This window comes from Parus major, chromosome 1 (assembly GCF_001522545.3).
Source record: "Parus major isolate Abel chromosome 1, Parus_major1.1, whole genome shotgun sequence".
Lineage (NCBI taxonomy): Eukaryota > Metazoa > Chordata > Aves > Passeriformes > Paridae > Parus > Parus major.
In genome coordinates, this window is record NC_031768.1 from 86866983 (window position 1) to 86938680 (window position 71698).

At 42.6% G+C, this 71698-nt stretch overlaps 2 protein-coding genes across 3 annotated transcripts in view; one reads left to right on the forward strand and one right to left on the reverse strand.

Moving 5' to 3' along the window:
• Window positions 1–3046: 3046 nt before the first annotated feature.
• CLCN1 (chloride voltage-gated channel 1) lies at window positions 3047–39265 on the forward strand. Its single transcript, XM_015642932.2, has 23 exons — window positions 3047–3410; window positions 9677–9830; window positions 10338–10469; window positions 11915–12043; window positions 12147–12280; window positions 13059–13136; window positions 13861–13972; window positions 19378–19503; window positions 22923–23007; window positions 25454–25555; window positions 27321–27405; window positions 27809–27958; window positions 29391–29460; window positions 30787–30897; window positions 31023–31236; window positions 31939–32072; window positions 32549–32763; window positions 32884–32989; window positions 34427–34509; window positions 35269–35307; window positions 35946–36050; window positions 37915–38001; window positions 38497–39265. Exons 1-23 carry the CDS (start codon window positions 3204–3206, stop codon window positions 38890–38892), a joined length of 3054 nt encoding a protein of 1017 aa, XP_015498418.1. The 5' UTR covers window positions 3047–3203; the 3' UTR covers window positions 38893–39265.
• A 6185-nt stretch (window positions 39266–45450) lies between these two features.
• The window catches only part of FAM131B (family with sequence similarity 131 member B), a 32117-nt gene continuing 5869 nt past the window's right edge, over window positions 45451–71698 (reverse strand). Inside the window, exons 2-7 of one of the 2 annotated variants that reach the window (XM_015633061.3) lie at window positions 59798–59907; window positions 58325–58360; window positions 55735–55828; window positions 54924–55130; window positions 54464–54607; window positions 45451–54054 (exon numbers count right to left, since the gene is read on the reverse strand). In XM_015633061.3, coding sequence (XP_015488547.1) covers window positions 53510–54054; window positions 54464–54607; window positions 54924–55130; window positions 55735–55828; window positions 58325–58360; window positions 59798–59907 — 1136 coding nt within the window. In that variant the 3' untranslated portion in view covers window positions 45451–53509. The remainder of the gene's footprint in view (window positions 54055–54463; window positions 54608–54923; window positions 55131–55734; window positions 55829–58324; window positions 58361–59797; window positions 59908–71698) is intronic. The other variant, XM_015633071.3, reaches the window with a different exon arrangement.

Sequence of the window (71698 nt, forward strand, 5' to 3'; positions counted from 1 at the left end):
CCAGCTATGTGCTGATCTCCTGTGTCTGCTGGTAACCTCTGAAGAACAGCAAATGAGTTGGTGAGTCCTGGTGGAAATGCAGAGCAAGGCCTGGGAAATAGAAAGCAAGACAGAGAGGCAATAAAGAAAATAGAGAAAGAAGAGCCGTGGCAGGAGATTACAGGAAGAATAATGGGGAGATTTGACAGCAGTTGCTGGGCAGCAGCAGTTTGCAGAAAGGCAGATTCTTTCTTTTCTTCTCTGTATTCTGTGTTTATGTTTATATCTGTAGATCTGAAAACAGAAAAGATGATGAGTAAAGCCGGAAATTTACTTTTCATTAGGTCAGCTGTGCCAGCTGGAAAAAATGGACAAGCTGTTGGGTCTACAAGTTCTTCTGAGAGTGTGAAATAGAAGCAGCAGACCTCAGAGCAAATACAAGTTGAGAGTATCTGCTTTGAATTTAACTAGGGTAGTGTCGGTGAGGCTGGAGGCTGTGACAGAGATTGCTGGTACCTTGTGAAATAGCAAGGATGGTTAATAATTTCCAGAGAGCTGACAAAGCACTTTCACCTCCTAGGGGAAAGAGGGAGATGGTTGATTTATAAGCTCAGTAGCATGGTAAGATTAGTGTTCAGGACACAGGAAATAGTGTGACATAAATCCAGTATCTCTACAGATTGCATATATTTTGTGATGCACTGAAATGATGCATTTCAGTTCTCAGTTGTTTCCTTGTTAGAAAATATCTGGGTACAGAGATTAGAGGCAGAGATACTGTTTGATGAGAAGTGGGAATTAGTTGAATACAAGGTCCTTAGCTACAGATGAGCTTTCCTATTGCACAGGTGATTTCCATGCATACAGGGATTGTTCAGGATCAGCTGCATCGTTGCAGCACTGCCATGCGCCGGCTGAGGATTGTGCTGTGGGAAGAACAGGTGAGGGCTCAGGGGGTTTGCAGTATGTCTTCCTAATGAGGACAGTAAAGGTTTCCTGTTCAAGTAGCATCTGGAGTCACTTGGTTGGCTTTGGGGTCCTTCATGCTTTTATTGGTAAGGCGAGTGAGGCCGGGGCCAGTTTGGAAGCTGAGAGGAACAGTTTTTGGAAAACACCTTTCAGGGTACAATCGTCTTGTTTTAGGCTATTATTGTATCATTATTTCCTGTGGAAATTTTGTGGAACAGTATCATGCAAGACAGACAGCAGAGTTTGATAAGCTGGCAGTAGAGGGTTCATTTTTATACTGCAGCAATTTCTAATGTGCCATTCTTGTGCCTCTTGAAAAACAAGAGCTAGAAGAGTGCACTTTTCAGCTAAAGGTTCTCATTAGTTTTCTGCAGTGGCTCTGATGAGTGCTCTTCCCCAGTACATATAATAGTGACTGAAGATCCAGTGCTGTATTACAGCTTTGGTGTTTGCTGGGATGTTGTGTGTTCAGTTTTTAGGCTTCCTATACATGATGTACCTTATATTTTAGACAGTTTTTTTATATTTTATACATGATACAGTATACTCTATGCATCGTTTTTATATAAGCCATAATGACAATGGTCTTCCAAAAGCATCTCGACAGGTTGGGAGCAATTAATGCCTTTCTGATGGTAACCCGTGAGGATAACCAAATTATTTTCTCTGATTTCCCAGATACAGTCACTTAGAAACTCTTCTTTAAGGTGATTCATTTCAAGTTTTATCCTACCTATGGGGCTGAATCTTCCTCTAGAAAATAGTGCTTGTTTACAGTACAGTGAGTGCTGGTGAGAATGAAACAGGTGAGCCTGTAAATTTTGGGGCAGCACTGATACTGTTTTTGTAAATATTCAGCCTGATACCAGTTGTAGATTGTACACACTAACCTTATCCACACAGATATTAAGCTAATGGATATCCATTTCTTAGCAGGAACATGGCGAAGGTGATTTGTGCAAGAAATTAAGTGTCTTCCTCTTGGAGGCTTTCTTTCCACCTTACTCTCAAGGACAATTCAGACTAAAAAAAAAGCAAAATAAATGTTTTACAGGAGTCTTCAAAATTAAATAATGAGACCACTGTTCTGGACCCAAAAAGGGTGTTTTAGTCTTCCCTTCATCCCATCGTGCTTGCAAATCTCTTACTCGCTATTAGTAGCTTGGCATGTGAGGTCTTTTTTTCTTGTATACAGTTTCTGGGGTCTTGAACTCTCTGCTCTTCCTTAATTATTAGCCCTCAGAAGAAATATGGTTGCAGGCAGCACACTGACAGTACTGGGAGGTGTCTCTAGGCCAAGTTGCTGTAACATGCTTCTCATTCCTGTTGCTGGCTGGTAGCTGACTGGTGTTGGCTGAGCTCGTTGCTTCTCTCCCTGGCTGAGAAACAAGTGGCAGAGTGAAGAGGAGAAGCTGTTGAATGCTCTAGTCTGTGAAAAAGTGAGCATCAAGAAGAATTAAATTTCTGCATAAACCTATAATTGAGTACTCACAGAGCAGTTCGGTGACATGCTTTGAAGTGCAAAGTATTCCCCATATGAACACCTGGGAAGGCTGAGGTTAGGCTGTAATGTTCAGCAGTTTACAGGGATGCCTGACTTCTCCGTTAGTGCTTGCTGCTGTGAACTGCAGGCTTAGAAAAGTTGTCTTGGGACACCGAGTGAACACCCATCTCATTCCATTCCACCAGAGTTGCTGGCATCCTTATGATTGTTGCCCAGTCTTTAGGACACCTGGTATATGGGGAGAAAATGAGGAAACCCACTGACCTTTGTTCTCATTGCAAACAGGGAGTGCATGGGATGGGGAGCTGTGAAAGAAGAGATATCCTGGATAATAATTTCTGCTTCCTCCTGTCTGCTTTCAGGCTCTGTGCTTTGTAGGTCTGTCTGTCACACCACCTCCTGCCCCCTCCTTCTCCTTCAGGAGTTCCCCTCTTGCTCACACCTGATATTCAATCCCAGCAGAGTTATTGCCTTTTGCTGAGATCAGACACGGCACTGGGGAATCACATGGCAGAGGAAGGTTGCTATAAATATAGTTGAACCCTTTGGGCAGGAAGGGAAGAAAGTGAGAGAGGCGCAAGGAGGAGGAGGAGGAGGAGGGGCAGAGAGAAAGAGAGTGCAGGAGCAGGACATGTTGGAGTGGTCTGAGGAGAGAGAGAAAGGAAGGATCAGCAGAGAATGCGGAGGCCATGCTCTCTGCCAGAGCACCAGGTGGTTCTAGGTAAGGCCCAGAGCAGCAACTCAGTCAGGGATGAGCGTGAGGAGCAGTATGGAGAGCTCGGAGCGCAGGACGCAGGAGCCCAGCTCGAAGCCAGCTTTGTGGGGGGGCACACCTCAGTACGACTATGTCTGCTTTGAGAAATGCACCCCTTACGGGATACCTGTGGAGGCAGGACACGAGGCCGGGGCGACCGGGGACGACCTGCGCTCCCCGGAGAACTCCCGCAGCTACCCACAGGTAGGGCTGGACAACGGGACGTTTGTGGCAGCACAGGTCTCCCTGGGACCACGCAGGCCCTGGGGCTCTCAGAAGGGCGCTGGCAGAGCAAACATCCCTGTCCATCCCCACTCCCGCCAGCTCTCCCCTTCGCTTGCTGACTCCAGGTCAGGCTTTGACATTCATGGCTGTGCTCACACCAAGGATCCTACCAGTAATTCAAGTCAGAGCTTATTGTCACCTGCCATGGGTGCAACGAGATTTGGGATGGGCAAGTTGGGATGGGGAAATTAACCAGAGTATTAATGTGTTTGTAACTGCAAAGAGAAGCTGCAGCTGCCTTCAGCTGCATGGTGATATTAAGTAAAGCACAAGTGAGTAAAACCAAAGAGAACAGTGGTGTATATAGATGGGTATCTGTCTGCACAGCTGTGTAGATGAAGTAAAGCTCTCTTGTGACTTTTCTCATAAAGCCCTCCATGGTCATAGACCCATACATGTATATTGGTATTTTTGATAACTCTCAGTGGAGCTGTTGAGGGATTTTCTAACCCTTAATCTTGACCTGACTCTTGCTCTGGTTTGTACAAGCACTGGTTCAGAAGAATGCCTGGGATATAGGTGTACTCTGGTCGTGGCTTTTTGTTCCATTATGCTCTGTGTCTCCCTTACCTCTTCTTTTGGAACAGCCTCCTGCAAAGGGGAGGGTTTACAGCAGAGTCCTGGTGTCTTATTTCCTACCACTCTGTTCTGATTAAGCTGATCTAAGAGAGCTTCAGTGTAATGAAGGATCCAGTCAAATTATGAGGAAGAGAGCATGTGAATGTGACATTCGTAAAGTGGATGTTTCTCCTTAAACGAATACAAATCCTCTTACATGATGGTGAATGATTGGAGATTGCATTAATTGTCTTCTAAAGACTTACATGATTTAGTGATAGGAAAACAGGCATATTTGCAACCAAGAAAATCTCTTCCAGTAGATAAGCATCCCAATGAGCATAGTTATATGTCACATTGCCAAAGATCAGAGAGTCGGTTCCTTGGCCATATTCAGGGATTTCTCTTCTGAAACTGCCTGCAGCATCTGAGAGTTTGCATGTGTCCTGCACTAAAGTCTTCCAAAACCACCCCACTGGTTTATTTGAGAGCAGCATCCCAGATGGACTGTCAGGAGCAGTTTAGGCTTTATCTGCACTAAGGCAAGGCAGTGCTTTGGCTGCAGCAGCCACACTGAAAGGGTGAGCACAGGGGGTGGGATGGGGAGGAGAAGTGCATGTGCCCACCTGGGGCTGAGCTCCACTGGGGTCATGCCTGCCCCACAGGCTGCAAATAGGGCTGGGGAGCTGAGGTGGATGAAGGAAACACACATTTGTGAGTGTGCCATGGACCAATAGGGAGTCCATTATTGGGGTGTGGGGAGCTGTGAGGTGCAAACCCTTTCTCCAGTAAAGCACATCCATGCACAGAAACATCCCAGTTCACACATATCCAGCAGATATGCCAGTCCCACACACCTAAAACCACAGTTTTAGTTTTTGCCTGTCCAGTAGGCACAGATGAGGCAACACCACTATCTCTGTGCTCTTGCTCCCTGACACCAGCATGTCTCTGTGCTCAGTTCCAGAGGCGTGGTGGTCAGTGCATGTAGATAGATGATCTAACTTACAAACAACAAGGCCATCAAACCCATTTCCATGCATATCTTCAGGCAGAAACATCCCCCAGGAAGCATGCATTTGTGAAGGCAATTTGCAATCTGAAAACCAGACAGTTGTTTTTATAGCTTTCTGAAAAATGTGTCCTAGAAATATTTTATATAAGCAGTCGTGTACACGTGTGCATGTACATTCATCATGGGACTTTGCATGCAAACATATTCTGGCTAAGCCAGGCTTTCTGTGGATGTGTATATTTTCCTGGTGGTTCCTGCACAGGCAGATAAATTATAAATATGCATGTGTACTTTGTACAAACATGCACACTTATTATCATGCAATTAGAATGAAAAACAACCAGTTGCACATGTTTTCATCCATTTCCACACAGAGTAATCATTAAGATTTCTTTCCCCACTTTCACTGTCACGTGAAAAAATATTTGACAGAGATTTTGATTCTGTTGTGCTCTTTTTTTGCTAGCTGTTGCCTTCTGTGATTTGGTTTGGTTTACACAGGCCCCAGAAGAGTGAAATCTTGATGTTTTGCCTTGGAGCTTCAGATAATTGATAGTCAAAAAATATGTAGTGGTTAATAGATAATAACATAATAATAGTAAAATAATAATAATAATATACCTACTTTTTTTACAATTAATATAACAGATAGTAGATATATGACAGACGATGTAATATACCTTGATAAAAATATACATTATCCTACACTGTAGGGTTTTGTATTGTTTTATTTCTGCATGAGAAAGCAGTTAGAGCTGGTGAAGTATTTAAAAGCTGTGCTATTTGTGACTATAGAAAGGGTGCTCCTGGCAGGGAGCTCACTCAGCAATACACAGATGGCTGTAGTGGGAGGGATGTGCAATAAGAAATCAGGCAATGCAGTAATACAGAATAACAGGCTCACAGAGAGAGGTAGGTGGGAGGGCCTCTGGAGCTCTCCAGCCCAAGCCCCTACTCACAGCAGGGCTGACTCCAAAGGTAGGTCACACTGTCCAGAGCCTTTTCCAGGCAAGCTCTGAACATCTGCAAGACTGAAGATTCCCCAGCCCCACTGGGCACCTGCTCCTGTGCTGAACTACCCTCAAGAGGGAATGGATGGGGACACGTGTTCCTTTGCATGGTCTTTCCTTTCCTTCAAGCTGTGCTTTTTCCCCTTTGTCTATCACTGTGCCCCTCTGAGACATCTTGCTTTGATGTTTCCCTCCAACCCCTCTCTCCCTTTAGATAGTGGCATTGCTGTTAGATTTCCCCTTTGCCACCTTTTCTTCAGGTACAGCTATTATTTTGTTCCTGTCCCCTGTCCCTTACTTGTGCCTCATTGGCTCTATGTCTAAGCAGTTGACTGAGATGTTTTACTGACATTTAAATTAACGTATGTGGTGCATTTGGGGAGGTTTCACCTGTGAGGTCAGGTATGGCTTCTCTTTGGTGATGCATCAGGAAAAAAAATCACCTGAGGAAGATAATTTTAGGAATGGCAGGATGGCTACAAGGAGTGAGAGGGAAAGGAAGTACAGGCTAAGGCTGCCTCAGTGGCTGGGAGCAGCAGATCATAAACAGGATGCACTGGCAGAGTTGGGGAAAGGGATTTCAGGACTGGAGTATTCTGTGGGGAATGTATTGTTCAGTCTGAATGGCATGAGGAACAGCCAAAGGGGTTTGGACTGTGGGAGGAGGGCAGCTTCATACAGCTGCTGACGCCTCAGAGAACAGCTCCCAGAAAAGTCTTGAGACTGTGACGTATTTTTTCCCCTGAGATTCTGTGCAGCTTTTCCTCTGTTATTCAAACAATGAAATTTCCCCAGGTTTTGGAACGACAAAAGATCATTTGCATAGATAAATGCTTCATCTCTGAAAATAAACTTTACCTGGTTGTGCTTTCTCCCTGGATGGTTTGGTTGGGTTTTTTGGGGTTTCTTTTTTTTGGTTTGGGGTTTTTTGCGGGACTTTTTTTGGGGGGAGAAGGGTGGTTTACATTCCTCCCATCTATCCTGAGTGGTATTTTATACCTTCAGCTGTTTTTGCACCATTTTAGTGCTCTCTCTCAGCATTTAGCCAAGTAGGCATGATAATACCATTGCTGGTTCAACACTAAGGTGGTAACTGAGAACTTATAAAATTGTCTTCATTTTTTCTGTGCTCAGAAACCCTGTGTTCCTTGTGTTAGAGAGAGAGCAACAGAAGAAGGAACAGTCAGAGTCGTACTGTGTTATATTTTTAGTTTTACATCTTCTAGTGGAGTGGATATTTCTTGCCTAACCCAATTTTGCTGTAAGGTCATCTTCTTATTTCTGGATTCTTTCTCTGTCCTACAATCTCCTACCATTTTAGATACTTCCAGAATCCTGGAGAAGCAAAGCACATGTGTGAAGCATTCTTTAAATGTATTGGGACTACCTGGTTTGCCAGGACAGCAACTTCTTTTTTATGTCTGTGGACTAACTGCCTTTTTTTTCCCTACCCTGAGTGCACCATTTTACAGCCAGGCAGAAGCAGTGAACTAGGATACCATATGAGGACTTTCAACATTCATACTATTATACTGTCACGCTGTTCTATCTGGCAGATGGAAGATTCTAATTTGAATCTCATGCTTGACATGGGTTTAAGCTGCATTTGACATAAACCCATCTCTCATGACCATTTAACAGCAATAAAACACTGGCTGAGGTGATGTGAAGATGCATTTGTCTAAAATCTGCTAGTATGTGGCATTTCTGACTGAAAGACACAGTAAAAGAACAAAGGAGCAGTTTGCTAGGTAGGACTGCATTGTAGATCAAATACTTCAGCCTGATGTTTCACTGTCCTGTCTGTTTTAAGGGGGTCAGAGCATGGCCATTATTCCCTGCAAAGAGTCTGCTTAATCTGCTTAGAATGTGTTGGTAATCACATGGGTAATAATTACATTAAATTTGTGTAGCTTCCAATACGGTGATGAATGGAAGAGTACTTTCAGCTTTTCAGATGAAGGTGAGCCATCTTTAGAACAGGATGATCTAAAAAAGTATAGATCTGGGTTCTGTGAAGAAAAAAAAAACCACTAGGATTTCCAAAGGGAGCTATGGCGCATGGTTCAAGTGTCTCTTGAGGAATATGTGCAAACAAATAAAATACTCAGGACCTTTAGTCCTATTTGTTATGTTGAAATACTAATTGGTAGAGCACTGAAAGAGGTGCTCAGAGAAGCTGGGTAATTCTTGCTTCTGGAGATGTTTAGGAGTTGCCTGGATAAGGTCTTGAGCAGCCTAACCTGGCTTACCTGGCTTTGGAGTTTGCAGGCTGTGGGCAGAGGCTTGGACTAGAAATCTCCAGAGGTGCTTTCCAGTGTAAATCTTCCTGTGAGTCTCTGTATCTATTCTATCTCAAGGGAACAGGAACATCTCTTTTGTTACTTTGAAAGGGGGAGGCAGGAACTGTCAAATAGAAATGTCTCCTAAGTGTGTGGTAGTGCTTTATCTCTGCCATACGTCCTGTCATTCTCCCGCTTAAGTGTCTGATTTTGCTGATGAAAACATGGCTCATTCTCCTCCTGCCACTCAGAAAATCTCAGAGAAGCAGATGTTGTGCTGGGGAGGGAGTAAAGGGGTCACCTTGTCGCAGGTGGGAAGCTCATCAGGTGGTAACCTGGTCTGCAGTAAAGCCAAACCTGGTTCAGTGAAGGACATGAAAGGAGAAGAGGTTCATTCTCTGCTTCTCAAGAGCACACCTTCCCCACCTATACTCTGAAAGAGTGAGGTGGGATAGCTGCTCTTCAGGGAATCTGGTAAACAAACACAGGGCACAGTCAGGGTTCTTCCAACCCTCTTAAGATGTTGACATGACAGCACAACTTCCCAGTTTACTGTAGACCCCTGTAAGAAATGTCCTTGGTAAGCATGTGTAGCTGCTTGTGAACCGCATATAACCAACTGCACTTCAAGATTAGTATCTGAAGAAAAAGACTAGATTAAGCAATTAGGAATTTCTGAGGGATTGGAGATAAAGGAGGACTTAAAATGCTGGTTTGGGTAAATAATGATTGGAGCAGCCTGTGATATTTTTGTGATGATGCTGCTTCTTTTCCTCCATGAGCACTATCGGTGGCTGTGTGCCCTGTTAAGCATTCCTTGGCAGCAGGAGGAACAGATGCAGGACATTCCTGCAGCCTGTTTGAGAGTGTAATGCCTCTCAAAACCTTCAGAGATGTTTTACAGTGCTGCTGAAATCTATGAGACAGCCCTGAGGATGGCGGCCTCATGTGAACTACTTTGACCTTCTTTTGTACCTCCAGAAAGATGTTTCTTAATGCTCAAATGCTGTCTCTTAATGTTCAATCTCTCAGCCATTTTTTCCCCAGGACATTAGAAAATAATGAATATTCTGTGATCATGTCTTGTACTCCCAAAAAGGAGGTGAAAAGGTTTTGGAGAGATTGGAAAGAGGAAACTAGAAAGAAAAAAAAACCAAATAATAAATGAGCTGCATCTGTCTGAGCGTTTCTGTGTCTCCATCTCTCTGCTTGGTACATTTGGGTCTGTTGGTAGATCTGCCTTGTCATCCTTAATGCTGCTTGTGCAGGAGCATTTGCCTTACCTTTCCTTGTAATCCCTCTTGTTTTCTGCTCCTCCAGCTTTATGGCCGATACACAGACCAGATAACAGATAACATTTCAGACAAGGAAGCAGCAAAACTCCTGAAGAAACAGGCCCAAAGGAACCATGGAAGACCCCTGAAACGTGACAGTCAAGTACAGATCAAAGAAGAGCACTATTCCAAATGTCAAGGTAGGGGTAATTCATGTTACATTACCCTCCTAGCAGACACTAGGGTAGGCCAGCAAGAGAGATGGGATTTAAGCATTTGTGACTGGGGAGAAGCAGAGAGGGAAGGAAAAGGAGTCGAACTTCATTGGGCTGAAAAACCTTTTCTATATGAGCTTTCATCCTAGAAAGAGAAAAGCTATGTTTGGAATAAAAAAAACCAGTCCCAAGTAAATATTTTTTTTCCACAACAGAGTTCTGTAATGGGAGGAAAAGGACCTCCTTGTATCAGACTTTAGCTGCTAGTGTACAAAATTCCATCCTGAGTGTCCTGCACACCCCCACCCCCCTTTTTTAAATGTGTTTTAAACTACATAAAATGTGAGAGAGAGGGATGGGTATCAGTCTTTCAACACAAAGCCCATGATTCCTCCAAATAAATCCTTGTTTTAGTAAACTCTCAGCACAGGAGAGACAGACCAGCTTCATCAATGTTCACTCAGTTTTTCTGGTTCACTCTTCCCTCCACAGACTGTGCTAAACGCATCCAGAAATATGTTACCAAGAAGCTTGGAGAGGACTGGATTTTCTTGGTTCTCTTGGGTCTGGTCATGGCGTTGGTGAGCTGGGGAGTGGATTATGCCAGTGCAAAGACCGTACAGGGTGGGTCCCATTCAGGTGTTGCAAAAAGCAGACAGTAAATGATAGGAATGTTTTACAAAACCCAGTCACCAGTGTTGCTCCTCCTTTAACATCACAGTCCCATCCTCAACCCTCGCTGCTTGGGAAGTCTGAAGTTCTGGAAACTTAGTAAAGGGAGAGGTTCTTTAAATGGATGGCAGGGGAGAAATTTGGAAGTAAGTGGGCAGAAACAAGGAATATGTTTATGATGAGTCAAAGACAATTATTTTGAATCCCTTTTCTTTCTGCTGCCTTGAATATGCAGGAGCACAGGGAAGTGTTGCTGTGGCCTTTCCTGTTATACTGCTTCCCTTTCTTCCCAGGAATATTAAGAACATGGGCAATGGGAGGGAAGGGGTTTCTTAGATGCCCTCCTGACACTGTTTCTGTTTTTTGCCTCATTTCTGTTCTTTCCATTTTTTACTTACACAGTGCCCTGAATTTTTCTACCATCTGGGCCTATAGTGCCCTCTCTTTTTGCCATTTTCACAAAGATCTCCCCTTATATCCCTTCCCTGCATTTTTCCTGTGGTCTGCCTCCCTTTGCCAGCTACAAAGTCACAAGATCTTTCAGCCCCCATCTCAGTGTGGACACACACACACTGCCCACTGCCACATCCTGCTAGCTGCACTGTTCCTTGGCCCTTATCCTCTGTGTCCCAACCCTGACTGGCACACACAGACACCAGCCTTTTCCTCTGGGCTGCTGCAATTCCTCAAAGCTCTCAGCACTGCTTCCAGCACAGTGTTTCTCCCTCCAGAGCTTCCCCATTTACCAGGTGACTGGTATAATCTGCTCTCGGGGTTCCTGTCCTTTATACTCCCTGCAGCTTTGGGGTTCTTTTTCCTTTTCGCCTGCCAAGTCTCAGCCTCTGCTGAGGCTGTGTGGGGAGCCAGCCCAGACAGGGAAGATGGAGTTGCAGAGGAGCTGCAGTCCAGTTTGGATACTCAGCAGCTCATGTTGTTGTACCTGGCTGAGTACTACTGCTGTTTTACTAGCTGCTGGCACAGCTTCCATTCTGCTGCTCTCAAAGGGAAATCACAATCAGAGCTCTTAAACTAATCTTTTATGAAGGAATGATTGGTGGACCACTTTATTGTCCTTCAGAACCTACACAAGACCCTCACACTGCCAAATGAAGACACTGCACAGTGATTTGTCCTCACACCTGCATGTAATACACCTTTTTTATGACACACTTGTACACAGGTACTAATAGTGTCCTCTATCCATTCCTTCAGAATGCCTTCTTTATTGAGAAACTCACACTCATAATAAGGCTTGTCTTAGAAAAGGAGCATTAGGGTACCATTTCTGAAGGAGATTTAGCATGGGCACATGTAGCTAGTGTGTGATTCTCTGATGTCCTCCAGCCTGTTTGGAGCAGCTGTGGTTACTGACAAGTTCTCTGTTTGTGTGTCTACAGCCTACAAGTGGACATACAGAGCGCTGCACCCGAATGTCCCTCTGCAGTACGCGGTGTGGGTTGCCTTCCCACTCGGCCTTATTCTGTTTGCGGCCAGTTTCTGCCACTTCGTCTCTCCACAGGCTGTTGGTGAGGGCAGAAGGCATGGAAAGACCTGTTTCTGTCTGTCTCGTTTTTCTTGTTCCATTTGCCCGTGGGTTTTGTTCATCCCCGGCTCTGCTGCTGTTTTCAGGGTCTGGGATCCCAGAGCTCAAGACCATTATGAGGGGAGTGGTCCTCAAGGAGTATCTCACTCTCAAAGCTTTTGTGGCCAAAGTTGTGGCCCTCACAGCTGGGCTTGGAAGTGGCATGCCTGTGGGGAAAGAGGTAAATATTGCTGATTCTGTGTGCAGTAGTGACCAGGGTCTGGAAGGTGGGAGTTGTCTGTGAAAGAAGAATATAAATGTTTTCTTTCACCACCATTTCCTCTTCTCAAAGCTCTGCTCTTTCCAGCAACACCTATCTTTCACTGGCCATTTTCCTTCCACTTTCAGAGACATGATATAGGAAACATCAAAGAACTGGAGTCAGGCAGTCTTTGAGAGGGGAAAAAAATTAAATGGAGATGGGAGAACAGAGGAAGATTGGAGGGTCTAGAGCACAAATCTTTTGAGGAGTGGCTGAAGGGTTGCTTTGTCTGGAGGAAAAGAGGCTCAGGGGAGACCTTCTCACTCTCTACAACTCCCTTACAGGAGGTTGAAGCCAGGTGGGAATCAGTTCTCCCAGGTAAACAGTGACAAGACAAGAGGAAATGGTTTCAAGTTGCACCAGGCAAGGTTTAGATTGGATATTAGGAAAAATTTCTTCAATGAGATGGTGGTCAGGCATTGAAACAGGCAAGTGGTGGAATCAATATCCCTGGAAGGGTTCAAATGGTGTTAAGGGTTCAAAAGGTGGTTATGGCACCTGGGGACATGGTTTAGTGGTGAACAGAGTGATGCCACATAAAAGGTTTGATTCAATGAGCTCAGAGTCTTTTCCAACCTTAATGGCTCTATTACCGGCAGAGATGGCCAAAGAGAAGTTATGAGGCCTGCAGTAGCTAAATGGTTGTCAGTGAGCAGAGGGCAGCCCTCACTGATTTTCTCCCCCTCTTCTCTTGCAGGGTCCTTTTGTGCATATTGCCAGTATCTGTGCTGTGGTACTCAGCAAGTTCATGTCGATCTTCTGTGGGGTGTATGAGGTAAGGCACATATCTCTCCACACAGTTCTTCCACTGGCTGAGCTCCCAGGATAGTATGGGTAGGCCAGGGAACACGGAGGAAACACGTAGATTGATGTTTACTGTGTTGCTGTAGAGCAGTAAAACACAAGCTGAAGAAAAGTATTGCAAGGCCAGACATACAGTCCAAATAACTGTGCAGGACCACCAGTGTTACCCAGAAATTACACACAGACTGGTTAGGAGTATGTGTTTGACAAGTTTTCAATCTTGTGATTGATGCCTTTGCACTGTGATCATTGACTGTATAAAAAAGTAGCTGCAGACAAAGCTCAATTTGTCTTTAAGCCAAATTTATACAGCATTGCTAATTATAGACACTGACACCGTCTCTATGCTTTTGCTATTGCAGAACAGCCTCTGCGGGCTGATCACTGTATTGACTGGTTGTATAAAAAAATCTGTTAACTGCACAAGTAGATAAATGTAGGAGCTCCTTTATGTGCAGGCTCTTAGCAGAACACGAGTGTGCAATACAACTGGAGGTGCTGTTTGACTTGAGTAGATCCTGTCTGTGCACAAGGACCAGATGTCTCTGCTGGAGACCAGCTGCCAGTACTGAAGACTGCACTAAAGTGTGTAGAGCCTGCCATTTGTAATAGCAATGGCTGACTGTGCTGCTGGCTGTTGCTTATTTTCACTGTTCTGGGTCCTAACCCCGTGGCTTTGCTCCCTCTAACCCCAGCATGCCCGTCTCTGGCTGCACTCCCTGTTCCAGAATGCGCATCGGCAGCTCGACCTCCCGGTGCTGGCTTGCACAGTTGGAGTCGGATGTTGCTTCAAGGCTCCTCTTGGAGGCAAGTGTCTTCCTATACGTGACATTTAATGTACAGTTCCTCTTGCTGTCAGACTTCCTGCTCTCATGAAAGTTTCTCCACAGATCCCTCTCCACTTCAGCAACATGAGTTATTTCTTTTCACGTGTAGCTGGTGGCAGTGAAAGGAAGGGAAAAGTTTAAGTCCTAATTTCTAATGATGCAGCTTGTTCAGTCCCTGCCAGCCATGAACACAGTACCAAGGGCTGTCCAGAAACTCAATAAAGATCAAATAGACAACAGAAGCAAAAAAAATATCTTGCTAGAGGCAACGGGCACAACTTGCAACAAGGGAAATTTTGACTCTGTTAAAGGAAATTATGTTATTCTCTCCCAAGGGTAGTCCAGCACTGGCATAGGTGCTCAGAGTGTCCAGGGAATTTCCACCCTTGGAAATGTGCAAGACTCAGCTGGGCAAGAACCTGATCTAACATTGGAATTAACAGAACTAACAGCTCTCTGAGCAGGGAATCAACTCCAGTGGTCCCTTCACAACTTTCCATGATCCCACTTGGAGCAGAAATTTGGAAATTTGTGTCTCCCCCATGCATTTGTAGTAGTCTTCTGATTTATTGAATTTCTTTAAACAGAGGCACATGATAACTTCTTCCTAAAGCATCAGAAATATATTCATAAATATATTCATAGATATTGTCTTTCACTTCCCTCTCTCCCCATGTGCTTCTCTGAACCTCTTTGCAGGACCAGAAGTGCCCAGAAGTGTAAGGAGTTTTTAAATGCTTGGGATTTTTCTAAGTTGGCTTTAGTTCTTCCATGTACTACTTTAGTTTTAGTCTTCAAATGGATGAGTTCGCTGACAAATGCAACATGGTCTTGTATCAACAGTAATATTGATCTTTACTCTGGTTAGCTATTAAAAAAAAAATAAAAATCAAGGAAGGAACATAGTTTGTCAGCTACAGATTAGAGGTTGTTCAGTTGATAACTTGAGAAAAGATGCCAGAATGAAAATCAGGCTAAGCAAGAGAGAGGCTGAGAACTGTGCATATGTGGGCAGTCTAGCAAGATGCAGACAGCCTGAGCTGAAGCCTGAGGCTTCAAGGCAAAATTTGTCAGTCTGCCAAAAGCCTTGAGAGAAAGCAGTTTCAGAACCAAGGATCAGACCACAGGTGGAACCGTTGGAAGTATACAGAAGAATAATATCTGTGCTAATGGTAAAAAAATAAAGCAAAAACCCCAACCAAATAAAAAAATTCTCTGTAGAAGTCTACACTTCTTGTTTCTTTCTCTATACCTGGAATTAACATAGTCTTGGAGACTCCAGGATGAATCATACATAGATGACTGGGAGATGCTAGAGAAGAAACAAGGCTAAAGAGGGACTGATCTAACTGCTGCCTTTGGTAGCTAAAGGAGATGTCAGAAAAATATCCAAAATCTTCACAGAAGAGGACAGTGAAAGGACAAAGAGCCTACAGGCACAACTTGCAACAAGGGAAATTCCATCTATGCATGAAAACAATTTCTCCCTGGTCCCAAAGGTGGTTCAGGGTGGCACAGATGTCAAGAGGTGCTGGGGAATTGGTGCCCTTGAAGGTGTTCAGGGCTGCCCTAGCAGCCTGATCCTGTGCACCCTGATCCTATTACCTTTGATCTAACCTTGCAGTTAGCCCAGCTCTGAACAGAGACAGAGAGGCATTCAGAAACACAGGACTAAAACTTGCTGTGAGTCCCTGATAACAGTCTAGTGTGGGAACAAACAGAAAGTTGTCATAGTTTCTGTAGTCCTAGTTCCTCTTTTGGACTCATGCTAAATTGCCTAATGTGATTTCCATTACCTGGGAATCATGTAATCTTCAGCTGACCTTGGTCCAGGATATAACTTGCAGTTTCACTTCATATTGCCCTGGTGTGTAACTTCTTGGTGTTGTTGCAGGTAAATACCCCCCTGTGTATTAAGGAGGATGGATTTGAAAAGCCAGTTTAGCCCTTGACAAGCAAATGGTATCCAGTCTCTTAGAAAGACTCTCCCTTTTATACCTTCCAATTATGTTTTTTATTATTATGAGCATTTTCTCCAGGACAGCACCATGCTTTTCTAGGTGATCTGTCACACACTCACCCACCCAGCATGGAAAAACCTTCAGCATCAGTCCACACCCTGCTCTGGACATGCATGTGCCTTGTGCACACTGAGTCACAGGGTATGCTTTTTGAGGCATTCTGTGGGACATGTGCATCTTGAGATTCCCTGCCAAAGTTAAAGAGATGGAGCAAAACCTACTTATGCTCCTTCCACCCTCTGCAGGATTTTCCATGAGACATTTCTTCCACAGTGACAGAAATGTGTGTGCTTCAAAGGAAACAAGATGCTGCCTTCTTCATGTTTCTTGAATGTGTGATTCCAGGTACATGCCTGTCCTGTGCCAGGTGTTGCCCTTTCATTATTTTGAAGCCATCCAGAAGGGAGAATGAAGATAAACATAGCTATAACTCTGAGACTGGCAACAGAGCTGGGTGACACCATGCAGTCATACCTGCCAATTTTGTTACTCACTCTCTGTTTTCTTTCCTTCTTTCTTCTGTTTGTCTGTCTCTCTTTGTCTCTTTCACCAGTAGCAGCCCTATTATTACACAGATGTCCTGACTGTGGGGTGTGCTGTGGGTGTTGGCTGCTGCTTTGGGACACCACTTGGAGGCAAGTGGCTGTTCTGTTTCCTTTTTTTCAGGTACCTAAATCCTCTCCTGCCTAGTCCTCTTCTCATCTCCCCTCTCCTGCACCACATTTTTGATGTGACATTTTCTCTGGACAAAGACACTTACCTTTAGCGTTTTCAACCTCCCCAGCATCTCTGACAGTCTTTTTTCCACATGTTGTCCACTTCCTGGAGGCAGGAGGAGAAGGCTGTCTAGAGCAGTGGTCTCCAGATTGGGGTGTGTGTACCCCAAGGGGATGCACAAGGTGATCTGTTTGGTGTGGGAAGGAAATAGCAGAATTTCCTTTTTTTAATATAAAAAAGTAAATAGATTAAACTTCACTGATATTAGGTATTTGGTGCCCTAATATGTCAGATGGCCACTTGTCTGATACAGTGCATGAGGTGCAGAGTTGCTCCCAGCCTGGAGGGTTGGCCGTGGTGCCCTCAATCATTTACTCTCTTTCAGTTTATTGCAACGAATTCCAATCTATGTGTGCCCACACCAGATTAAGTGGATTTATGGATTATATTATCTTGTGTTCAACAAACTAATCCTCACAAATTGGAAAAGTGGCTTTAAAGGGTTCCTGCAAATGGATTGAAGATAATACTAATAATGTGAGCATAGAGAAATGACAGGAAAGTGGCAGAACTGACACTTCCAATACAGGCCCTTACTCAGTCCCATTATGAGGTACAAACAGTGGACAGCTAATCAGATCTGAGAGGAAGTCAGACAAAAAAAAGATTAAAATTATCAAAGGTTATTTTAAATATGAATTTACATCTGCTATTGTTAACAATGAAGCTTACCCTACATGTGTAGTGTGCTTTGAGAAGTTAACTAATGAGGGTATGAAGCCATCAGAATTAGCAAGACACTTAAAATCTAAGCATCCAGAACATGAAGACAAACCTCTACGGTTGTTTCAGTGATGTTTCAAGCCTGGTGACATTCAATCCAATACTTGACAAAATTTCAGTGAACCTAATGACAAATGTGTAGAGAAGCCTCCTTTGAGGTTTCTTGCTTCACAGCAGAAAGAGAAAACACCACATACCACAGGGGAAACACTTGTTCTTGCTGCCATAAAAGGTAGAAATGGCTGTGATAATACACAGAAAACAATAGAGCAGCAAAGTAGAATATGTGTCTTCATTGGTAAACACTGCTGGGAGATGCATAGCAGATATTGCTTAAGGTTTGAAGAAGCAAGAGTCTACAAATTACACAGTGGGAGAGGTTTCCTGTGCAGCTGGATTAGAGTGCAGATGTTTCTAAAATGCCTCAGATGATGGTATTTTCCAGATTCTGTTTCAATAGTGAAATGCAGGACTTCTTTCTGTGAGAAACTGAAAGGAGTATTTACCACAGAAGCTGTATTCTCAACAGTAAATTACTTCCTTAATAAAAAATGTTTTATGGAAGAGCTCTGCAAGCATGAACAACTGGTGGAGCAGAGTAAGAGAAGAACTGGGGGGTAAGGTTACCTAGACACCATTACACCTGGAATTCATGCACTGCAGTGTTCACAGATGAGCTACTGCAGCAAAGAAATGGGAGCCAGACATGCACAGAGTGCTACAGGATGTTGCTGATGTGGTTCATTTCATAAAAACAAGACCCTGAAAGAGTAGAATCTTTACAATACTTCATAACAAGATGGGACATGACCACAGAAATCCTACAGGCATTTGCTGGTTATCTGACAGCTACTTTAAAGAAGAATAGAATTTAAAGTCCAATTGCTCGTTTTCCTTTTACAAAAAGACAAGTGTTCTGAATTTGGTGATCTTTTCTGTGATGACAAGTATCTGTCAGTAGATTGCTACCTAGCAGTTATTTTTGTAAAAGTAAACATATTTGATGTACTTCAAGGTGAAAGTGATGTTCTAACAGTGGGTGAGAAACTGCTTTTCAAAAGAAACTGTGGAGGTTTTGTGAATCTGTTGCCAAATACAATGTAAGTGTCTTAGCTACAAAAACTCTCATTATGTACTCAAAAAACTTGAAAAAAGAAATAACTAGCTTTTAAAAAAATCTTCAAGATTATGATTTTCAGTGGGTTTTGAACACACTTGTTAAAAATATAAAAATTCAACTTCTTCTGATTATTTTGCAAGAACAACTGATTGACATCAGAGAGGATGAAAATTTACTATCCAAATTTTAACCAAAGTCTTTGCATAGGTGGTGTGTGGGATTGAAAAATTAGTATCATGATTTAGCCAGCACAGCCAATGATACACTTCTTGCATTTGGATTTATGTGTCTTTGTGAGATATTCTTCTCAGACCAAGTATCAAAATACTTGAACATAGAACCAGTCCTTTGAATCCCTGTGTCACGAAGCATAAAACTCAGATTTTAAAAAGTAAAGAGTATTACTATTTTTGTGAGAACAATTTTTTTTGTTCCATTAATAAATAAAACAGATTATCTTTAAAATTATGTTTATTTCATTTTTATCTCATCCTTGTTTACTATCCATTTTTCTTGCATGTTGGATAGTGTACACAATGTTTTAGTACAGAAGGTCATGCATATTATTTTTAAGTAAATACACATATGGGGGCAGGGTACATGCTCAGAAACCTTTCATTGGTTGGAGTGCATGATTGAAAAAGTGTGGAGACCACTGCTCTAGAAAGCTATTTAGAATCCTCTCTCATGTTTCCAACATGACACTTGTAACTTTAACTTTGCTCCCTTTCCAACTCTTTCTAGGGGTTCTTTTCAGCATTGAGGTCACCTCCACTTACTTTGCTGTGCGCAATTATTGGAGAGGCTTCTTTGCAGCTACCTTTAGCGCCTTCGTCTTCCGAGTCCTTGCTGTCTGGAACAAGGATGCAGGTAAGCTAAGAGCCACTCCTGCTCTCTTTGTACCAAAGTTGCTCTGTTAGTGCATTATTTTCCATCTTTCTCAAAACCGCGAGGTTTTTATGAGGTTTGGGAGTTCTGCCACACCATGCGACTTCCAGCAGCATGGAGGGAAGGAGAAAGGGAAGTATCTTGTCGTCCTGTCAGTTGTCTAGCCCAACCTATTCCTAGGAGAGCCAGGGTGTATCTATCTGATAAATGACAGAATATGAGTCCTCAGCAAGCAAAAGTCCCCCCTGAGGTGGGATTCTTTTGCCTCTACTCAGAACAGCATCCAGGCTGCAATCACAGAGATATCCCATCACAGAGGATGTATGTAATCCTTGCTGGAAAACGCATGGCCTGCTTTGGTCATCTCTTGACTAAAAACAGACAGGTGAGAAAATTGAGATGACTAAATGATTAGGAGTACAGGATTGGTAGGATCTGACTGAAGGACCTGAAAAAATAAAGTGTCTCAAGTAACTGAAAAGCATGAGAGTGACATTTGCTGCAGACAGAAATTGTACAAGTCAAGCTTGTTCAGGAGAACATCTCAGCCACTGGAGGAATAGAGTTTTGGAACAGAAGGCTGCCATTTCTATGTAAACTTTTTCCTTATAGTACCTTTGTCTTTTGTTCTTACAATTTCATCTATTTTACTGAGTTCCATGTGGGCAGTTTACTTACTTAAAACTGATACAACATGTCTCTCTTGACTTCAGAGGGCTGGATTTTTTGGGGGGGTTGAATATTCCCTGGAATATAGAAAATGACTACACTTTCTACTTGAATGTAGAAAGTGACTCAATCTTCCTTTGTGTAGCACTGCCTAAAAGTGAGGGGTATTTAATCATTGGGTCTGTCACAAAAAATCCCAAAGCCCAAATCTTTCTATTCTTTCCACAAAAGAAATATAAGAAACTCAAAGACAGATAACAGGAGATAATTTCCTGTCCTTCACTTTGTCTTTTCTGTCTCCTTTGTTGGTCTCTCAAATCACTAGAAATGACTAGAAATTAGTTTAATTTCAAATCACTAGAAATTAGCTTAATCCTGAAACATCTTGACTCCTATCCCTTCTTGAAACTCATCCAGACAGCTTTAATACCCATATTAATAGCTCCTTAAGTTCTTCTTCATTGGCTGTCTAGGTTAAAAAGTTCCATGATTCAACTGGCTAAGAAAAATCATTCATTTTCACAGTTCTGTATTTTCTTTGTGTTGTCAGCCTCCTTGTCCTTGTATTAAGGAACTAGGAACTTCTCTCTAGCTAAAGTCATTCATTATTTTATGATCTCTTATCATGTCTGCTCTAACTTGTCTTTCATGTCTTTTCTTGCTCATTTATTTCCCTTCAAAAGTTACATACCCAGTCTTTTCAGTCTCTGTTCATGCAAGGTTTTTCTATTATGCCTGCTACCAGGAAGAAGCAGGTAGGGAAGTGATCACATCAGAATGACAGATGCAAATAAGTTGTGTAGCATCTCACGAAAATTATTTTATTTCTTAGACCCACAGAATCTTTGCTGACCTCTTGATACTCTTGGCTGGCTTTACACTGTCACCTGTACTTTCCAAATAACATCTGGTTATTTGCCAACCACGCTGGTAGGCTGCTGCAGCTTGAGCCCCTCTTTGCCAGTCAAGGAAGGCGGAAATTCTGCAATTTGCAGGATTTCTGTTTTACCACGTCCCAGACTTTTCATCTTATTTGCCATAGGATTTTGTGCCTTGCTTTCCTCCTGCTCCTTCTGGTTCCTTCTACACATGGCTCAGTGTTCCCCTAAAGTTCAAATCTATTTTTAAGTAGACTTTCACATTAGCTACTTTCCCATTCCTTTTTACTTCTAACTTTGTAAGAATTGGGCAAATACTCAAAACTAGTACAGTTTGCAGCCAATGCAGAGAAAAGGGCTTAGACATTCAGTTTCAGGATGACTTAGTCGCTCAGGAGAGAGGATGTAGACAGGTGGGATGAGTCTCTTTGTGGAAATCTCTTTCTGTCCTGTGGGAGTAGAGGCAGAACCAAGAGAGACCCAGACTAAATGCTGTGACTGTTTCCCTTTCCTCTGGTCATTTTTGCCACCCTGTATCAAAACTCTTTGAAAATTAATTCAATGTACTTTTTAATGTTCTGCCATTTAGTGTCTTGGACTATCTGTTTCCTAAAACTGAATTGCAATGATCCCTTTTTTGGGCTGATCTAACAAAAACGAGGACACCCTGCTTTTCACCATCTTCCATCCCTGACTGCTCTTCTAATCCTCCCTGGTGCCACCTCTGTGTTTGCTGTTCCCCTCAATTCAACTCGCCTCCCCAGCAGAGGAGTGATCCAGGGAAAGAGCAGATAGGTTTTCTGGCAGGTTCTAATGAGGCAAAGGAACTCAGAGGAGGCTGTGATGTGTCAGAGTGGGCCCGACGGGAGAGGAGAACAATAGTGCAGCTGGGAGGGAGGGAGGGAACAGGGGGAAGAGACAGGGAGGAAGATCTTCTCAATTTGGATAGCAGAATGCAGTTTTAAGCTTAGCTATCTTAGGTAATGTAACCCACTGAGACCTCATTAAATTATTACCCTAAACCTAGTTCTGTCTGACCAAATAACAAGTATTTAATGCTTCCTGCTATTATCATATGCTAGATTTTCACTGCTTCTTTTATCTCCTCATTGAACAGATAATCCCTTCATCCAGGGCAAATTGGGATTTATATCCATCCTCATTCAGCTGCACTTCCACTCTGTATTAAATTCCTAATTTATCTTTCACCTTCTGTATGTTGGCATACAGATGTTTACTGTTTCCACACAATAACACACCTCCAGACAAAAGCAGCTCAAGTTTCAACATTTCATTGAGCAGCACTACCAGGAGAAGATGGGAATTAGCTGATCTTTTCCATCTCTGATTCCAAAGCCTGTTTTGGTACCTGTCGAACATTTTGAAGGTGTAACTTCAGTGAGGATCTGAGTTTTGTTTCTGGAAGGCAATCCAGAAACGACACAGCTACTTCAGATATGCAGGCACTGACCTCTTGGTCAGTAAGGATACCAGGAAGAGCTTTTTTTTATAGTTAATGAGTGGTAGAAGACAAGAAAGAAAATAAAAGAAAACCCTTTAAAAAATCAGGAATTGTAGCTAAAAATAATGCATACATTCTCTGAAAGCAAACCTAGACCATCTAGATTGCTAGGGTTGCAAGTGCTCAAAAATAGAACCTACTAAATCAGAGCTGTCTGCCAATCTGTAATAATGTATATAATAAATGTAAACATATAAATACAGAAATATATAAATGTCAAACTACACAGGAGCATGTATTAACCAGCTTCCTTGTCCCTACCCCTAGATTTTATTGCATCTAATTTCTCACCTCACTATTTTCTTTCCTCCTCTACCTTTTGTCTCTCACAGTTACCATCACAGCCCTGTTCAGAACAAACTTCCGTATGGATTTCCCCTTTGATCTGCAAGAGCTGCCGGCATTTGCTATAATAGGGTAAGTTCCCAGGAAACTGATACCTTACTCTACAAAGGTTATAACGTGATCTGTGCTAGGAATTCTTCTGCCAAAAAGTTACATACATCACTTTTAGTCACTTTGGTTGTTGCAAAAAAGGCTTCTATTTGCTGGAATTCTTCCTTCGGAAATGGTGCCCATGTATCACAATGTCTAAGGAAAGAAATATGGGTATTATTAAGGTGTTTGTTACCTCCTTTCCATACATCTTTTTCAGAAATTAAGCTTGGAGTTACTTGGTCAAAGCTCTGGGAAAAGATTTACTGAATGGCCCTTTAACTGTTTTGACATTGTCCCCAAATTAACTGATGTAGCAAGTATGGCCTTTTCACATGACAAAGATGGAACAAAAGGTTTAACCTGAACTTTCCTTTTCAAAAGCTCAGAATGATTATCCTTTTTTGAGAGAGGATTGTGTACTCAACATGGTGAGAAGGGCAACCAACCGTAATTGGATTCGGTGAGAATAATGGTTAACTTGGAGGAAATGAAAGAATGAACTTGAGAAAAATGAAAATTGGGAAATACTAGAGAAAAGATGAGTTTGGAATTACTGTGGGGAAACATCTCTGGTTAGAGCTTGAGGGAGGCTCCAGGGAAATCACTGCAGAGCAGTAACAAAAGGAATACACTGTAGGAACACCAGTGCTGGTGTTGTGAATATACTCTGTTGCAAGATCTCCATACAAGACCAGAAATATATTTGAGGGTTTCCAGCCTATTTCAGTTGTCTGCCTTCCTACTAATTTACTTGAATATGAAATCAAGTGGGGCTTTTTAAGACCTCAGATATATTGAAAAATCTGTGAATACTTTTTGCTAGTAACAAGTATTCACTTTGTTCTTCCCCTTAAACAAACCTGCCTAATGAACTTGGAGGAATCTATTGGTTTAGATTGGCAAGGAAAAATGTAATCCTTTTGATTTTACAGCTAGCTGTTAGAATGCAAAACTTCTTGTCACTATGTTTTGGACAGAGTTGACAGAGCTGGCTTTTTTCAGCATTGCACGTAGGCTAGGAAAGGAATATATGACAACTGCAAAGTGCTTTCAAATGCCTGGGTGTCCAACGTGGTCTTTAAAATAAAAAAAAACACAACAAACAACCCCAAAGGCTTGGATAGTCCTGGATAAAGTCCTGATGCTAGCTTGGAATGCTCCAAATTCTCTCAACATTAAGTCTCAAAGTTGAACTTTCTTTCTACCCGATATATTTCTTCACTTTCATGTAGAACAAGCAGTATCAATGGGTAGATCTTGCTTTTCTGAGTCAGCAAAGGTTAGTTTGCATAATCTATAGAAAAGGAGCACTTCCAGTTTATTGATAAATCGATAGACATGAATGGAGAGCTCTATATTCTAAAATAAAGTATTATAGAGTAATTCAGTTGACTGTGCAGTCTTTAGGTTTATATTGCCTAAGGGACTGGTCTATTTTAAACACTGTTCTAATCAGTGCTGGCCTAAAATATTTAAGAGTAATTCATTGAACATGTTTGTCTGTGAAAAACTTTATACTCAGTTTAAACATGTTTCTTCAATTTTAAAATGATAAAGCAGTATTACTTTCAATGTACATACTTTATATTAAGTATATTTAGTATACTTTAAGCATACTAATTAATCATTGAATGAGATTTGGCAAAAGCATGCATAACATATAGCAAAGCAAAAGTCCATTAATTTTAGAAATTAATAGGATGAAAATATTAAGTGTTTCTCATCGGTATCATGTGGGTTAATTACTTGCCACATAAAATAAGGCTTCCCCTTACCCATTCTAAATGCAGTCTTTTTCCACTCTTCCTTTTCTTTTTTTCATGTTCAAGTATTAGGCTCTATTTATCCAAGTCTCATTAAGCTACAGAGCCTAAGGATCACACCAATTCTTAGACAACTCTAATTTTTTTCTTACTTTATTAAGATCAGGAGCATAAGCCTAAGTGATTAGGATCATAGAGATGATATACTTTGCTTTAGGCACAAGAGTTCCTATTACTATTAGTAATTCTTGTAGGCACATAATTTTACTGGATCAGACTTAAAACTCCCTTCATTTTTACTATTTTCTGTTCCAACCTGATGTTTAAGCTCTGACAATACTGGTCTTTGACTGGTTGCTCTTCATGAGCCCTCGCTGAGAACTGTCAGCCTCTTTTTATAGATTATTTTATAGATTTTTCCCTCTCAGCAAGAGAAAATTGGTAAAATGGTAGTGTGAATGACAGAGGTCCAAGATAATTTCTCCCCTTTCATCAGGGAGTCAATATCTTCAAATGAGCTGCTATAGGAGTAGCCCTCTTGGTGACACTCCAAAGACTTCACAAGCAGCTCAAGATTAAACCACTTAAACTCATTTCCTTCTTTGGTGCTTTGTGTATTATCTGTTGTTTGGCATGATTTTATTTATTTTTCTCCATTTTAGCATATGTTCTGGATTCCTTGGAGCCTTTTTTGTTTATCTCAATCGCCAAGTGGTCCTGGGCATCCGACGTCATAAAGCTCTGAGCCAGTTTCTCACCAAATAGTGAGTGCTTGTCAAGATACTCTCTTTAGGGACCAGACTCTTACACCCTCCTGGTATTGGATAACAACAAATGCTTTCTGGAAGACAGTAGACCTATTTCATGTGTAAAATAGTAAAAATGTGAGAAACTGCTCCTATATGAGAGTAAGATCTCTGCAGCCATCAAGAGAATTTTTCCTGCACTGGATTTTCTTTTTGATCAGCCTCCATAGTTTCAAATAGCTTCTTGATTTGAAAGGGAGACTCTGCAATATTTGTTAAGAGGATAAGGCAAACTATTCATTGGACAGAAAATATTTTTAATTAGAAAGTCAATTATCATGCTTCATAAAATCAGGCTGTTTCTGGTTTGTTTGGGTTTTTTAGGATCTGTGAAAAATTCAACATTATTTATACTTCAGGAAAATTAAAGGCAGCTGAAATCTAACTATGTTTTTAAAATATGTATTTGTTTTTTAATCATAGTATTGGCAAAAATGTGAGGAATGTGCTCCACTCTTATGAACCAAAAGCTGAAACTGACAGTAACCAAATGGTGTGAAATGCAGCATGGAAGAGAAATACAAAATAAAAGTCTTGACAACAGAGTTTTTACAGGACACTTGAAGATACTGTTTTCCCCTCCCTAATAAAGTTCTAGCCTCCAAAGTTTATAACTTGAACAAGAAATTCTGGCTAGCTGTAAATGTCTTCAGCCCCTTTACAGAAAAAGATGTGATACTATGAGAATTTTTGATGTTGAGAGGCACGGAGGACTTTATTTCTTATCAAGTTGCAGGCCTGGCCAGAAAAAAAACACTAGATAAACAGAAGTTCAAATTAACTTACTTTCTTATGTGGAGGAAAAATTGTCTTTCTTCATCATGTAGCCTTACCCATAAGCAGCAGCAGGGCTACAAAGTCAAGTTAATAGAGGAGTAGAGCAAAGCCTGAAAAGTGGGAATTCACTTTTCACTGATTTCTCAAAATTTTTTAGGTCCTTAGACCGAAACAAATTAAAGGTTATATTTTTCTTCCTAAATCTCAGCCAACACTTCCTGTAGAAAACAGTAACTTGCCAAGGGCCACATGAGAGGATTAGTCCAGCATGTGGAAGCAGTTTGGGTTCATTCTGTCTCAGTGCTTGTGAAGTGTCACAGTTTTACCCAGACACCCACCCTGGTTCTGGACACAGCAGCAGGAAAACACAGACGGCTTCAGCCTCTGTCCCACTGTGTCCCACTGGCCTGGCACTGCTAGACCCGCTGGCTGCCAAGGACACCTTCCACAAAATTGTGACAGTCAGCAATTCAGAGGAAAGAGAAGCAGTTTTCCCCATATGAAAACTTATGCAGAGGTGCCTGCAGAAATGTCTGAAAAACCCCTACACTTAAATCCACTAGGACAGGATACATTGTGCGTGGGAGGTGAAGAAGCAAGGCTGTCATCAGGGCAAATGAGAATAGTGGCTTTTGACAATACGTCAACACATCACTGCAAACACTCATTCCTCCTACATGTTCAAGTTTGTGCATGTTGTACACCCCTCTCTTCTTCCATCCTTCCTGTTACACTAATTCTGATGGGAAAAAGGGTCTTGCTGACAGGTAAATTCCATGAGTTATGATGATCAGTGGAGCCAGGCATTAAACTGCCAGTAACAGCACCCCAAAACAATGCATACAAATACAGAGAGGCTTCACAGAAAGGGGATTCCTAGTCCTGAAGTGATGGTGCTACAAGAACAAAATGAGGCCATGTTGTAATAAGCTTTTTTTCTTTACAGCCGACTGGTATACCCCGCGGTTATAACCTTCTGTATAGCGTCTGTGACGTTTCCTCATGGATTTGGGCAGTTCATGGCAGGAGAGGTGAGACTGGAAAGTAATTACCAGTTCTGTGCAGTTCTTTGGTACATTATCTCCCTGTCCTCTGCCCCACTAACCTTGTGCCAGGGAAAAGGGAAGAATGATAGAGGAGGAGTTTGGACTGAGGAGGCACTATATGATCTCTGCTATCTCCTTCATAGAAAACTTGAAAAAGGTCCACTCTTCTAAGCAAATAATAAGGAAGATGTCACCCCATGTGTAAAAGTAGTTATCTTTTCACCTATTTGAGTAAAGTTCTGTCTCTCTTTCTGAAGATTAAAAATGTGAATTAAGTCTCATAGTCATGAATTACTACAGTAAAAGTCTCCTCCGCTTCTTTGTAACAGAGATAGAACATTTACTCCATCTAATCTCATGACTCATACCTGGTTTTTTTGCTGTTTAGTTGATGCCACGGGAAGCCATCAGCACTCTTTTTGATAACTATACCTGGATCAAACACTCTGGAGACACGCAGATCCTAGGGAAGTCTGCTGCCTGGATCCATCCAAAAGTCAGCGTCTTTGTCATCATCCTGCTCTTCTTCCTTGTGAAGGTAGGAAGCCCAGCTCACCATAACCTTCTCCACTCAGACTGAATGTTCTTCCCTTTTGTAAAGCAGTTTGTGAAGTGCCAGTGAGGAGATGCTGGGTACTGAATGAAGCACTACAGCTGCAGTGGATTCCTACATCTTCTGATGCAACGTTTGTCCACCTTGAATGACCAAAATTATTAGGGAATAGTTTCCTTAATTTTGTGGCCTTTTCTGCTCCCCAGGTCATCCTCCTCATGCATCCTGCTGAATGACCTTTGGTATCCACTATAGTAGCTGGTAGCTGGAGGACTAAACCAGGAAAGATTTCTCAAGTTCCACAAAAATAAATATTTGCCTAAAAAGTTCTCAGATAATTTATGTTTGATCTAAATGAAGTCTGATACAGCCTATTTGATATTCCTGACTTCAGATAGGAGACAAATAGGAATATGCAAGCACAATCTATGGCTGTGTGAGGCTCAAGGATTTGTTAGCAGTCCATCAAAACTTGATGGAGAAATGCAGCTAGAAACAGTTTTGCTCACTTCCCCAGAAGCAACAGCAGATTAAAAATTCTGATATGGTCTGTGGAAGTTGCAACTGTTCAGCCCCTGAAAGGATCAGCTTGACATAGGACAGAGAAAAAAAAAAACAAACAAAAAAATCAAACACATTTGAAAGAAGAAAACATCATATGTTCAATGTTCCAATGTTCAAAATAAAAGTAGCAATAAGGAGGTTTTCCTAAGATGAAATATATATATATATATATATATATATATATGAAAGGATAAAAAAAATTATAGAATAAGTGCTAATTCTTTTAGTATTTACGTATTCCAAAGGGACAGAAGAGCTGAGGCCACCTTGCAATGTCAGTTGAAAATTTCAGTAAATCAAGAACAGCTATCAATGACTGATCAACACAACTGTTTCCACCTAAAGTAAAACACTCTATCAAATTTCTGACAGGTGGTTAAGGGTTCTCCTTCTGTGATAATTCTTATTACAGTGTACCAAGCAGAAAAGGCCTTGTTTACTTGAGGAAAGGAGGAGTGGACTACAGGGTGTGTCTGTCCTGAGTCTATCTGCTTGCCTTTGGAAGAGCTGTACCGTCAGTCACTGGATTCATTGGCACTGTCCTACTAACTAAAGGCTTTCTCTGTCCACTAGATAACTGCTCTTGATTTTCTTCTGGACGTATTCAGCCTTGGGATAGACCACATTAACAAGAAACTGCTATTTTGACTATGGGCAAAGGCCTGGCCTGATTCTCCATTGCAGTATAGTCAGATTTCAGCTGTATTTGGCCAGATTTGGTACTGCAGAGCTCAGTTAGCAGTACAACACCTCAGCAGCTTTCTGGTCTCTGTAGCCAGGCTGGGCACAGAGTGGGGCAGCAGGAAATGCTACTGCTGCTCAGTAACAACTGCACCCTCTGCCTCTGTTCCAGTTCTGCATGGCTGTTATTGCCACCACGATGCCAATCCCCTGTGGAGGCTTCATGCCTGTTTTCGTACTAGGTGAGTTTCAATTTTGTTTTGCAGCATATTCATCTGACAGGTGGAGAGGAGAGGCACTGCCTACACACCCAGCAGGGTGCATCTGGTGTAAGAGCAGTCATCACTTGATGTCTGTGACAACCTGATTGGTGTAAGAGCAGTCATCACTTGATGTCTGTGACAACCTGATTAGCAGTCCATAGACTGGGTCTCTGGTTTTGACTTTCCCTCACCCGCCCAAAACTAAATTCCAAGTAGGTAATCCCTACCCTTTTACATAAGGAAAGCCACACCTGGGGAGACATGCTGAGCCATGGCCTTCTAATCTCTGTGCCTCTTCACTTACAGAGTAACTTCCATCCTACAATTAATAGTAGCTGTTCCTTTCACCCCTGAAAGCCAGACAGAAGAGGTAACCTCAGAACTAGTACCCACAATGTAATCTACCACTTATTCCTTTCTTCTGACTGAAATGTGATAACATAAAAAGTTTATTGACTTTTAACTGGTTTTAATTCCAATAAAAAAAAAAATAAAAAGAATATGATGCTAATGTTAAGAAAGAGGCTGTGTTAGACTGAACTATACAAGCTCATGATGTTCAGCATTAAGTACCCACAACTCTCAAATGAAATAGGGTGCTTTAAGGATCTCTGAGTTCTGGCAGGCAGCAACTGAACAGGAGGCCATGCCCTTGCAGTGATGAAGGCTAACCAACATCAAGGCTGTATTAGGAAAAGACTTAGACAGCAATGCAAGAAATTGTGTGTTTTTATGCGTTCAGCGTTTTGGATACAATTCTGGAACACTGTGCCATTTTGTGTCCACCAATCCAAGAGATCCTTGCAGACTTGCAAAGCCTGTCTGAACAAGACTTGGGTGACTCCACCTCACTTTGAAATTAGCCCTTTTCTGAGCAGGGGTCAGAACAAGACCTCCAGAAGTCTCTTCCCACAAAAACTTCTCTGTAAGCTGCGATTCCAATGTTTAGACATCCACAGAATGAGAGTCTAAAGGGCCTCAAGTCTGATCTGGATTGAGATTTTACACAGTCTGAAAATATGTCCTCCAGCCTGGGAATCACAGCTACTGTTCTGCCTGGTGTGCCCAAGTGAATGAATGAGGGATCAACTGTATTTACCAATCTTAGTGCCCTTTTTTCCTCTTGGAGTCTAACTTCTGTATTTTGTAACTTAGAACTACTCTTCAGTTACCAGTGTCATTTTAATGTCAGTTTTGGCTTCGTTCCTGTTAGAAAATATCCAAGAGATTGCCCAGCAAAGCAGCACAGCACAGATTGGATGTTCCTTATATGTTAATTACATAACTGTCAGTGATATTTTTCAGGTGCTGCATTTGGACGTCTCATTGGGGAAATCATGGCATCACTTTTTCCCAACGGGATCCTCTTTGATGACATTCTTTATCAAATCTTACCTGGAGGGTATGCTGTCATTGGTGAGCCTCCATGCCTTCCTTTTCCCTCACCTGGTCCCACTGCTGCAATTTTCCGGGTTGACATGACATGCTGTTTCTATATGACAGTCTTCTTCTCTCCCTATTCCTTCTCCTACCTGGGAAAGGTGCAGCAGCTTTGACAGGAGCGGTGAGCCACACCGTCTCCACCGCTGTCATCTGCTTCGAGCTGACGGGTCAGATCTCTCACATCCTGCCCATGATGGTGGCTGTCATTCTTGCCAACATGGTGGCCCAGAGTTTGCAGCCCAGCCTCTATGACAGCATCATCCAGGTGAAGAAGTTGCCCTACCTGCCAGACCTGGGCTGGAATCACATAAGGTATAGTAGCAAAACAGGTTGGCAAAGAAATAAGGCAGGAGAGGGTTAAGACCACAGGGGAATAAAAAGTTATGAAAAGGGTTCAGTTCTACAAAGGAATTAAGAAGGCAGAATAGGCCCTCAGTAAGAAAAAACAAGTGTTGAAGTTGAAGAATTAGGTTTCGTACACAAATATGGAGAAAAGTCCTCTTCTTCTTTTCACTGAAAGCACAAGTTTGAATGATCTACAATGTTACTGAATGTGTATTAATATTTCCAAATTGCTTCAGCTTAACCGTTTAAAAACCAGGAGTCTCATTTATCTAAATTCAGTGGGGCTTGGATATTTTTTCCCCAGAAAACGTTTGAAATGCTTTATTTGGATATTTTACTTGAAGCAAAACTCAGTTATTCCTATAAATGTCTTCCTCTCTCTAGTATCGTACACATATGTATGTATATAAAAACCATCTAAACATATATGTATACATGTGTGTATTTTATGGTGAGGGGTAACAGAGTGGAATACAACTGTAATGGAAATCCAGTTAATCTGTGCTTATCCTCTTGGAAAATCCTCTGGTTACAGTCACAGACAATCATTCGGCAGCTGCATTTTGAGCACATCTTAAAAAGTGGTCATTTAGGTATTTCTTTAGGGAATTTATGTACTTGACATTTTTAATATGCTGACTCTTCCTCTTATCATCCATAAATTCACAGCAAATACAATATCTTTGTTGAGGACATTATGGTCCAAGATGTGAAATTTGTTTCCTCCAACTGTAAATTCCGAGACTTGCAAGCGGTACTCCAAAGCACCACAGTGAAATCTTTGCCTTTGGTGGACTCTCCAGGTAAGCAATGTGGAGAAACTGGTCCTTCCTGAAGACTGTCTCAGCTTGGAGAAAATAGCTTTCAAATTACAGGGTGTGAAGCAGGCAGTGTGACCTACCACACAAAAAAATAAATCCTGAAAATCTCCCGCTGTGGATGATGTATGGCAGACAGGTAAGCTGGAGTGTGGGCAGTGAAGCAGATCCAGCACCTAAGGGAGGTGTGTGGGATGTCTGTAGACTGAGTTGTGACAACAGAGCCTTCCTGGGATCCTGCATGAGCCAAGAGCATGGATGGGGTGGCACGGCTCAGGACAGGGAGGTCCCGCCCCACAGCCTAGGAGCTGCCACAGGGCTGGTCAATGACTCTTGTACAGCTCTAGACAGTACAAGCCTGAGCACCTGGAAGAGGCTGGTAGGAGGAAGGGGTGATATGTGGAAGAGGACCTTCAAAACCTTGAGGTGGCTTAATGGCTTCCCTGCTCTGTGCTGTGCAGAGTCCATGATCCTCCTGGGGTCTGTGGAGCGATCAGAACTGCAGGCTCTCCTCCAGACACACCTCAGCCCGGAGCGGCGACGGCTCCTCAACAGAGAAATGCAGCAGAAGCTGAATGAGGCACCCTACGATGGACCCTGGGCAAACCTGCCAAAGCTGAAGCACGAATCTTTTGCTTATGTCGATGAGGATGAGGATACAGAGGAGAAGGGAGAGGTGAGGGAGAGAAGTGGACAGACTGCAGCATACAGAATGTTTAGAAGCAGTCAGGCATTTGAGGAGGCTGAGAAATAAATGGCACAAGCTGGACTTTATTTTCTCTCCTTTCTGTAACAGCTGCCTCGGCCTCCAAGTCCCACTCCCAGCTACCCAGAGGAGCCAAATGGCCCAACAAGTGCTCTTAAACAAATGCCTGAAACCTTGGAGTCCCAGCAACACTCAGGTATGGCAACTTCTTTCATGGCTCAACCACATCCTGAAACAATACCCCACAAGCCTGGGGAAGCTTTCATGCTAACTGTGTGTACCTGCCTGTGTGAGGTGCTGGTTTCCCAGAGACTGAGAGAAGGAGCTTTCTCTGCTGCTCCTGAATCAAAGACACTTTGTTAGTGCATCTCAACATCAGTGTAATGTACCTGGAAATACCTTCTGTTATGACCCCTCAGAGAGCATGGCATAAGTAGTCCCACTGAGGATGGACTCTCTTGGTCTCCCCACTCCATTCTTTGTAATAACAATTCTTTGGACGTTTTCTGTAGAGTCTAGATGGAAGGGTCCCCATCTCTTGGCTCCTTCACCATGTGAATGAATCTCCCTGGGGAAAGCAGCCTGAGAGCTGAACATCTGCACAAAGTTTTTGAGTAGCTTAGGCTGTTGCTCAGCCATCTCCAAAATTGAAAGAATCCTCCCTTGGACACGCATCTCTTTGATTCAGCTGCATTAACGTGAGGGACAACACTGATGTATTGTATTCTTTTGTGTCACACCCCAGCCTGTATTAGCTGTGCTTTCAAGACTGTACTCATAGCTCATTTCTGATTCATTTATCATGTATATTTGATGCAGGATGGTGGGTTGTTTTTTCATCCTTTATGCATCCTGAAATATGCAGAGAGTGAGTAAGCACAGCGGTGTAGCCCAGTCTTGAGAATGAGTACAGAGGACAGGGCTTTAGCTCATGCTTTTAGGCACCCAAAGGTTACATGTAATAGAGCATATAGCACATTCTGGTTCATTAACACCCCTCATGTATGACTAAAACTTTAAGACATAGAAAAATTCACTGTATGTTTCCAGAGCAGTGGAGTGGTGGGACAGCCATCCACCTATCTTACCAAAGCAGAAAAAGAACCACATATAAAACAAGGACAGTGTGTGAAACATTTTATGTGAAGCTAGAACTGAGTGACCCAGGAATGACAAGAGGAAGTGGAACAGGAGTGAGTTAATAAGACCATCTTTTTCTTTTTTTAGTTTGGCTCACTGGTATCTTTGCTTCTGACCAAATTTCCTCCACAGCCTTGTTCAGAACAGCACCAGGCCCCATCTCCTCCTCTTTGCTAACTCCTCTACCTGGGAGTATAATTCTGGTCTTTTCTATTCCCATCATTCCACTGCTGGCAGAACCCATGGACTCCTCACCCCTTGGCACCTGTCACATCCAGTTTGATGATACGTTTTGTTGCATGGGAATATTCATTCTGGAATGTCCCAGACACCACCTTAGAAAGTGAATGCCAGATTGTGACTGGCTCAGCTCTGTCATGTCCCTCGTAGTTATTTCCCAGCCTGCCTTGGCTAAGAGGATGCAATAGGTGTGGGGCTTTGTATTTTTGTCTCTTACTTCTCTCTTATCCACATGTTTGTTCTCATCCTTCAGGCAGTTTCAGGAGTCTGAGGCAACTGATCCAGCAGCTCTTGTGCCACTGCAGCCGTCCACATGAAACAGAGAGCACCATCCAGGTTAGGGCTACAGAGAGCCTGGTAGTACCCAGAAGAAGGAAGGGAATGCAATGGAACTAGAGACTACTACTTGAGACATTCAGTATTTGGTTAAAGCATAGACACAATTATGGTCCTGAACTCTGACAGCATCAGTGGGGAACTCCCTGCAAGGAGAAAGGGTGTGATTACTGTAAAGGAGTGTGCATCTTCCTAAAGAGTCACCTGTGCTCAGGTGTCAGGCTACCATTGTGATTGAGTTTGGGCATCTTTTCTCAGTGAAAAAAAAAAATTAATGATATTTTGGCTAACCTGCCATAAAGAGCAGCTCTATTCCATTTGGCAAACAGTTCTGGACAGATGGAGAAAAATGAAAAAAATGCTTTTGGCTCTTGCCATGTTAAACGCCCTTGGTTATTTGACACCTCTGCACAGGATTTGGGGATAACAGACAGAGCTTATGGGACCACTCCAAGGCAGTGGTTGGACCCCATGTGGGATGTCCTGAGAGCATCTAAATCAGTATTAGATGGCCACGTTTAGGCACCTGAATTGCTCCACAAGAACTCCATGTTGAATTGTCATTGGCAAGGGAAGCACAGCAAGGGCAGAGTACACTGTATAATGGATGAGTATAAAGAAAATCTGAGCACTTGGTAAGACACTATTTGGAACAAAAAGGGGACCACATGGGGTGAGGAGGCTGTGCAGATTTTTCCTTTCTGTACTCTGTGAAACTGTGGGTTCTTTGTCTGTCCTGAACAGTGTTTTCTCCTACAGGAGTCAGTGGAAGTCATTGAGACAATGACGCCAGAAGAGGTAAGACCAGGTGCAAAAACGGACTGAGGTCATGTGAGTGCTTCTTTTACCCATTTCCTATCACTTGCAATGCTCCAGGAACCTCAGTGATTGCCACATAAAGCCATAGTCAAAGTCACCTTCTTGTTGGAGTGGCACAGTGGACAAGTCTCACCCATAAGAGAAGAGATTGGCTAGATGTGTTGGTAAGACTCTGACTAATCTGATCTAGCTTTGAAGTCAGTCCTGCTGCAGCAGGGTTTTGGACTAGAGGCCTCCACAGGTGTCCCCTCATCTAAATCTTTCTGTGGCCCCACGTTGTTCCATCATTTCTTACACAGTGGATCGATTATCTTGCAACAAGGGGAAGATGCACTCAGAAAGAAAAGCTAAAGATGTTCACTCCCTCTTTAAGAAGGGGAAAAACAAAACCCCATCTTCCCAGAAAATCTCTGAATTGCTCTGTTTCCACAGGGACTTGACATCTGGCAAGAAAGGGGTGGGAAGCCTGAGGGGTGAGATATAATGGACAAGATGAATGATGTACGTAGGAAGGAAGAAGCATTAACAGGAGGAGGGGGCTAGCTTGGGTACACAAGACAGCAATGCTGCAGAGTGTACCTAGCTGTAAGAGTGACTCCTCTTCTTTCCTGTGTCAGATAGATGCTTGGGAACAGGAGGAGCTGAACAAGAACGTGTGCTTTGACAGCTGCCGCGTAGATCCCTCCCCTTTCCAACTAGTGGAGAGAACTTCCCTGCACAAGGTGAGTGCAGATGTCAACTTGAGGCATACATCATTTTTCTCCACTCACTCCAAGTCCAGTCTATCACTTATTTATTCCCCCTGTCTTCACCTACAACTACTATCACCAGCCACTTTCACATCGAGCTTGTTCCTGTAATCTTCTGTGTACACCTCCAATCTCCTGCAAAATGAAAGGCTTTGTGATAAGAAGTCTGAGTCCATTTATTAAAAAAGCTTTTGGACAAAAACAAACAAAGAAAAATCTGCTACATGAACAGTAGCATTGTGTGCCTTGCTGCTGGGGCATTGCACTGAGATTTAGACTGCCCTGTCAGGGGGCAGCACTGGAATGAGCACTCCTGGATTTCTCAGGGTGTTTCTGCCAGGGTGTAAAGTCTGCCTGTGTCATAGGCCCTTCATTAAACTAAAGCACGAGGAAAGAGGAAGCTGGATCTTGCAACACCTAGAGTCAGCATAGGATGACTGAGGATTAAAGCAGTCATTGTATGCCAGGAGGAAGACAAGATGGGGCTTTTACTCAGTGGAAAGGGAAAGCAGTCTAGTGAAGCAAAAGTGCACAGTGCATGCTTTTATCAATACTCATTTAATGTGAATGGTCAGCATAAACCTTGTACTAAATTAATCAATTACTGTTAAGATGTCAGCCTTGAGCAAAACAAGAATATGCTAGCATATAGTTCAGATGAGTTTTATGAAGGGCTGGGTGAAGTCATCTGAAAACCACTAGCATTTATCTTTGAGAATAGAGGCTCACAAAAAATTATACCTGAAGGCTGTTAGTGGGGAAAGTGTCAATCAAAAGAGCAAGTGAGAAACTCTAAAATAACAGGCAAATCAACTTAACTTGGATGAACAAAAAAACCCCAACAAAACAACAAAAACCAAACAGGAATAAATAATCAAAATATATGAAGTATCCACAGTTAGAGCTAAATGTGAGACTACTGACAATGAAAATAATATCACAGTTTATCGTGATCAAACTATATTTAACCAGTGTGGTTTTCTTTTACATTAGAGTAAAATGTCTTTTTCTTGAGAAATCAGATTTTTCCTAGTTTTCACTAGAACATGACATTCAGTATCTTATATGATGCTTTAAAAAAACCAAACAGTAAAACACTAGCTGTGACAGAATGATTTAATGTAAGACCAGAGCTAAAGTCCAGCTAGAGCTCAGCTTCAAGAACCTGGAGGCTGGAAATATACCAGAGATGAGCAGTGAGAATGTGGAAAGTTTTAGAAAGCCAGATCTGTGAATAATAGTAAAATAATGGGGTATATTTAGGCTGAAGAAAAGAAGACTGATAGCAGTGTGATATCTGTCCTTTCAAGGAGACTTTGTAAGAGAAAAGAAATAACTTGTTCTCAGTGTTCTCACTGCACTGGATAAGCAACAAGCTTAAGTTTTCACAGAAAACATTCTGGGACTGGAAAAAAATAAATCCTCTATTGTTAAGGAAAGCACTGGAATAAATAACCTAAGCAGTTTTTGACTCTACATATATGGTAGTTCATCTTCCAGCACCAAAATGAACCAGGATCTGCATAGGTCTCTAAATGCACAACACAGGGTGTTGTATGTGAATCTCCACCAGATGCAGGATGAGAATAACCTTGAGAATGTGCTCTCCATCATCAGTGCAGTCCCAACTCCTTCTGCACAGCAGAAGGAGCAGGGAGTAGTATCTGGCAGATACAAAAGGGGAAGAGGGAAGACATCATTTCTCACTGGGCTAACTGCACGATTTTGTCTCTTTGTGACTTCCATTTCTAAATCCTGAGTCCCAGCCCTAGCACCAAGTTCTGTGCTACCCATTTCCTAAGTCCCTGACATGGTCTTCTCGCGGTTTTGCTCCTAGACGCACACCTTGTTCTCCCTGCTGGGCCTCAGCCACGCCTACGTAACCAGCATGGGGAAGCTGAGGGGAGTGTTGGCTTTGGAAGAGGTGAGTACAGATCCTCTGCCATCCTCTTAAATAACTGCAAGTGTCCTGTGGATCACTGCAGTAACTCACAGGTGCTGCAAGTTCCAGCTGGGAATATATATAACTGCAAGTGCTACATTTTCAACCCAGTGTTGAATTCTGAGTCAGCTCTTTGGAATCTGTGTAAGGGAATGGATGACTGCATTTCGGTGGAGGCAGCAGGTGCTCTTTCCAGGGATGTTAGAAGGTTCATCTTTTTCATAAGTGTAGGGCTTTTCACTGAGGCTTAATAGCCACTCTTAACAGAGTGGCTATTACTGTTTCTGAAAGAGGTGTAGAATTTGTTGTTTACCATGGAATTTTTCACTACACCACCAGTGTAAAAGGCCCCAGAGGTAGAGCTGTGACTCTATTTGTGACCCCCTTACCCTGGAGAGTAGACAAACTTCTGCTGGGTAGGGCTGGGCCAGCCTTCCTTTCATGTTTTCATCCTGAAATTTTTCTCTTTTTTTCCAGCTCCAGAAGGCAATAGAGGGTTCCACCCGCTCTGGGGTTCGTCTCCGACCACCCCTTGCCAGTTTCCGTGACATCAACCGGACTTCCACCAACACTAAGGTCGGGCAGGGCGCTCAGGCGTGGAGCCGGGAAGACGACAGCACGCTGGCAGCACAGCAAGCAGCAAACCTGGACACTGAGAGCCCTCTGCCTCCCTGCTCGCACTCCCCACAGCCCTCACACTCACAGGAAGAGGGGGAAGTCCCCAGCTCCGCTTACGCCACAGATACTGAGCTGGAAGAGATGGAACTGACAGGGCCAGTTGCTGAAAACATCTCAGACATCCTCAAGGACATAAACCTACGCACCACTGACCTGGATGAAGATGAGGATGAGGATGAGGATGTAGCCATATAGCTGGTGTGAGGGAAGCAGTCCATCACACTCTTCAGTGAGCCAGTCTTCTTGCGTTTGCTCCTCAAAGAGAAGCTTTTGGATGTTCCTTGCTATCCCCACAGAGGGGTGATTCAGCTGGGAGGAGGGACATCAGGCTGACCCTCTCTCCTGACGCTTTCCCTCTGTGCAGACTGTTAGGCTGCTGGACTATTCGGGCGCGTGCAGGTGTCGGATGTGGACCGCGAGGTGCCTGAGTGCAGGCTTACGATGCCCAGGCTCCTGCCACGGCAGAGCACACTGTAACAGGACCTGGATACTGCTGGACACAGTCAGGATGCTCGGGGTCAATCCGCCACGTGGAAAGTGCAGGAGGATCAGTTCTCACTCACCACCGGTGCCGTCCTTCCAGTGGCCCCAGGCCTGCACGCAGCAGAGTAACGCAGCCAAACCTCCAGCCTAGAAGCACAATGCTGCTTCTGACTGCCACCCTGTCCGTGTTGCTGCAGCTCCTTTTCACTGGCTCTTCACCCCTCCCCCAAACATTCCCACACAGAACGTTTTTATTCTTTCTCAATTTTTACTCTGGGATTTTCCTGGATGGGGATGCAGTTAGGAGCTTCTCCTCTATCCTATACCTGAGCCATGCCCTAAAAACAGATAGGAGGAAAATATTTGGTATATGTCTCATGTCTTGAATTCAGCCAAGGCTTTAGAAAACACTGGAAGGGAGAAAAGCTTCTTTGTTTTCCCATCATCTCTGGAATTTTAAAACAGAATGGGAAAATCTTAGTTGAGGGCATCCTCAGTGCTGGGGGAAGAAGAGTAAAACAGCATATATGTACCTGTATTTCAAATAGCTGTGTTTGTCTCTCTGAATCACTGTTCACAATTTTTCACAGTTATAGTCTTAAAATGTAAGAACTCAAGAAAAAATAAAATAAAATTACGGAGTGTTAGCAGGCTGCCAAGAAATACAGCAGAGGGAAGACACATTTTCTACACTTTGAAAACAGGTTTCTTTCTGAAAACTCCTGCTCTCGTTCTTGGTAATTCTACCCTGCCTACTTTCCACATATTTCTGCATACCTCAGATCCGAGAATTCCAGCTCTCACTTTTGCCAGCTTGTCTCTGTTGTGGCTAACAGCAAAGACCTCAACCCTTGTCTGCAGCATCCCTCTATTCCAGTTCTAAATCTGGAGCAGATCTGCATCTTGCAAAAAGATGTCTTGTCAGTTCGTGTCATGCATGCAAAACCTTGGCATCCAAAGATAAGATGCTGCTTCACCGCTCTTGTGAGGTTTTCTCAGTAAACAGGCAAAACCAAATTCTGTGTATTCTGCAGCTTCTTCTAACAGTCTACATCTCTTTCTACCATATTTTTGGTGTCTCATAGCACTTAGATGCAGTCCCAAGCAGCCTATGAGATGTGTTTCCACTAATCAGAAAGAGAGAAGAAATCCAGGCTCTGAAAATACGTTCTTGAGGGTATTCTCATTCCCCTTCCTGATAGCATTATCCCTTCCTGAAAACATTATCTAACTTAAGAGTCACCACTCCTACTTTAACATGTGATTTTCCATAAGCTGTCTCAGGAGCAAGTCAAAAAAATCATTACCTCTAACCCAGTCACCAAAGGAAAATTCCCTCCTGGCTTTAATTCCAAGTATTGACCTTGCACCAATTCCTCTCTGATAATGCTTATAGGTGGGAGAGTCTGTGACAAGCTTACAGTAGGAGGAAATCTGCCCTGCTAGTCTCTCAAAGAGAGAGAAATTTATTTTTCCTGTCTGGAATTCAGAGCCCACCAGGTCTGTTCTGGTTTTGGCACCAGATCACCATTTATAAGCTAACTGGGGACAGCCTTTCCCTGCCTTAATGATTGTCTGTCCTCCAGGAGCCATCCAGTCCTTGTGAGGAGACACTGGTGATCTGAGGGCAAGTCTCTTGCCCACAACAGCTGCTTGCCTCCACCAGAGGGGCACGTTTGTGTCTGCCAGGCATCAGCACAGCCTCCCCACTACCTCTGTGTCACCTTCTGCTGCCTGCAGGGAAAAGGCAAAACAACTGCTTCTTTGTTTTTTTCCTCAGGGAATTGTGGTCGTTCCTTATATAAGCAGAGGAGAAAGGACATTCCTTTTGCAAAAACATAAATATTCAGTGAGTGACAGCAGTGAGGCTAAATCTGGTCTGAGGGTCCAAGCACACCCAAAGAAGGATGAGTTTCTCCAAGTCATCCCCGGCCTTACTGTGCAGACTTGTATTTTACAGCTTAACCACATGCTTCCACTGAGACAGATGAGACAAGGTGAAACTTTGAGGCTGGAGTCAGTACACCTTCCCCTCCTCTCTCCTGAATACAGATATATGCTCTGCTCCAGTCCCACACTTCTCCTACAGTGTGTTACAGAAGAACTGGGATGTGACTGGCTGAGAAAGCAGATGGGAGTCTAAATCAAAGCCAGCGAGTGTGTGAGTCATGACAGACAGATTGTGAGCTGGGGGAGATGAAGCTGGAACAAAAATGATGCACATGGAGAGAGGCCTGGGGAGCTCGGAGTGAAGCACTGGCTAACCTGGAAAGCTTCTTGGGGCTCATCACTTGAGATTGCAAGAGAACACACATGTACACAGGGGCACCTCTCCATTCCTGCTGCCTTTAGCTGTCCCTGGGTTACTGTGAGCAGTGGGATTGCTCTCTGGGGGGCAGCTGAAAGGTGGGTGTTAACTGCTGCTCTTTGTAGACACTACTCAAGATCCATTCCAGGTATTGTCTCCAGCCATGGAACAGAAGCAGCATTCATCTGCACCATTTTCTCGCCTTTATTCATACGTGGAAAAGCATAAGGAGCCAGGATGGGACAAAAAACACTCTGCAAATATGGTTTGCAAAGATTGAAGTTGTTTCCACTTCCATCTTATCAATAAAATCTTCACTGAGCTGACACCAAGTACATTAATAGGTTTAAAATGTGCAGGAAAATAATACTAAACCTACCTTTGTCAAGGGAACTTTCAGGTTGTACCCTCTCAGGCTACCCCCTCAAAGTTTAGACTTGAAACCTTTGTCCAGCAAAGTCACACTAATCTGTCACTCTAAAACCTGCATCTCCCATCCTATCCAGATAGCACAGGCTTAATGAGATGTGGGAAAAATAATTTTTTCTCAACCCAAAATATCCCCAGAATTTGTATCAGCTGTGAGGCCTTCCCATCCAGATAGAAATTCACATCTAGCAAAAAAAGGAACTCTTCCTTTCACATGGCACTTAAAGGTGAAAGCAGAGTCTTGTTTTTAAATGCATCAATACAAAGAACTGAAAAAATAGGGAAGACTTAAGGTTGACAAGGGGGACTTTAGGTAGGTATGACAAGGCTAAGAGACTTGGCAATGAGCTGAATAAAGGAGAAAACACATGGAGATGAACTACTGAACATCAAGAAAGATTTGCCTCAACAAAGTAACATTTTTGGTTGCAAAATTATTTGAGACTAAAAAAAATCTCGTTTTCTAAGCCTATGGACAAAAACAATTAGTACAGGCAGAAACAGGGAGACAGGTAGCATCTATAAAAATAACATCCCCCTTCTGCCCAGTTTTGCAAATACTGTATAGAAGAGTCTGCTCTGTAGCCAAAGATTGTTAAGACCAGCAATAACCAGCTGAGCAAGCGAAGATTCTCTCTTTGCCAATTTAGTCCAAACCCAGGAAGGGTGTAATTAAAAACACACTATTAAAAATACAGCCGCAGCAAGCACTAAGTTGTTCATGGCCACATAAGCAGATATCTGGGCACAGCTCTCATAAAAATTTAATCAACACTGGAAACCAATAATTAAAACTTACACATAAAAGCTGTGCCTGAGCATTAGGGTTAGGGTCTTAAGACACGATGCAAAACTTTTTAATGCTGTGTTTGTGGGAGACAAGCTTAAACTGCTCCTGACAGTGAGCCACAGGCTGTTCTTGTGTGTCCCCCCTGCCACTGGACAGACAACCCTGTGCACGTGCACTCAGACACACACACAAACATAACCTCTGTCAAATCATGGCTGTGCAGTAGCAGAAAACTCTCCAAATCTGCTTCCTGTGCCTTGAGCCACATCTCTCCTTCCCTCAGCTTGCTGGATGTCACCAAGTCCCAGTGCAGCCTCATGGTAAGACAAATGAGACACTGCTGGGGACACTGCTGGGACCACTCTGATGGCCAAATGAGGTAGAGTCTCACCCAAATCTATTAGTAGTTCAAGCACTGGACTTTCAAACAAGCATTTGCTCCCATCCCAGCCTTTTTAGTGTGCTGCTAATGTAAATGTCTTGTGCTGTGTAGTAAAACCAGTTACAGAAACACACCTAGCCAACCTGAAGAATTGCACCTGATACAGAGGACAATGTCCAACTGAGGAAAAGTCCAGTAGCAAATTCATAAAGGAAACAGAATGCAGAGAAATGAAAAACTGAATTGCCTGCTTTAGAGGAACAACCACCTAAGTACTACTAGTATCTGACTATTTACTGAATGGCTACTCAGTTTGAAGAACAGAAGGTAAAGCTACAAGGCATACTGAGATATATTCAGAATTAAAGTCACATAAAGTCAAGTTAGAAGCTTTTCAATTTTTTTTTTCCACAGAGAAACAAATGCAGAAGACAATAATGGAAGGTTTATGAACATTTGAAAGAAAAAAAGAGTCTGCTTTTCTCTCCCCCCTCAAACTTCTATAGCACACTTAAGCAAACAGGCTGTGAAAAGAAATGAGAGCTGAGATGGCTGGACTGTGACCAAACATGTCACAGAATCCTATGCTTAACTCAAATTCACAATTTCTCTGGCACAGATCTGTATGAGAAACCGTGTAGAATGCACCCTTGCAGTTGGCAAAAGCGCAGATCCAGTGAGGTATGCAGCAAAAATGCTCATAGGCCCTTTTTAGTTACCTTTTTAGTTTTCATTAATCACTTAGAAGTAACATATGAAGTATTGTAAAACAGCAACATGAGAGAAACATATGGCAGGTTTGCCATCTAGTCTAAACAGAGAAATAAGCAGAAAGTGGAGATGAGAGCCTCAGGCAGATACCATAGAATGAGGGTCATGCTGAGGCTAAGCAGCTAAATCCAGGGAAGATGAACTTAACTGAGGGGTAAGTCTAACTTAGTTTGATGACAAAAGAGTTCTTTCAGGTGAAGCATTCAGCAGCTGGACACCATCTTTGCAGCATAATTTGAAATTAAGAAAAAAGACATTCTTCCTGTGCATAGGTATGACTTCCAGGATCAGAGACATTTTGTTTTCCCAGGGACTCAAGTCTTAAACATATGTGGAATAACTGATTTAATCTGACACACTTCATTTCAAAAACAAAGTAGTTTAGAGGCCATTTGGAAAAAAAAACAAACACATCAACAACAAAAAAATGAAAACAAACAAAAAAACCAAACAAAAAAACAACCAGCCAAATAAACCCCAAAAACCCAAAACAAAAAAAAAACAACAAACCACACACCCCACACACCAAAAAAGCCCAAACAAACAAAAACCATCAGACAACCAAGGACTGACAAAAATAAAATTCAAAAAAAAACAATGAACAAAAACCTAATGCAGTTAACTAAGTGTGTCTTAGGCAAGTCACAATTAATTCTATGAACATGGTTACCTAGACATACATATGAAGTGGTGGACAGCAACCTATTCGGTAGCAAAAGCAGGTAAACTGGAAAGAAGCAAATTCAATTAGAACATAGAAAGCAGAGATCAGTCCAGTAGCCCTGGTTGTAAAATATTCTGTGCCTTAAACAGGGCAAGAGACACTGCTTAGCTCCTGGAAGAACCAGAGTTTGAAAAGCACAAGTATCTTGACTTGGAAAGGAAATAATACCTTTTATGGGTAGAATTTAAAAGTCTCATATAGCAAACAAACAACTACTGGATCTGCCTAATGTCCTGCATCAGAAGCAGATGACACAACAATGTTGGAAGTACAGAGATGTTTTCTTTCCCTCTGGGTTGACCAATTCCCCAATCTGCTATGAGGACAGCAGGCTGAGAAGCATTTAAAACTGAAATGTGAACCCAGAGCCATGCTACCCAATGTCAGTGCCTATTACAACCTAAGCATCAGAAGTCTTCCTGTGTCCTGTCCTAATGGGCTGTTGTGAAATTTCTGTCCAACTCTGAGTCAGATGTGTCTGCATCTCACCAGTACTGGGACAAAACTTGTATGTATCACCTGGAAAATGCTTATTCAGTAGAACAGGAAAACTCACTCTGTGCTAAATTAGAGGATTTTGTTGATGTGATGCTTTCTGTCCTCAAATTTGGCCTAGGATTCATGGCCAGATAGTCACAGACATACATCAGATTTTAGCCCTGTACAGTCAAACACGTGATGTTCTTTCTTAATGAGAAATCAGGTATTTCCTACTCTGGGGTCCTTCTCCAAGCCACCATGGATCCTTTTCAATGTGCTCCATCAGACTATCTCCTTGAAACCCACCCCCTCTTCCTAGGATCCTCCTTCCTCAGACGCAACTCCCCTGGAGCCAGTCCCACAGAAATAAAACACTTCCACCAGCCAGGAGGGCAAGACCACATTCTGTTTAATAACAACTCCATAAAGGACTGTACATGCTATTTTGAGCTACCTCCCCTCCTTTACTGTGGTTGCTGCCACGTACAGGCATGGAGGTGTGTAGTGCCATACAGTTGTCTAAGTCTATATGTGATGTGTGCACATGTATGCAGGTGGTTGCACATGGATGTATTTATATATAGCTTTGTAGAAGTGTTTATCTCGTAAGTCACATTATCAAAACATGCGAAGTATATCCAACAAAAGTTTTCAGGCAAACATGTTTTGGAGCTGGAAGACCAAAGGCAAATCAGACTCGTTTTAGTTTTTAAGGGCTAGTGTGGGACAGTGTAAGGACGGAAGCTTTCAGTAGTGGGTCCCTGTCCCTTTTTGTTTTACTTCCATTCAGTAGTACTTTCTCCCCAGACATCGATGCACTTCTGGAAACACTAGCTTAAAAGGATACATACAACCACCATGCAGCCTCCCTGCTACAGAAAACACGTGCAGGCTCGGGGAAGCCCTTGAAAAGTGCTTTGCAGCAACCTCCATGGTCCCACACGCTTATGCTAAAGTAGTTTCAGATACTGAGAATACAACATGTGAAGACTCAAGCCTTCAGTTATTTTTACACATGCTTCAGGAATCCACCCCGCATGCCACCCCTGAGACTCCCATCCACCACCCTTGTACCTCCCAAATCTTCTGCCTGTACCCACCCACGTCTGAAAAGAGCTGAAACAAGAGAAATCTTGCTCCCTGTAAAATTACTTTTGAGTTCCAATTTTATGGTGTAAGGATTCCCAGAGACCTCCAATCATGCACAACATCCACAAATCAGAAAAGAAAAGTTAAAGCCAAACAAGAATATATATCTGCAAAAGAGCTTTTGTCTTGCTACGTTGCTCAAGCATGCGGTTATCTGAAAAGAAGGGAAGTATGCCTACACTTGCCTCATGGGAACATGGCAGAGCTCTGGAAAAAGGTTCTTAACCTTGTGGCCTCCAGTCCAATCATGACTGGATTTCCATGCCCAAAGAAAATGAATCCAAAAGGCCAATGAACCTGGGCTGCATGCCTTTATCTTATCAGAAGCAAATCTTGATGCACAATCTTGTTTCCGTAATGGAGAAAAGCCTTTTTAGATGTTTCTGTCTTGCAAGCATGGACATTTTATGGGAAAGCAAAAACAAGACTAGGTTTCAGAGGGCATTTAAAATGTCCCCAGCTTTAGGAGATGAGGAAGATCCTAGCAGGAGCATTCTTTTCACAGAACACTGCAACCCCTCTCTTCCCAGAAGACAGCAGCTACTACACATCAATCAGTAGGTAAGTCCTGCCCATGGCAGAGGGGTTGGACTTGATGATCTTTAAGGTCCCTTCCAATCATTGTGTGATTCTGTGGTATCTGCACTGAGAACATTCTTGAACAAGTCTTTACAGTTTTAGTAAACATGCTCCTTCTCAGAATCACAGCCTTACTAAATTTTTCCTGTTCCAACAATGTGTATCTGCACTGGAAAAATACATCACATACTTCTTTTCTTTTGTGCAGACCAACACTGACAATCATAGAGCTTCTCTTCATTTCCAAGGAAAAAATAACACTTTGATCTGCCTGTGCTGGGGAAAAATGTCAGTGCAAGGATGTAAATAGACCCTGATGTTCCAAGTGCAGATCTTCCATGTCCATTTGTTAATGTAATAACCCTCATGCCTTAGCCCAACCAATCCATAGAGCTGGCTGTGCTGCTGAGGGAGCACAGTGTCCCCAGGCTCCATGACATATTCTGAGACAGAGAGAGACACTGATCTGGCACAGAAGTCCAGCTCTTCTGCACAGGTTCACCACTACTTAGCCTGGGAAAAGCCTATGGTACAAAAGAGGCACCTGACATTGACTTTACAGCTTGCAATCATATTTGAGACTGTGCTTTAATGACTGTAGGCTGTCCTACATATACATTTAGTTCTAATAGGCACCATTTTACTCACATTTTCCCTGTTCATTTTTCCTTTCCCTGAGCCATGGCATAGAAATCTTTCCCTGTCAGATTTCTACAGGGGAGGAAAATCAAAGATGAAAGCATTACCTATTTACATGTTTCTAGTTGTAAGCTGCTGATAATCTCTGTATTGGAATTAATTTTCTTTCTTTTCTTTCCTTTCTTTTCTTTTTTTTTTTTCTTTCAGAAAAAGTCAAACAGTTAGTTAAAAAGATATGCCAAAGTTGTCTGAACAAGGAACACTGGAAAATCCACGTGGGAGAAATTAGAAATAAGAGCTTAGACTTTGCCAATGTTGCTCTGCTTTTTGTAGCATTTAGAGGCAGGTTATCTGAGTTTGTTTCTCCTTCTAGGCAATTATCAATATAAAAGTTAAGGCAAACTAAGCTGAATTTAGGTATTTCAGGTTCCCAGTGAGATCAGAACTCACACTAACTTGATTTGGGCAAGGAGTAAGTTCTTATTTGGTGTATTTCTCATATGATTTCCCTGAAGAACCAAGGGCACTGTGAGCTGTTTTTTGAAGAAAATTAAAAAGAAGCTAGCAGGTACCCAAATTCAGGGAGGTCTCTTTCCTATCACCGTCTTAAAAAAGCGTGGCTTGGACTAGGGAGTACCATAAGCTGCAACAATCCTGGACCCACAGCTTGTATAGCAATTCTATACCTCAGTCCACGCTGCCAGGAGTCTGCCATGAAGCTTCTTACCTGTGTAGTGTAAACAAAAGACATCAAGCTTTTCTTGACCTTTTTCCAAGCTTTTCTGTCCATGTGTTTCCCCCTCTGCCACACACAGTGGTGCACAAGCCTGTACTGTTGCACACCACCTTGCCTCACCACGGTACCTCCTTCCTGTGTCAAACAAAGAGATGACTTTCCTTCTCCAGCTCTCTTCTCCAAGGCTACAACATTTTTCATTGCTGCTGTACACGGTACAGCACATGCAGGCTCTGCCTAGGAGTGAAGTACTCTTCCAGATCTCACACTAGGACTGGACATAGGGATAAATACCCTTTCCAACAGCTATGCTTCACTCTTAAACAAGTCTTCCCTCTTGTAATTACAGGGTAAGACTTATCAGTGTCTTTAGCTGCCATGGAGTGTAATCACTGAGTGCATACACGATTTGTGCATGTTAATTTTATTAATTTCATGCATATATCAAGTTACTCATGTCCTCCTGCCCAATTTCCAGGTTTTACCTCAAAGGGGCCTGAGGGAAAGAACAGTGAGGGAAACAACAGAGCATAAATAACAAAGACCAAATCGAACAAGAGCATACTAAAAATTCCAAGGAAAACACTAAGGAAGAAAAGGGGAAATAATGTTTTTCCTGGTACCCCCATGGGGCTTATTCTTTTGACATATCACAATCAGCTTAAGCCAATTTAAGTTGCATCTGCAACCAGTCTTCCACATGACCATCTACATGTATCACCAGTCCTCAGTGATCCCTGCCTCACCAAGAGAAGCAATATGAAGTGTTCATCCCACTGGAACCTTTATTTGGGTAGGGGACTGGGTTAGTTTTCAATGGGGCCAGTTCCTGAGCAACCAAATGAGTGTTAGTGCTGGTGCTTTTTGGCAGTAGAAGTACAGAGCTGGTGGTGGTGGAAGAGAGGAGGCAGGACAGCTCCTTTGAGCACCTTACGCTCATCACGAAGATGCCATTTCAAAGTGCACTTTCCCAGTTTCTCTAACCTGAAGTAAAGGAAGGCCAGCTGCTGAGAACAGAACCCTCTCTCCCTCTGCTCACAGCTCTTCCATCTTCACTTTTAAAGCAGGGTAAAAGTCCCCAGCTTGGTGTGGGCCAGCTGTGAATCAGCACCTGCCCAAGGGTTGTGGGAGGTGAGCATGGCCAGAGCAGAGTTTCTTCTCCTTCAAAGCAGCTCACCACTGGATCACCTTAGAAGCTGATCTTAAATTCTGTTCCCTGCAGCAAGCCTGTCCTGAAAGGTGATGTTTATGTTTTTTAAGGGGGAAAGCAAGTGGATTACTTGTCAGCAGCTTTCCAAAAGAAGATGATGATTTAGATGCACAGAAACTGAAAGATTAACTTGTCTATCCCAGAGCCTGAGCTAATGGAATTGAAGAACAGAATGGCTTGTAAAGAAAGCTTCAGATTTATATAAAAGAAAAACTTATGAAATAGTATAACTAATCAGATATGAGCAATCATAGGAGAAGGAGCAAGAAAGAATTTTCTTGCAGTAGAAGATTTTAAATTAGGGTCACTTCTGTTTAAGCCTTCTTTCATGTTTAGCATAGTAATTTCAACAAGTTCCTACTGAAGACAAAGGCTTGGCGGAAAGATGGGAATCTTTTACCTCCACTACTTCAAGAATATCCAAAAGTTTTCTGTAGTGCAGCTTTGCCTTATAGTGGGCTTGTGGAAACAAACAGCAGAGCTCAGTTTTTTAGTAACCGCAGATCAGGGATACTGAGCTTACCTTCCCCTCTTATTTACAGCCTCACAAACACAATTTGGGCTCTGACTATGTGGTTGGACTCTCTCCAACTCATCCCTCCTCACCAGGATCAAGGGACTGCAGGCCAAATTTCGCTCACAGAGCACCTGTGCCTCCCATATGCTTGAATAGGTGTATCTATATAATAACAGCTTTTCTGGGAAATGTACAGTAGGTTCCAGGTCTCTCTCTCTCTGATATTGGATACACACAGGCAGTGGGCCTGTTACATAAGAAAAGGTCAGATTATACAAACAATTTTCCACTTTCAAAGAGATTCAAACTGCCTTTCCAGTCCAGCTCAGGCTTCTCACTTGGGTGGCAAGTGTGGACAGGAAGATCTGCTCTCTCTCGTCAAACTCCTAGCAATTAGCTCTTTTGGATTGTGGAGAGGTATGGAAAATAGCCTTTTTCTTTCTTTCAAGAAAAGGCTGAAAGTTTATTATTCACAGGATGTTAAGACATTTATGAAAAAAAAAATTACAAAATATAGTAAGCTGGAAAGTTTTTACAATAAGTGGTGCTCAAACCAGTCTGCATTCACAGAGAATGAGGCTATCTACAGGTTTCTAGACTGCAGGTTATGGAACTATACAGCAGGGTATAATTCTCTACCCCAATTCCACAGAGGCTAGAAGAATCTACAGATTTTCTCCTCCTATTGGACTCCACAGTTTTCTTTAAGTTCAATTTTTTTCACACTTTTCCCTAGGTAGATAACTTCCTCTCAGTGTCTTCCATGGAGATAAGGTCTATCTTTTAGACAATCAGACATCTTTGTAAATGTACCACATGTCCATATTAAAAAAAAAAATAATGAAAAAATCAGCCCTGGACAAGATGACCCACTTGTCCCAGTCCTGTAAACAACACAGAGGGATCTTTAGAAGCTACTCTGAAAGTTACCGTAAACATCCAGATTGGTCCTGGAGAGGCACACGGGAACAAAATGGTTTGGAGAAAGGAACAAGCCACCCAAATCTCCCACAAAGGTACACACCCAACCATATTTGTTTCCCTGAAGACCTTTTAAAAAAGAAATAAAAATAGCTTTAAACTTACTCATTTACTCATCTGCTGAGGTGCTCTTGGCACTTGCCAGCTCCCTCTTCTGCCTAGTGTGATTTCCCAGGCCCTGCTCCACAGCTGGACCCAAGCCAGCTCAAGATAATGAGCTACCACTGGCCCTGCAAGAACTATAGCAGAGCATTTTTATCAAGCCTTGCTGCCCAGGGGAGGTTAGTACCTGTATGTGTAAACATCTTTGAAGAGATATTGAAAGGTCATTCTTCAGGAGAAGAGTGACCTCCTTAAGAAAGATGGAAGCAAGACCAAGCAAATACGTAAAAAAAGATGGGTCATAAAAACTTTTCTCTCTTACCTACACCAAATTACCAGTCTTACTTAAACATCCCAGAGGTCTTTCATTTAGAGGTGCAATGGAGAGGGAAGACAGATCTGCTTGAAGTGGACTTGGCTGGAAAGACCTGGGTATTGAAAAAGGAGTTCCTCTTTTTGCAGCTGCCTGCACCAGTGGGAAAAAGCTGAGTGGGGTAAAGTTCTTCCTGAGAGTCCCATTCCTACTTTTCACAATTCCTGGACATCATATGCTTTGCTTGCCAGGAGCTGTCTAAACTCTGAGACTTGATGATACTCCTTCAGTCACATTTTATTCGCCTTAGACATTCTTCCCTGAAAATATGCAGGAGCTAAACCTGAAGCAGGAAAGAAGCATGTATCACTCTCCTGTCATCCAAAAAACACACCAAGCCTGAAGAGGAGGCAAAGAGGAGACAAATGTATCATGAATTAAACAGAGCAAATATGAGTCAGAGTAAGTGAGAAAGAGTTGCTCCTGGAACAGTATGGCAGTGTCCAGGCAAATTCCTTTCTCTAACTCATCAGATCCAGCATCTGATCTACAACCATGCTCTGCTGATGCTTCCTTGCAAGAGGTCTTGCAATTAAAACCCAGCACTTGGGTAATCTCTGCTGGTTCTGTTCAGTCCTCCAGCAAAATCAATAATCTTATACAATTTTTGCTTTTGTCTCTGTTTATTTTCAGGTGAGAGCTGAAAGGAAACAATTTCCTTTCAAAAACTCTCCCTCCCAAAAGGAGGTCCGTAAAAAAATGTCGAGGAATTGCAAAAGACCAAATTCCCCCTAATCAGAGAATCATGTCTTTTTAAACAAAAAAATATATAACCCGTACAAATAGGGAAAACTCCTGAAATCAGCTTTCTCCACACCTAAAAAAGAGATGGGAGGGAAAAACAAACAGACCAAGTGCTGAGCATTATTTACACTGCTTGGGGGTAGGAAAACAAAAGAAGAAAACATAGGCAAGAAGAAAAAGAAGACAAATAGGCAGAAAAAGCTTCCTCTCATCCCTTTTCCTCCAGCTATATTTGGCACTGCAGGAGTGGCAGAAATGGGAAAGGTGCAGTATTTCTGTTAAGTCATGACTGGAGTACAGGCTTTTCCCATTACTGACTGCTTTGTTATGAACACTTATCCAGCATATAAAAAGGTAAAAAAAAAGCGCAAAAACTGAAAACTCTAATGTAAACTAGGTATCTGTGATCTCATAGCTGTACACGCTGTTCCTGGACCTGCTGCCTACTCTCTGGGTCTCCCCATTCCGCTGGCAAGGAAAAGACAGAAGGACACAGCAGCAGCACCAAGACGGACACGTCCTCAAGCCCACTGCAAGAGTCAGCTTTTTATGACTGTCTCCGTAGCTGAAAATGTTCTTTCCACTGGCTTCCAGTGCCCACTGCCAAAAGGACACACCACTCTTGCCAGCTCCTGGGAAGGCAGAAATGTCAAAGAGAGAAACAAATGAAAGAGACCAAAGCATGAATATCTGAGAGCAGGGTTAGATTTGTATCTGCATCCATTCTTCCACGCCACAGCAGAGCCATGCCCACAGAGCACACTGGCAGCACAGCCCAGGCCCAGGGAGCGCAGTTCGTATCCATCAAACCTACAGCTTTGTATCAAGGTGCTACTGAGGATCTGGTTACACAGCACATCTTTCATCTCCATGGTGTCTGTATGGAACACGGCCTGATCCTCTGCATCAGCCACAACGGCAGCGCTAGCGCAATCTAGACCTGCAAAGCCACATCTTCACTTTCAACCAGTTTATATTCCTATATTCTATCAAAGGGGGCCATGTCCACAGAGCAACATCCATTCTGCTAAGATGAATTCTAGCCACAAAGCTGCTCCCTACACCAAGCCTGTCTCATCAGCTACATCCCCAGTACCAGAAGAGTTTGTATCCACAGCCAAGACTTTGTATTAAAAAGATTTAGAAATTATTTACCAATCCAGATCTCTCCAAGCACATCACATGTTGCCCAGAGCAATGAAAATCCAAAATATGTGTCCATGGGGGAGGGGAAGAAAAGGTTTTTATGTGTCAATCTCTTTGAGACTTTCCTTGTTTAAAAAAATAATTAAATGTCAGGAATGGAAGGTATGTCTGCTTGGAAATATGGGGAGCTGGAGAGAAGAATCCCTGTAATTGCATTCCTTGCCATCCCTCTCTTTTTTTCAGCAATGATGAGTACTTCACAGAAAGCATCAGTTGTTTGTTTCTCCCTCTTCCTCATCAAAGGACTGCACCCCAGAGGAGGTGACATCTGAGACTTTGCGGCTCAGTGCAGCATGTTCCATCTCCTCTCGAGGAGACAAAGATTCCAGGTCCCGGCACACTGCATCATCCTCCTCTGGAGAGGGCTTCTTGTTTAGGAGAGGAGCCTTCTCCAGCCGTGGGTTCCCTTCATCCTCAATGTGGTCCTCCATGTACGTGCTGGACTCGGCTCCACCCCCACTCTGAGCAGTCTGCAGGGGCCACACGTGGACCAGCCCCGTGCTCTGGATGAAGTTCTGCTCCTGCCGCTGTTGCTGCAGCTGCTGCTGCTGGAGAAAGCTGCTCTGAAGCAAAATGCTTTCCTGAAGGTTTGTCTGGGACTCATCAAAATTCTGGCCTAGGTAGGAGCCAGTTGCTGGGGAGGCGATGAGGGACTGGTCACTGGCCTCCCAGGCGTCGGATGAACCTAAGCAGTACATGCCCTGCGAGACGTAGGAATGAGGCCAGCTATCATACTGCGTCTGGGCCATATGCTCTGCAAGCAAAGGAGGCAAACAACACACAGTTAGACACTCTCCCTAGGCCAAGCTGGCTCATCCAGGTAGCCTGTGTGCCCGTGCACTGTACTGCACAGGGTGGATGAACCCTTCAGAGGAAGGAGGGCAAAGAGAAAACAGTTCTGGGCAGTCGGCAGGTGGCCTTGATTAAACCCACAGCTGTCAGTAAGAGCTGGTTGCTTTCCACAGCTGTGCTCTAAAAAGGCAAAAGGAACTGGGCTTTTGGAAACTCCCTGTTAAGATTAGATTCCTTGGACAGCTCCATGAACAAGGATGACTCTAGCAGATCTGACTGGGGCTACAGAATAAAAGAGAGCAAAAGAGAGCAACACGACAACCAGAGCTGGAAGGGGGTGTCTTACATTAGCATGAAGCACTGGAACTCACCTTGGCTCTCCATCAGCTCCTGATAGTTCTCAGAGTAGTTGCCTGCTGGGTTGTCCTGGTTTGAGTTTACACTCACATCCTCACCATCCATGGAGGACCAGGCCATGAGAGTCGCTTCAGAAATAGCAAATTGCTCCATCACTCCTGTGCCAAAGGAGACAGGGAAGGGAAGCAAAGGTGCATCTCCACTTCTCGCCATCATCCTTTACCCCATCTTTTGGTCACACTTTCTCACTCTGGTCCTATCTCAGCAACACCCACCACCCACAACTGGCCCTCACCCTCTCCTCCTTGCATCCCACTGGCAATATCCCAGCCATCAAAGCCTCTCTCTACTTCAGCCACCCGAACCACCCGCAGCCTCTCCCAAGTGTTTTTCTCTGTTTTGGTCTCTCGGGGATTCCGCTGTGGGGCACCCCACCCAATCCAACCCCTGTGCCAGAAGAAAAGGCATCGCTACCTGCGAGGAACCGGGCCTCCTTCTCGCCGTCGCTGAGGTCCGAGTAGGCGTCGGCGTCCTTGCGCGCGCTCTCGTGCGTGTGCTGCTGCTGCTGGCTGTGGGCTTTGCCCCAGCCCTGCCACTCGATCATGTGAGCCACGCGGCCCTGGCCCATCGCCGTCGGCTTCGTGACGTGGTCCTTCATGCTGCGAGATATCCCTAAGGGGCCAGACATTGGAAAACAAGGGAGGGCTATTACACAGCTCCAGCGTTTTCGGCCGTGCTTTTTACCGCTCTTAGGAGTGGAGCTTCTCCCCTCCTCTCCTGACAGGATGCAGGACTGGGTGTCTCCCACTAGGACTGGGTATCTCCCACCTCTCACTGCATCACTCTTCAGGAGAGTTTCTCCATCTTTCCTTGGACAAACTCTCGGAAGGGGGAAAAAGGGGAACCTCAAATATGAAAGACCATTTCCTTCCTTGCCTAGAATCCATTTAGGATAGAGCTGGGCATGAAGGATGAAGCCTGGAAGTGAACAAACTAAGAAACAGAAAATGGGGTTAAACCCAAGACTGAGGGGAAGCAATTGAAGATGCCTGAGCAGGGGTGCACGGTGAGAAGCCAACAGGAGTAAGACAAATCCGTTCTTTAAAAGGGCAACAACTATGAGACTTCTGTATTTAGAACCACGGTGATGCAGACTCCTCTAAGGCCATGAAAAGGTGAAAGCCAGAAAGGAGCAGTTGTGAGAGTGACAGAGAAATATGGGAAGAGGCACAAAGGCCTGTGGAGAGAAGCTGCCAAGGCTAAAGTCAAATTTTGAGGACCTCACCAGAGAAAGATGATTTAGCCAAAGCCCCAATCCCATAAGCATTGGAGTTGCGTTTCAGCTTGGGGAGGATGGAGGTCGTATCTTCCATGGAGAGCTGAAAAGAGAGAGAATATGAAGAAATGATATACAGGAAGGAGAAAAGGAAGTGAACTGAAGTGAGAAAACAGTAGGAAGTTGGAAGATGAGGAGCAGAAGCAAGCAGTAAGAACAAAAGAAGGAAAGGAAAAATTAGAGGCTATTTAACCATGACTGGATATTGCACAGCACTGGGACTGACTGAGGCAAGGCCAGAGGGAGAGGCAGAAAGAGGCTGTGAGAAGCCTCCCGTTGGCAGCTGCCAGTCCTCTACAGACATGCTGCACCATTCCCAACTCTGTTAGAGATGCAAGACATGACTGATGGGACAATTCAGGGATCTTGCAGTGGGGAGGTGTCAGTGCAATAGGTAAGCCACACTAATGTATCATATATGCATCATACTACCGATTTTTTAATGTCACTTTGGGGTTTTTATTTCTTCTTATACGGTCTTAATTAAATAATCACAGCTATATCAGTGATGAGTCCTGTTTCAAGCACCTACATCTCTAAAGAAATTCAGTCTACAGCTCTGCTTAATTTTCTTGACTGTCTTTTCTATGTTTATCCTCAGTCCCTGAACAACAAGGACAGGGCACTATTGGGACAGGCAGCCGTCACAAACATCATCACAAAAATAATCTCTCAAGATGAATTCATCAGGCTTCTTCAGAGATGCCAGGCATTGCATATGAAGCTTAACTTTCACAAGGGCTAAATAAACATTGCTTCTGCTCTTCATTTCAACCTCTCTGAAAATCAAGGCCAGAATGTTTCAAACACAAGGATATTCAAAAATAGTGACTATCACACTGGAAATTTTAAATCCTGACACAAAGCAAGCACTTGGTCATAGGCGCAGACCTCACAAAAAGTGAGTGGAGCAATAACTGGGCAGTGAAATAATTGGAGGCAAAGGAAGGCATTGTAAAGATCTTGTACTGTGTATAATTCCAGTCAGCTGCCAAAATATGAGAGGTGAGTTTTTCTGGAAACTGAGTGTAAATGCAGCAACTAAGGCATCCCGGAACATGCCGTGTGTAATGTGAGCTGAAGCAATCAGAAAGCAGAGGAAGAACAGTAAAAAGTGAGAGCCCAGCCCTTGTTCCATGATGCATTTCCTTTGGTGAAGAAGCTTGTTGGAGAAAGTCCATCTATGCCCCCACTGGTCATTCCTGCCTGGGTGCTCCTGCTCAGTTCCAACTCTCCACCCACTTGTTCCAAGACAGCCTGGGGGCTGAGCTGTGAGCTGCCTCATGGAACCCATCAAAAAAAGAAAGTAAACTGCAGAGGGCTCCTACTACTGAAAGGTTGAAGAGCTGTGACATGAAGGCAGGAATGAATGGGAAGGGAAGGAAATTCACGATCCAGCTTCGGTACCGAAGAAGATCTATGGAATTACACTGGGTAAGAGCTGCCCCATGGAAGAGCTCCATGGATTCTGTGTGGGTCGGAAAATGGGAAACTGCAAGTAAGGAAACTGTCTTCTACTTTCTTTAAGGAAACACAACCTTGTGTACTTTGCTTTCAGCTAGACATAAGTGCAGTGAGGAAAAAAAATTGACAAATTTCTTCTAGACAGTTGCTGCATGCATCATTATTTTCCAGCATTATTTGTTAGTGTAAGCGATCCTAGGCAAAAGACCCCAAGCCATAAGTGCCATAATGAAAGAGGCATCAGCACGGTGAGAAATAGTTAAAAACTATATTCAGTGCTCCAAGTGTTTTCAAATCACAGTAAAGAAGAAAGCTGCAGGTATTTTGAAAGTTTTGAAAGAATCTGGAATTTGAAAATACTTATACTACTCAAAATGGAGCTGCTAATCCTGGCCTTCCATGTGTACGAAACTATGAAGTTAACTTATGTGAAAATATTTTATAAGTACCCCTTAAAAAAGTCCAGTAGAACAAATATGCATTATTCCTTTTTCAGGATGCTGTTTCTGCATTAATGAAAAAGAAAAAAAAATATTTTCTTTTCATGGCACTGGTATTAAGAGCGAAAGGAACATGTGTAATTAAAATGTTTGCTTGTTTCTCATCTGCTTTTTAACTGAAGTTAACTGGTACTTACCATCCACCCTAGGAGACATAAAGAACTGTGTGCAACTGAAAATGAGAGAGACATTTCTCCCAAACTCCTGGAGAAGATCAAATGATGCTCTAATCAAGGACTACTATTTTTTAAAATATGCTGGACATACACTTTTCCTATGTAGCAGTGCCCAGAAATCTCAAAAACAGAACATATGAAATGGCACACATTTGTCCCCAAAAGGATGAAAGCAATTCAATAGCCACCTACAAATAGAAATACCTGCCAGACAGCAAAAGACTCAGAAGCAAACAAAAATCTATCACCATCCTCTGAATCGTAGCCAACTCCCAGAATTTCAGCAGCACTAAGGACTTTCAGTCATGCTCCCATTCTGGCCTCCACTGTATCCAATGTCAGACAAATCCTGGTCCTCCTATGACTAGAAATTTGAAAAGTGACGCAGTGCATACTCACATTGATACCATCCCAGGAGAAATCCGTCCGTGTTTGCTAAAGAAAGCAAAGAATGGCACCATGTCAGTGTAACAAACAACTTGCAAGCAATCATGCAACTCCAACAATTTGCCAAAATCAACAGGCACTGCTTTCTGGTGTATTATAAAAAACTTGTGCCTTTCAAGATGGCTTCATTGCCTGCTGGTGATTATGGTGCCTGTAAGTGTGTTTGAAGGTGAAACAGTGAACAGGGTGACAGAGTAGGAAAGAGAAAAGCACCTTTTCACAAGGTTCCCCTCCTAAGTGTGGGATGCACCACTTTGAGGTTAACACAAGGAGGAGCTACACCACCTTTGTATTTTGAGTGTCCTACAGCAACCAACTCAATTCTGCTGAAATCATTTTCTCCTGCAGTGTTTCGGTTTGTCCACCCTGACTCACTCACCCCTTGCAAACCAGAAACATTTCCCACATCAGCCATCACAGTACCAGAGTGTGTTCCCTTCAGCTGGGAGGACTCACACTTCAGCAACTTGGGTTTGGGGATGGAGACACTCAGGAAAATTTAGATGACTCATATTACACCTATGGTATCCATTCAGATAAATCAAAATGTTCCCTGAGGTGTGGTTTATGCTCATTGACTTTTAGATCTGCTTTGATTTGACTGAATTCTCCATACAAGATTGGGCCCAACAATTTCTGCCAGGACTCCATGAAACTCTAAATGTCTTGAAGTTACTTTCCAAGCCAGTAAGGTACACAAAAAAAACCCAACAAAACAAATATAAATAAATAAATAAATAAATAAATATACACACCCCTATTAACATTTTTTAAGGTTTTGCAAACTGTATGTTATTTGTTAAGCTTATTTGCATACATTATTTATGATTCTTCAAATATTATGCACTTAAAATAGATTTTACCTTTCTATTAATCATTATTGCATACTCTGAACCTTACAAAGCTGAAAATTCAGGTATCTAGGAATGCAGAAGCTGCAATAATTCAGTGAACCAGCCCTTAAAATACAGCATGATAAGTCAACTGTCGGTGAGTTGCTAGTAAATGCACCTATATAATTCAAAAAGCAGACAAATGTGTTTCTTCAAAAGATTTCATGGCTGTGCTGCAGAAGCTGGGACAGACACGGTGCTGGACATCCCAATGTGAACCCCTTATTCAAGGACTGCAGACCTACAGGCTTGTCAGAACTGTCACTGTTGTTTTCATGTTGTGCTCCACTCCCATCATGACTGGTTGAAAAGCACTTTCATTTGCAGATTCTTACTCACTATGGATCTTGTGAAGGGAGTGACTCAGTTCTGTTCAGAACAAGCCAAACCACCCAGGTATGATCCTCAGGAGCTCACTGGCATTCCGGTCCTCTCACAGATGCTGTCTCAGTGATGCACAACACCCATTTCTGAACTCAGAATTCAAACTCTCTCATCCCCTTGGCTAAATAGCTCTGGGCCAGGCACTCACCTCAGTGGAAGGTCGATGGAAGCTGCTGCCATGCAGAGAACTCGTGCTGTCCATATTGATTTGGTCCACATCTTTCAGTCCCTTCCAGTCTACTGCAATCACCTCGTTTCCTGTGGGAACACATCTGGTCAGGCTTCTGAATGCCACTACAATTTGTTCCATCAGTCTTAAGCCAACTCAACTAAGCAAGCAGGAGAATCATTGAGTTTAAGGTCAGAACAGACTTAAATCAGATATTCCATTTTTAATCAGACCACATGTACCTGATCATCAACTACTATATTTCTATCTCCATATGAAAACTAGTCACTTGTGTTTCTCTCAAGCATGATGTATGCTTAAAGCACAAGCTTTAAGTACAAAGCTAAAGTACAGATTCATCCAGTAATGATGTGTGACTGGGAAAAAACCAACTTCTTTAATATTCCCTTTCATATTAAACTATCATCCCTTAAAAAGGCATTTCACCATTATGGTTGGCCATCAGCTTAGAGCTGCTGGAGCCTTTGCTTTGTCATCCTCAGCAAGATAAAAGACCTTTTTAATACCTGCCATTAGATTTCAAATTTTAAATAACGATAATATAAAATATAAATAACAAAATTTTATTAAGATAAAAAGATAAATATTATTAAATTTAGAAAGTGAAACTAAATGCTAAAAAGCACATGTTAGTAGTCAGACAGGTAACCAGGACTGCTCTATGCAGTCAGCAATTTACTGTGTCTTCAGCCTGTGTGCCATCCTCAAACTCTGGTTAAAGTTACTTGCTCCCATGTCAAGAAGGAACAATTGTACTGTCCTTAAACCTGAGCCTCTTAGAATCTGTCAAGAAATGTAGCTGTCAAACTAATCATCTCTTCCTGGGATCAATTCAGCAAGGTCTAGTCTGTTTGGATTGAATGTGAATGGTTCTACTTTCATGGTCTTCTAACTTATTTTTTACTCTTTATAGCAAATTTCTCCTCCACATATGCAAAGCCCCTTGCTCATTCTAGCAGCCCTGGCACATTTAGGGAGTGCTCATCACTGCACTTCCCCAGCACAAATCTTCTGACAGGTGAGAGATGCTGCACACCACCCCACACAGGCCTGCAGGAGCCAAGGAGGCACTTAAGGCATTCATCAGCTAGAATTCAAAATGCAAGAAACCTGATTTTGTCCCCTAAAAAGGCTAAACATGGCAATACACAAAACATCAGAAAGACAATGCTATTTGCATACTGGGGTGTCCACCACACCTTCACATCTCAAATTTCTGCTGTGCAGGAAGATCCATTTCTGAGAGAACTAAGGGATATTTTTTCCTTCACATCCAAATCAGGATCATTAGAACCAAGTGCTTTAATAGCATCCCCCATATGTTTCTAATTAGGCTGAGTAAAGCTGTTCTCAGCTCCTTGCAAAACTCAAGAAACTCAAAAGAAAAAGAATTCCTGCATGCTACAAAGCACTGAGGTCATACACAGCCAGACCTCAGGAGAAGGCAGGACATGGCTATGACAAGCATGACAAGCACCACCTTTGAGGGCTGTGATCCTCTCAGCTGGTTTTCCTGACAAGCACATGCATGTTTTGGGCCCCACTGAGCTCTTGCAGGCTGCACTGCCACTGACTGGACTGGCAACCTGGAGTCCAGCAAAGCAAGAGAGGCACATCTGGGGATTTCTGTACTCAAGCATGAGCAGCAAGGCTTAATGGGCCACCTGTGAGTAGCCTGATACCACCATGGCTGGGAACCTCTTATATCTTATATTATAGGTGTCCAAGTGAAGCTTCCAGGGCTAGAAGCCTCTGTGGCAAAGGGAAGTTCCAGGGAGAGCAGTGAAAGCCCAGCTGACAGTCCCAGGTGCATCAGCTGTAGGGTCTGGCTGTGGCTTAGAATGGAACACACTTGTACTCAGCCCCCCTGGACAGGGAAGGGGTAAAGGGAAGGAGTGGGGAGCACTGCAAGGAAGGCACACACTGCAAGAAGGCTGCAGCACCATTCTGGGCACGCCCTGCAAAGACACCTCCACCCCAGCCAAAGAAACAGGAGCCTCTTGCTCAGCACAGGTGACTCCACAGCCCCCAAGTTCGGCAAATGACACTCAGCCTTTTTTCTCAATGCTGCAAGCCCACCGATGGTTTTCTCCAAGTGTTAGAATGTGGAAAACAGTCATAGAACCACAGGATGGTTTGGGTTGGAAGGGACCTTAAAAAACATCCAGTTTCACCCCCCTGCCACAGACAAGGACACCTTTCTCTAGACCAGGGTGCTCAAGAGCCCTGTCCAACCTGGCCTTGAATGCTCCCAGGGATGGGGCACCCACAGCTTCTCTGGGCAACCTGTGCCAGCGCCTCACCATCCTCACAGGAGAGAATTTCTTCTTATTGTCAAATTTAAACCAACCCTCTTCCATTCTGAAGCCACCTCCCCTGGCACAATCATGCCCCTGTAAGTTGTCCCTCCCCAGCTTTCAGGCCCCCTTTAGGTACTGGAAGGTGCTAAAAGGTCTCCCAGGAGTTTTCTCTTGTCCAGGCTGATTATTAATACTATCCTGGCAGCATCAAATAGTTGAAGGACATCAAACAATTATTTGTCTCAAAGTCCACATCTGTTCTGTAATAGCAAAATTAAAGAACTACAGAATTTATTTACTAATGTTTCTTTCCAGTTGAAACAGCTCATCTATCTAGCTCAGGGAAAAAGAATGAGTAATATGTGATTTTGCATGCTCTGTAAAGACTGAATAATCTTTGAAAATAAATTCTTGGTCCAAACAGTTTCACAGGTACTAAGAGAGAAATACATTGAGAGAAAATAACTCTTTAACATCTGTTAAATTGTTTTAAATGCAGTCATTTCTGCTGAAAAGTTACAGCATCACACACTGGTTGAAAAGAAAATGTCTGTGTTCTAAGTGATGTTGGGCCTGGGGCAACATTACTTTCTCGTATTGAAAGTTGGATAAAGGTTAGTGGGGTTTTTTTCTCTCCTGCTAGAAATAGCAAGAGCAACATTAACCCATGTTAGACCAAGACATGAAAAAACAAGTTCTGCCCTGACAGATGGAAGGAAACATGGAAAATCAGAAAAAAATATGGAGAGTGAAGTGTGGAAACAGAAACTGAAAGCAGTACTTTGTAAATTAGTATTCTTTTTACCCGCTCTCTTGTCAACCTCTTTCTCCCTGCAATTAGTACAGAGTTTTTTTCTTTTGTAATGGTATGTTTCTTCTCCAATATAATTTCTCTCATCCATCTTCCATTCCAGCTTCTGATAATCATCATGATTATTCCATCTGTAATTCTATGATCAATCACCTCTTACAGAATAGTATTCGCTCTTCTCCATATAGAGCTGATAAGAATTTTAAAATGAGTGGGTCATAAAACTAATTTGAAAGTGGAATTTTTACAAACATGCTATCAAATTTCTCATTTAGATGTTCTGAAATGAGGTGATGAAAGTTGAAAGATAACTGGTTTCTGATTTGACATTGTTTCTGTATGGTGTGTATAGAAAGAATATAGAGGCTATCAATTTTCATTGAACTCTTAAAAGATGTCTTCATTGTATTTAAAAATTTATTATTTGGTTTGAGCTCTCTTAACATCATAGATTTCATACTTGTTTTGGAAGACTCAGTAGATGGCTGAAGAAAAAGTAGCAAGCTGATTACGTGAAGCAGATAGGGAAAATGAAAGCTGTCAAAATACATTAAGCCACATAATTTCAGATCATGGCTGCTTTGTATTTTTTAACACAAATTAGATAAAAACAAAGTCTGCAAAAACACTCAAAAGAAAAATATGTCTCCATTACAATTGAGACAACACTGCAACTCAAGTAATTTAAGCCTTTGGGAGAAAATATCATCCCTTTTTGTCTTACAGTAATGTTAAGGTAAAACACAAGATTTATTTTTAAGTCAAGTTTCTAAATAATAAAGATGAAAAACACTTAAAACGGAAAAAACGTAGGGGAAAGAAAATATCCTTTTCCCCACTTCTTGCTTTATTTTGGGTTTTTTGAGCATAATAACTTTGGACTCTCAGGAATTAGGGAATGTGTGTAGTAAGCATTCCCAAGTAAAGTGATCATTTTGATGAATGCACTGGAAAAATAATTAAAAAAAAAACCATCTGGATGACTTCATCTCACCTTGCTGATCTATTATTACTACTTTTTTACTATTTCTGTAGCTCATTTTGCCACATACCTTAATTTACCATGGAGACCCTGAGTTTCTTATTTGGACGTATTTTCATTTTCCTTGCATTTCTGTGATCTTAAGAAATTCACCTTGTTTTGAATTACTCAAAACTTAATCTAAAGAAGCCTATCCTCCTTGGGTCTCCTCCTGACATTTTCTCGATTGCCATTTCCACTGTGCATTAATCGATTCTATACTTGGTACCTGTGCCTGCATTTTGTTCATTTACCAAGGTCCATACTTGAATCAGGCTCCTGCATCTATGACTTTAATCTGCATCTGCAGCCATTAATAATCTATTGTGTTGTAACTTGTGTGCTGGATGTTAAACATCATCTCCAATTTGTCTTCTCTATTTTGTGCCACACCAAATAGATGAATAGAGTTTGAGAGTCTTACATTTTGTTTCTCCCTTCCAAACATCCTGCTGGTGAAGACCTACACCACATACCAAATAAGTATTTGTGTTATTTGCTTTCTGATGTGTCATGCCAATTAACACAAGAAACATTTTAATTAAGCAATGACTTTCCAGCACTGCTATTATCCCCCGTTAGCACACTTTCTTCTGTTTCTCAAATGCTACTTTCCAGCAGAGAGTAGAAACCTTGTCATTTGATATTGGTAACCAACGCTAATGTTGGTAAAGATGAATATTTAGAGCAAATGGTTCAATTATTCTTTTCCATTCCCTTTTTTTTTTTCACCCTCGAACAACTAAGAAAACAACAAATGTAATTGCAGTAATTATGATCAGTCTTTAAATTGTTCTTTCTCTGATACCAATTTTCACAATACTCGTGGGAGTGTGTATCTTTGTCAAACACAGCATCAGCATGTCTTGTCAAATGTGGTTGAAATTAAAGCAGTTGAAGCTACTGGGAAGGACTGACAGATGGGTGGCTAGAATAACCATAGAAATCTTCTCCCTCCCTGCCTGCTTTACACAGAGCCCATCAAAGCTATCTAAAAGGTCATCAAGGAAAGGAATAAACCTCTTGAGGTGAACCTCTGAAAGAAGCACTCAAATTCTCTCAGGTAAAGCTGAGAAATCCATCAACCCAAGTTATTCACCCAACTCTGTGAGAATTCTAGCTCATACTGCGTAAGGAAGCATAATAATTAGTTCTCTGCTGCTGGAACCTACTAACAGGGTCAATTGTGGAAGAAAAACAGAAAAAAACCCTATTTTTGTGAAGGAGACAGAGTTGAACAGTTTGGTGCTCATCAAGGCACAGAAATGTCTTGGTCTCCACAAACAAGGTATCTTTCAAATTTCTGATAGCAAATAGAAGGACCTATAGCTCTGACATGTCTGTAAGATTAGGAATCAGATGGGCAGTTCTCAGGATCTTTGCTTTGAATTTGGATAATTTGAGTAACCTCTCCCTGCATGTAGGTCCCTTTCCAGAGCTGTTTAGGAGATGGAATTAATGAACAAAGCGACAGCACCTACATTTTTCTTCTTGACTGGAAACACCGTCAAACCAATACTAAAGGCTACTGCACATTTTCAAGCAAAAGGTGATGAGCAGAGAGCCCAATGCCAGACACAAGCAGCTCTGCTCTGAGAAGCCATCATGTCATTTGGGCTAAGCAGGTACTGCAAAACAAAACACATCCAATTAACACAAACTCAAAAAAACCCCAAACCTCAGAGCACTGTCTCATTTGCAGAACAAGTATCAGCCAGCATGAACAGCGGCAATGGGTTTATCCTCATTCTTCACTGCTTCTCTGAAGTGCAGAGAATGTGTCCCCAGGGGCCTCACTCAGCACAGTAAGTATGAAAACGTCAATATGAAGCAAGGTAGCGGCCCTCTCTGGCTGGCCTGTGGCCAGCGTTACAGAAGTAATATGCAGCAGGCATTTTCATACGTTGCTCTCCATAGGTGTTTAAATTTTAATCCCTCTGTAGCCAGCATGTCACGTGGGCACTGTCCTGGAGCACAGGAATACTATTAGACATGCCATCTTCATGCTGTAGTTTCATCCTTAACAGTGGGGAAGAAGAACCACCCCAGTTCTCCTCAACCAGCAGAACACAATGAACCTTTCTACCTCAGGGACGCTCCTGGTCCCTCTTTGTGCAATGGACAAAACAAGAGCCTGCTCCAAACACCAGCACACGGGGGCAGTGGCAGCCTGTGGGTTTCCACCTCCACTCACCTGCCCTGCCTCACCTCCTTACCTGCCTGTGGGGTATTGCCCTGGCAGCCCCAGAGTTTACAACCAGGTGGCTACACCTTTCTCCACCACAGCCATCACACACTGGGTCACAGTCCTCACAAAGTAGCATCTGGTTCTGGGGCAGCAGCAGTGGTCAGAGCCAGACAGGAAACACTGAGGCTGCTGACTTCTTGTCATCACTCTCCCCCAAAAAACAAAGCGTATACCTCAGTCCATTCCTCATCTTTTGTCCCTGTGTTTTCCTCCACATCCAATAAAGGATGAAAATTCTCCTTAGCCCTCCTTTGGCTGCTTATGCATTTAGAGAAACATTTTTATTGTCTTATATGGCAGTGGTCAGACTAAATTCTGGTTGGTCTTTGGCCTTTCTAATTTTCTCTCTGCACTACTTCACAACATCCTTGTAATCTTCCTGAACGACCTGCCCCTTCTTCCAAAGGTAAAACACTCTTTATTTCCTAAGTTTCACACTAAGCTCTCTGTCCAGCCAGGCTGGTCTTTTTCCCCACCAGCTCATCTTTCAGCACACAGGGACAGCCTGCTTCTGCACCTTTAGGATATCCTCTTGAAGAATGTCCAGCCTTCCTGGGCTCCTCTGCCCTTCAGGACTGCCTCTTAAGGGACTCAGTGAAACAGTCTCCTAAACAAGTTAAAGTCTGACCTCTGTAAGTCCGAGGTGGCAGTTCTGCTGACCCCGCTCCTTACTGCTCTGAGAATCAAAAGCTCTCTCATTTTGTGATGGCTATGCCCAAGACAGCCTCCACACATCACCCACAAGTCCTTCTCTGTTCACAAACAACAGGTCCAGCAGGTGCCTTCCCTAGCTGGCACATTCACCAGCTATGCCTGGAAATTCTTACACACACTCCAGGAAACTCCTAGTCTGTTTCCTCTCTGCTGTATTGTATTTCCAGCAGACACCTAGTAAGAGAAAATTCCCAATCCTAGAAAGGCACCACCAGGGCTTCAGGTGTCCTCACTAGTCAGAGCTCCACAGCTCCCTAAGCCACTGGGGAAAATGACAAAGAGCTGCTGGCACTGGGACTGCAGGGGCTGAGCTCACCAGGCAGAGCTGCAGGCACTGAATACCCAGCCCTGCACCTGCTCAGGTGAGACCACATCTCACCATCACAAACACCATCACACCAACCCCTAACCCACCCTATGATTTTCCCCGCTGTCCCTGAGGGCATCCACACCCACACAGGGGGTACTTACTGCTCAAGAGGCCCCTCTGATCTCCAAGGGCTACGCCACCTCAAGGGAACAGTCACCACTCTCTGATAGCTATATAGGTATCGTTTGTTCAACCTCTCCCTTAAACCCAAACACCGGGTTAACAACCCCTTAGACCCCTGACACATGGTTGTAGGACCACTCTTTGTCAGAAGAGAATGGAGAACCCCACTGCCAGTTTCTACTTCCAGCTAATTCAATAGACTACCTGGAGTATCAGCTGGAAAAATCCTTCATCAAGCAAAAGGTACAAGTTTCTTCAGAGGACTCCCCAAGCCATGTGTTTTCTGGAGTCAGAGGGAGACTGGCACACCACACACACCAATTTTTATTCTGGCTGCACTTCTCACATCTTTACTTGCACAGTTTCCACAAAATTCTGGGTCCTCTTTATCAACTATCCTGTTCCTCACCAAGCTGGATATGCCCAGCTCCAGGAGGAGGAAATCTCAAGACCCCAGTAACTAACAGTGCTATTTCTATTCCTGTGCTCTGGGCAGAGCATCACTAGGCAGCACCTACCAGTTCCTGGATATCCTGTAAATACAGAGGTGCTCTCTGCTCACTGTTCCCCTTTTTCCAGATTTTAGCCTGTTAGTTTGCTCTTTTTTCTTATTGTTTTCTTTTTCCCACCCCTGACTCCTCAGTGACTGGACTTTTTTTTCCTCTCTGGTTTCTTTTCTTCATTCTCTTCTTCTTTTGAGAACTGGTGGGAAAGGAGGTATTTAATATTTGTTTGGGATGGCTATAAGCTTGTCCTTAAAGTGGGAGTGGATGGGTAAGAAAGACAGGAAACAATTCAAAAAGGGGAAATAGCAGCGATATTTCCCCAGAATATTTGTCCTAACCTGTCACAATTTACACCTTAAGCAGGTCCCAAGACAGACATTGTCTCTGTATTTAGTCATCTTTAAAGGATTCATCTGTTCACTTATAAGATAAAAAAAGCCTTTTAGTACCCATAGCACCCTATGTCACTTCCGCAATTGAATTCTCTGTTACGTGAGGAGGTGCTGACTTTTATTTGCTTTAAACTTGCCACTTACTAGTTTCATTTGATGTTTAGACTCTGTTTTAAAATTGATACTGAAATAGTCTTCCCTTGCCATTTTCTCCATGCTGTTCCTATCCCAGAGAAAATTAATGATTTTATAGAGATCTGTCATATCCTTAACCATCTCATTTCCATACTTAAGAAATCCTTATTTAAATGGCTCCTTTCATATTATCCACACGATACCTTTGATTGTCTTTCCTGCCCTTTTCTGAATCTTTTCTAGTTTGATTATGGCCTTCTTGAAATGGGAATAGACCATTAGGGTCAACGCATTATAAAATATCAAAATGATGGAACCATATGGATAGATGCATAGTATAATGCTGTTTCTCCTTTTTTTCTCTAATCTTCTCCTAATTGCTAACATTTGATTGGCATTTTTAGTGGTACTAAGCATTAAGCCGCACATTATAACCACAAGATCTCGTTCCTGCATGGTAATAGTAAACTCAGAACCTCCATCATTGCAAATGTAACTCTAGAATTGCTTTGCCTGTGTGCATCCTCTTACATTTATCCACATCAAATTTCACCCATAATTTATGTCATTCGATATTGTGAAACCAAATGACCTAATAATTCGATATTGTGAAATCCTTTTTCAAATCACTCCATGCAGTTTTCTGCCTGCTGCCCCACATGATTACTTTATTGTCGTACTTTGTTACCTCATTATGTATCCCTCCCCCTTTTTCCTATCGTTTATGGATATGCACAAATCTTGAAAAAATATCCCTGTGAAAAGCTGACATTTCATGCTAATCCTTGTTTCCTGTCTTTACCCAGCTACTTAAGGAACTTCTCTGATTCAACAGCAGATTCATGTCTTTTAACAGCCTGGGGTGAGTGACCTTGACAAATGTGTTTTGCAAATCCAAGTGGACTATTGCCACTGGACCTCCTCTGTTAATATTGCTTGTTGACCTCTTCTCAAACTTATAAATTGTGATATCTACTAACAACAGTAGGGTTAACTCTTTCTCAGTACATCCTATGCGTCCATGCATGCACCAATTCTGTTTTTCAGAGGAAAGTTTATCAGCTTGCCACCTAGGCATATCTTGTTTACTAGCTTGTAGTTTTCCAGATCTCAAAATCATTTTAAAAACTGGTATCACACCATCTACCTTCCAATCTTCTTGTACCAAAGCAACTGGAAGGCATTACAGCTAACAATCTGCAGTTCAGCTCTTTCAGCCTCAAACTTCTCCAGAAGTCTTCAGTGAATTTCATCTGACCACCCTTTTGTCTACCTGCTCTACAGCCTCACTGAGGCTCTGATTTGAAACTGATGTGATGCATCTCCAACACGGAAAAGTTCCACAGGATAAAATTCCACAACTTCTTCCACAATGAACAGATAAAAATTGTTGGGCTTTTGAGGCTGGGGGCGGAGGGTTGTGATGTTCTGCTATGGTCTTAATCTGAGTCAGCTGAAGCCTCTTTAGTAGTAACACCATGCACTAAGTCCTCCTAGCCATTGCAAAAGGCAAGTTATTTGCCTTTTACAGGCTCTTTGAATAGCTGCTGAAGTAAACATTTAATCTGCAGCCTGCCGAGCTTCCTGCCTTCCCAGCCTCTTTGATCTTCCTCTGGCTGCCACAGCTTTCTGTCACCATCCTGGCCAGCAAACATAAATGGCCAGTAGTACAAACCCTAAAACTCCTTTCCCCGTGTGGAATGTCAATCCATATGCTCACCATTTGGGTCACCAAACTGTTTTCTCCAGCACACTTTAGAAATTTGGAACTGAAAATTTCCCCATGAGCCATGTCTGATCAGCATCTGCAAATACAACCACATTCATTCTGGGATATAAAAAATATGTTTCATTTAAAAGTCTGGTATACTCCTGGACTCGAGAACGTGTCACACTTAAACTCACAGAGAAACATCCTGATCACCTAATCTAACCTCCTTAAAATAATAGAGGCTAAATGTTAATTTCTGCTGCTGTGCTTGAACTAGAGCATTTTTCAAAATCTTGATTTTATTGTGTTCGTGTGAAAGAGAGCTCAGTACAACTCCCAGTAAATTATCCCTATAGTTCAGTATTTTTACTTTTTGATTTTTGCCTCATTTCCAATCTGAATGTATCTGCCATCCTCCTATCACATCTTAACAGTTTTCTACTAGGCTGAAGAGTCAGATGACTTTGAGATGTTTTTTTATTTCAGTCAAACACTTAAAGACTGTAATCAATTCACTTCTGTAAGTTTTTATTCACGGTTCTGTGTTTATTTTCTTGTCATACTTCAGTTTTTCAGTATTTTTCAAAAGGATAATAATAGAATTAGACAAAGCAGATGAAAAATAAGTTTTTTCACATGTGCCAAATGCAGAGGAAAATATGCTTTTCTCTCCTCCTGTTCAATATTCAAGATCAAAGAACCACATCAGCTTCCTTGGCTGCAGCATCTCAGTAGTAGCTGTTGATTTACTGATTACCAGTTCCAGTATCTATAAGTTTATTTAGTGTGACTGCTTTCTAACATAGAGTTCTGGTCCCGTAAATACTATCCACAGGCTGCCATTAGATATATGAACTCATATTTGGTTAGAATGAAACACACACACACACAGTCTGTCAGTACTTAAAATGAATCAAACTGTTCTGTATCAGTGATTTATCCCTTTCATTTGTTACTTTCATTTTTAGCAGTTATTCCAGTCGCTCCAGATCCTACCAAGTTTATCAGTATTTTAGATCTCCCTCAGGATTTTGAACAGTATGTTAAAATCAAACGGTACTTGGCAAAATTAGAGCCACAGTTTTTCAACAGTGATTCTTTCCTTGTTACTGTTTTGCTATCTATTGAATTTAGATGCATTTAAAATGTACTGTACTCATATATTAACTAAGAATTTTGTGGTGCTTAGCTGACTGCTAGCTGATTAGAGGTTATACCTTTTACCAATCTCATATTTTACCTCTGTTACCACGACTGTAGGTAAAGGCACTTCTATCAGAGAAGTACTTGGCTGCAAGGAGTCTCATAAAGTAATAAAATTAAATTAGCTTGACAGGCTCTGTTTTGTATAAGCCCATTCTCACTGATATATTGTCCTTCTACTATTTTATTGGAAATCTTAACGAATTGATAAAATTAAATACATATGTCATCTCACAAAACCTTTAAAGTTGTGCTAACGCCCCAGCTTTTCACTTGAGACCTTCTTCACTACTTCAAGACCTTATAAAACAAACCTTTGACTTTT

Coding starts and splice junctions, on each gene's coding strand:
- CLCN1 (XM_015642932.2), top strand. CDS start 3,204: ATGAGCGTGAGGAGCAGTATGGAGAGCTCGGAGCGCAGGACGCAGGAG. Junction 27,406..27,808: donor GGCAGTTCATGGCAGGAGAG/GTGAGACTGGAA, acceptor TTTGCTGTTTAG/TTGATGCCACGGGAAGCCAT. Junction 38,002..38,496: donor GAGTGTTGGCTTTGGAAGAG/GTGAGTACAGAT, acceptor CTTTTTTTCCAG/CTCCAGAAGGCAATAGAGGG.